The sequence below is a fragment of the Neoarius graeffei genome, chromosome 12 (genome assembly GCF_027579695.1).
Source record: "Neoarius graeffei isolate fNeoGra1 chromosome 12, fNeoGra1.pri, whole genome shotgun sequence".
Classification (NCBI taxonomy): domain Eukaryota; kingdom Metazoa; phylum Chordata; class Actinopteri; order Siluriformes; family Ariidae; genus Neoarius; species Neoarius graeffei.
The window spans coordinates 82,282,947-82,344,531 of NC_083580.1; the positions used below are offsets into that span (position 1 = coordinate 82,282,947).

General features: G+C 43.1%; 3 protein-coding genes across 6 annotated transcripts in view; 1 reads left to right on the forward strand and 2 right to left on the reverse strand.

Annotated features, from left to right (window-relative positions):
* The window catches only part of rnf14 (ring finger protein 14), a 13,490-nt gene extending 4,176 nt beyond the window's left edge, over window positions 1-9,314 (reverse strand). For 2 of the 4 annotated variants that reach the window (XM_060936555.1, XM_060936554.1), the window contains exons 1-4: window positions 9,214-9,302; window positions 1,743-1,903; window positions 1,521-1,651; window positions 366-887 (exon numbers count right to left, since the gene is read on the reverse strand). In XM_060936555.1, the coding sequence (XP_060792538.1) occupies window positions 366-887; window positions 1,521-1,651; window positions 1,743-1,893 (804 nt within the window). In that variant the 5' untranslated portion in view covers window positions 1,894-1,903; window positions 9,214-9,302. Of the gene's footprint in view, window positions 1-365; window positions 888-1,479; window positions 1,652-1,742; window positions 1,904-9,213 lie in introns of those variants that run through there. The other 2 variants (XM_060936557.1, XM_060936556.1) reach the window with 2 other exon arrangements.
* A 7,827-nt stretch (window positions 9,315-17,141) lies between these two features.
* On the reverse strand, window positions 17,142-52,664 carry hspa4a (heat shock protein 4a). Its single transcript, XM_060936560.1, has 19 exons — window positions 52,356-52,664; window positions 40,234-40,291; window positions 39,969-40,109; window positions 39,757-39,879; window positions 34,364-34,463; window positions 33,594-33,727; window positions 32,820-33,064; window positions 32,568-32,644; window positions 32,329-32,480; window positions 28,796-28,902; window positions 28,558-28,691; window positions 24,774-24,955; window positions 24,439-24,531; window positions 23,533-23,682; window positions 21,972-22,097; window positions 21,762-21,869; window positions 21,545-21,664; window positions 20,965-21,126; window positions 17,142-18,211 (listed from the first exon to the last, which is right to left on the reverse strand). The coding sequence occupies exons 1-19, from the start codon at window positions 52,460-52,462 to the stop codon at window positions 18,011-18,013; spliced, it is 2,520 nt and encodes an 839-aa protein (XP_060792543.1). The 5' UTR covers window positions 52,463-52,664; the 3' UTR covers window positions 17,142-18,010.
* Window positions 52,665-57,016: 4,352 nt separating this feature from the next.
* zcchc10 (zinc finger, CCHC domain containing 10) lies at window positions 57,017-60,556 on the forward strand. The gene is made up of 4 exons (XM_060935265.1): window positions 57,017-57,086; window positions 57,543-57,704; window positions 59,497-59,541; window positions 59,683-60,556. Exons 1-4 carry the CDS (start codon window positions 57,046-57,048, stop codon window positions 59,936-59,938), a joined length of 504 nt encoding a protein of 167 aa, XP_060791248.1. The 5' UTR covers window positions 57,017-57,045; the 3' UTR covers window positions 59,939-60,556.
* The last annotated feature ends 1,029 nt before the right edge of the window (window positions 60,557-61,585 follow it).

Here is a 61,585-nt window from a genome sequence, read left to right on the forward strand (position 1 = left end):
AAGATTTTAGATGAATCTCTGATGGCGTATGGAACAGAAATCCAAGCGACACGTCAGAAAAAAGAACACAGTGTACAGAAATAAAAACTAAGCTTAAAAGATTTTAAAAAAAAACTCAATTTTTTTTCTTATAGAGATTTATTTTGTGCTTTTGGGATGCAGCGTGTGATGCTGCTGCTAATGTTTATGGCAGTAGAACATTCCAGGCCTTTTAATATTTAAATGTAAGTCACCTGATTTTCAGTCATCCAGGTCATTTAAATAATTTCTTCTCAAAGACATTCTCAAGTTAAAATCATATTTATGCATGTTCGCTAAATTTGCTTACAATGATGCTCCAGATACGTACAGGTGTAAGAGGTTACCTGGGAAGGCGTGGCTACAGAGGTACACTCCGGCTCAGGGCATGTAAGGCACTGGACTTTGCCGTCTCGGATTTGGATCCGGAAGTACTCCGTGATGCAGGTCCTGCAGTAAACGTGCTGACACTCTTTAAAGAGCACGCAGCTGGAGCCCAGCTTCTCGGAGAAGCAAATCCCACAGCAGAAGACCTTACTGTCGAAAACCTTCTGCCGCTGAGCTTCGTCAAAGTCCAGGAGCTGACGCAGCAGATCAGTGTGCAGCTCCGCCTCCAGAACTGCGCGGGGGTCCAGCTCTGCCGACTTCTTCCTCTCCGCCCCTGTGTTCTCGGCTCGCTTGGGGGCTCCATCAGTTCTGCAGCACTCCAGCTGAGGATATTTGCTGCTACTACTGGGGATCTCCAGAGGAGACTGCAGACCCATGAATTCCAAAGCCTCTTCCTTGAGGAACTGAATCCAGGTGAAGAGCACCACGCTGCCCTGATTCTCCTGCCACAGGTCATCCAGACGTTTACACAGAGATGTCAGCTGATAAACAGATAATGTTGAGAGAAGGAAAGATGGAGAATGAAACACTTGAGTTGATAAACTTTGTTTTTCTATTTAAACGGCTGCTCATGCTGCGTCACGGGACGGGAGGAAAGCGCTATCTGCCCTCTTCCTCATACGCAAGCTCACAGATGCCTATGACTGGCTAGAGCTGCTGTGATTGACAGAGGAGACAGAGTATGCTCCTCCTACCCAGTTTTATTCCCTTCACTCCCAGCCAAGCTGCTAACACACTTTCGCACCAAACACAGTGTGGGATTTTTAACGGTTATTTTAATAACTGACACCTGACAGTGACTTAATCAGTACGTTCCTCTGGGAGTTAGTTCAATGACTTAGTTTAATATAATAAATAAATAAATAAATAACTTTTAGATCTTGTATAATTTTATTTCAGAAACGATAGAATCCTGTTTGAGAAATATAATTATATTTCCATAACTGATAAATTAATAAAAGTCTCTTGTTCAACAAACCAAACCGTTTTTGTGTGTTTTGCTGTGGCCATGATGCAGAACGTACCCAGTGAGAACCTAGAAACAATTCCACTGTATAATAGAGCGCCGCCCACCTCTCTCAGCCAGCCGCACTCACAACAACGTGTTTCTTCACCTGGAGTCTGGAGAGCCATTTGGAGCTCAGCGTAAACGCTGGCGCTGATGAGGAAGGATAATCGACAGGAAGCTCGAAACTCAAGACCAGAGGAGGCAGAAAGGAGACGTCGTACTCCACACATCTCTCCCCTGTCCAGGCAAATTCACATAAACTCAGGTGAGAAGAGCGAGGAGAAATGAGTCAGGTTTAAACACCAGAGTGAATCGAACATCACCTCACCGCTGACCAGCAACTTGAAGTCAGAAGGCAACTCGAGACACAGATGGATTTCTCCTTCCCGGCTTGACTCGGCTCGGCGAAACTCTTCTGCATCATAAATGCTCGCTAAAGCCAGCAGTTCATCATCCTGTGCTTCCTGATCCTCAGACATTTGAACATTCCTGATGGAACACAAGACAGGAAGTTCATTTGAACATACACTGAGCTACACCAAGTCAAATTTAACTGTAAACACGAGGAAAAATGAACTCAGGCAGAATTTCATTGATTCAAGAATAAGGAAGAACAGAAGTTGCTAAATGTTGTGCAAGAATTATGACTAAATCCGATCTTAAGCGCTAAGGGTCTGCGTGGATGAATATTCATTCCAGCCAATCGGGAGCCATAGCTGATAATCAAATGAAAATAAGATCAACTATATGATGAAACAGGTGGAATCAGGTGCTGGTCCCTGATCAGAGAGAGGGAGGAAAAAAGGACACTGCTGAATATTAGGAGCAAAAAAAAAAAAAAGAAAGAAAGAAAACCTTATGACCTCTCCAGTTGGGCTGGGTGAGACAATACTATCATCTCAATATGGTGATAAATTGTCACAGCACACTTTTGAGATATTGTGATCTTAATTTAAAAGTAACACTGACAAACTTTGATTTCTTTTTCAAAATTACAGCAGTCGGTCTCCTCAGTTCCCAAACGTTTACAGAGTGTTGTTAAAAGTCGAGGTGATGCAACACAGCGGTAAACACGTCCCTGTCCTAACTTTTCTGAAATGTGTTGCTGACATCAAATTCAAAATGAGCTGACATTTTAAAAAAACAACAATAAAATTTCTCAGTTTCAACATTTGATATGTCGTCTTTGTACCATTTTCAATGAAATATAGGGTTTCCATGATTTGCAAATTATCACATTCTGTTTTTATTTACATTTTACAGTGTCTCCCAACTTTTTTGGAACTGGGGTTGTATTTTATGACTTCTACATTATCAAGTCAGTACAAAAACGTTCGAGTCCAAATGTTCATTTTCCAGCACAAAATTAGATTTAGATTAGATAAAACTTCATTGATCCCTTTGGGCGGGTTCCCTCAGGGAAATTAAGATTCCAGCAGCATCATTACAGATAAACAGAGAAAAGAAAATAGAGAAAAAACTTCTAGATAAATTAAATTAAGTATTTATCTAGAAGTTTTTTCTCTAAACTAATTATAAAATTAAATGTTACAGAAAAAAAATGTTTGTATCTGAGCATCATATTCCATAAGAGACACTTTTCAGATGAGAAAAGAAAGCATAATGAAGGCTGCTGGGTTTTGGTGTAAAATGAAGAAGTGAGTGTGACAGTCAAAGTGTCCAGAAGAACTGTGGCTGGTTCTGGAAGATGCTCAGCAAAACCTACAGATCATTTCCACATAAAACTGACCTCACTGGACCGGAGACGGAGATTTGTTTTTTTTTAAAGCAAAGGGTCGTCTCACACCAAATACTGACTTTGCTTCATTTATTACAGCTCACGGATTACTGTTTATAGTATTTTTTTAATGTTGAAACATTTCATTTCATTATTTTAAGCCATTTTTGGTCGACAGCATTTCTTAACATGTGCCTCAGACTTTTACACACAGGCCTGTAGATCTCATGTACATTGTAAACGTGTTCATGGTGTAGAATGTGAGAGTTTGTTGTCCTGCATTGCTTACATTTTCTTTTTATCTCTTTGTGAAGTTCATTGTTGAATTCCACTGCACACGGCAATAAACTTTTACTGACTGACTTACAAGGATTTTATCAGAAAACACTAAACTACATGTGGCAGGTCCTGAGAAGTTTTGACGATCAGAAATCGCCTTCCATAATTTATTTTTTTACTTCTTTCTGTTAATATCTGATGTCTATGTATTTCCTTTAAATGATTGGCTGTGTTGTATTGCAGGGGTTTTCAAAGTGTGGGAGAGTCAGACCCCCCCCAGAGAGCAAATAAACAACAGCGCCCCTCCCCCCCAGAGAGCAAATAAACAACAGCGCCCCTCCCCCCCAGAGAGCAAATAAACAACAGCGCCCCTCCCCCCCAGAGAGCAAATGAACAACAGCGCCCCTCCCCCCCAGAGAGCAAATAAACAACAGCGCCCCTCCCCCCCAGAGAGCAAATAAACAACAGCGCCCCTCCCCCAGAGAGCAAATGAACAACAGCGCCCCTCCCCCCCAGAGAGCAAATAAACAACAGCGCCCCTCCCCCCCAGAGAGCAAATAAACAACAGCGCCCCTCCCCCCCAGAGAGCAAATAAACAACAGCGCCCCTCCCCCCCAGAGAGCAAATAAACAACAGCGCCCCTCCCCCCCAGAGAGCAAATAAACAACAGCGCCCCTCCCCCCCAGAGAGCAAATAAACAACAGCGCCCCTCCCCCCAGAGAGCAAATAAACAACAGCGCCCCTCCCCCCCAGAGAGCAAATAAACAACAGCGCCCCTCCCCCCCAGAGAGCAAATAAACAACAGCGCCCCTCCCCCCAGAGAGCAAATAATCAACAGCGCCCCTCCCCCCAGAGAGCAAATAATCAACAGCGCCCCTCCCCCCCAGAGAGCAAATAATCAACAGCGCCCCTCCCCCCCAGAGAGCAAATAATCAACAGCGCCCCTCCCCCCCAGAGAGCAAATAAACAACAGCGCCCCTCCCCCCAGAGAGCAAATAAACAACAGCGCCCCTCCCCCCCAGAGAGCAAATAAACAACAGCGCCCCTCCCCCCAGAGAGCAAATAAACAACAGCGCCCTCCCCCCAGAGAGCAAATAAACAACAGCGCCCCTCCCCCCATAGAGCAAATAAACAACAGCGCCCCTCCCCCCAGAGAGCAAATAAACAACAGCACCCCTCCCCCCCACAATTTTTGTTGTTGCTATACTTAATGTTCCATTCGTATTTAAAAAATGGTTGTTGTACACATTATTTTTTTCTTTTACACATTTTAAACATCTGTGCTTTTTTAAAACCTATTTTTTTTTACACATTTTAAACATCTGTGCTTTTTTAAAAAAAAAAACATCTTGTTTAACACATTTTAAACATCTCATAGCATCGTTAGCGAGCACCTTTTGGCAGACAACACACTGTGGCAGTGGAGCATCTTCAGATCCAGTCCATGAAAATCCAAACTTTAAATAATCATGCTCATACTTCCTTCTTTTTTTGCTTGGCCCAGACTCTGTCTCCTCACTCACTGTAGCTTTAGGTACTAAAAATCGATCCATTTTGCCTCTGGTAAAGGCTAGCTGAAGCTCGCTAAATGTCTGCAATAGTAACTTATTCTGGTGGGTGGTTCTCCACTATAGTTGCAAATTGGGATATGGACCTTGAGCAAACTGATAAGTTCATAAGGCAGAATTCTGGTAGCCAATTTTGGAGTTTTATCAAAGTATCTTCTTATTGCTCGATATGGCAAAATTCAAGGTCAAAGGTCAAGGTCATTTCAAAGTCAAGGTTGCCCTTGTCTCTGTCAGTACACAAACAGGTCTCTGAAATGCCTAATAAAATCCATAATCTCTGACCAAAATCAAAATGTAATTGACCCCAATTACAAATCTGGGCCTTATTATAAATAATTCTATTTGAAAATGTATATTTATCACAATAGAACAATAAATATATGTATTAAAAGGGTGCAGCGTTTGTGTACTGACAGCATGTTTGTGTACTGACATGTTCAAAAATAAGACAACGAAGTTGATTATTTGAGCAGAACAGTAAAGATCAATCATTCAACCAGGTAGTAAGTAGGGGAAGCTGGAAGTAAAATTAACAGTTAGTAAAAGGTGACTGTGGGTGGTAAAAGAGAGCAACTGGACTTGCTTGAAGATTCTTGAAGACGTTTCACCTCTCATCCGAAAGGCTTCTTCAGTTCAACTAAAGAGAAGAGGAGAACTGAAGAAGCCTTTCGGATGAGAGGTGAAACGTCTTCAAGAATCTTCAAGCAAGTCCAGTTGCTCTCTTTTACCACCCACAGTTTACCATGACCTGGATGACTGAGAATCTTCACAGACTTTGTAAAAGGTGAGTATGGGGGGGAGGGGCAAATTCAAATTTTTAAGTCAGTACACAGACACTCTCAGAAATTGACTAGGCCTAATCAGAAAACCTTTAAAGATATCCTGGTAGGATACATGTACTAGGTATAGGCCTATATACTAGTAGGTTGACAAAAGGGATCGAGAGACATCAAACTGTCATCCTATCAAATTGGTCAATACACTAACACAATAGTCAGTACACAAACAGACCCCGGTGTGAGTGTATGGACTGTTAGTGTATGGACAAATAGTTCATCATCTGGTCACCAGGGTGCAGATGTGTATATGATGCCTGTGCATTGTAGTCTAGTTGAAAGGTCTTCTGACTCACATTCATGGCACAAACATGTTTTCATGACAAAGCTGGGCCTACATCATTCTAGAAGTGTTAGTGTATTGACTGCTATTATAAATTCTGTTAAAAATTGCCATACAAACCTGAACAATGCTGGAAAACTACCACAATATGAAATTCAGTGTTTCCCTCCCTTGAACTTGTGGGATTCCCACAATGCACTGCAGTCATCTCAGTAGAATAGTTCTGTCCATTTTCCCCAGGTGTCTCTAGTAGTTAGTACTGTTAGTGTACTGACTTAATTACTTAGGACACCAAAAATCAATTTCTTGGCGGGAAAATTTCTGACTAGTATTGGAAATATTTTCAAAACGTGCTTTTCTTCATGCTGCATGGACAATATTGATCATATTTAAATGGGTGACACAAAATAATAACACCAATAAATATTTTTCAGCAAGGGTTTATTTTCCTTCTGGGATGTATGAGACACGCATTTTGGACCCCCTTGGGTACTTCCAATGAAAAATTCTACCAACACTTATATTTGAGTGGATAAAATTTAATATCAATTAATTTTTATAATCAATAGGAAGGCATAGGAACACAGACACCCTGATTTTATTTAAAGGCCTGGGGCCTCATGTACAAAGACCTGCATGGATTTCCCACTAAATATGTGCGCATGTCAAAATCGGGAAATTTGCGTACGACCAAAAAAATCCGGATGTATCAATCAGTGCGTACGAAGGTTTCCACGCACTCTCCTGTTGTACATCCCAATCAACGTGGAATTCGGCGCACACGCACGAGCCCCGTTCCCCGCCCCGTCTCCTCCCTCAATTATTCCACACTGAATATGTTAATTAGTATAAATAGACCTGCAGTAAGGCCCGCGTTAGGTAAAAGACATGGCAACTTTTACTAACGCGTTAATGTTAATTAAATGTTAGAAATCTCGCGTTAATCAAATTAACATTTAACATTTATTATTACCATTTAACATTAACATTTATTTGCGTTAATCCCTGCCTTTAGCACAGTGTAATAGAATTCACATACATCACTTAATTGTTCTGTCACCTCCAATTAAAGTGATGTTCAAAGTGTATGCTATGAGACATGCAACGCTCACTGATTGTATGCCACTGAATGTGAATGTAGCTTATACCAAGATAACGGTATGATTCGCATCGTCCGCAGTGCCTGCGCCACAATGAGTGTCTATTTGAGTTACATGGGTTTTGAAAACAAAAAAACACCTTTAGTGCTCTAATGTGTAAATTCTTTCAGGGACACCCTGTATTTGAGGAAATGTCTTCCTCTCTTAGTAGGCCCAATATTCCTAGCCACATGTAACCAGAAATAAAACATGTGCACATATTTTCCACAATAGGATTTTAATGACAAATGTATTCTAGCAGGGTGCCAGGGAACAACAGGAGGCCCCCAGTCCATCCCACCCGAGCAGGAAGAGGACCCCCAGCCGAGCGGATCCAGCGTCACTGTCACCTGCCCCCCTTCTCCACCGCCTGCCCCTGTCGCCGGGTCCACAGGCCGGGTGCTGACGCGCGCGGTCCTTGAGTCGCAGGGGGAAATTTTAAAGGGGATAGAGGCGATTAACGACAACCTCGAGGGAATCCGCGAGGAATTGAAGGAACTGAATAACACATTAAAAGAATATCTTAAAAAAATGAATGGTGTCCCGTGTCCCGTCTGTCCTTACCTTTTCACATTGTGGCTATTAAGCGCTGCCGGGTTTGTACGCCATGTCGCTGTGGCACCTCGTTGTGAGGCCCAGGGTCTGGGTCCTCCGGCAGGTCTCGCTCCATTATTGGCACGCCGTGCCGCTGTGCCACATTGTGTAACACGCCACACACCGCGGTTGTGTCTGATTTGTACGCACTTGGAAATCGTTTCATATATTGATCTTGGTAATTATGTGATAAAGCTACCCCACGCAACATCAACTAATAATATTTCAGTCTGACACCTCGCGGCAAATGCGCGAGGAAGCTAGCTGCAATGCATAGTCCTGCATGTGAATTCTTTAATTTAATTAATTAACCAATAGTCAATGGGAATAATATCGAAATGATATTGCTGGGGTTTCTCATTTCCCGTAATTACAATATGGAAGGGATGGTTGATGGATCTGTTGGCATTTACCCAACAGTCTCGCATTATGTGTCTCGACAATGTCGTATGACTGACATACATTTCAATTCACGCATCCGATGTTCCGATGCATTTTTTGGATGCCTCTTATCGCCATGTCATGACTCTTGACCGAGTAGGCCTAAATGTAGTTGCGTTGCTCTGCCTCTAAGTGTCGCCAAGTACCAAGATGCACCAGAAATGTGCGTACGTCAGCCATGAGGTTTGCGTAGAGTACCGCACTTTTCCACGCCAAGTCAATCTTTGTACATACGAATGTTTGCGCAGAAAGTGACGTACGTAGCTTTTTTTGTGCGTACGCAAGCTTTGTACATGAGGCCCCTGCTCTCAGAATACTTGTTAAGTGAGGTGACATCAATTTGCAACTATGGTGGAGAACCACCCTGGTTTATTTTTCCTCACGTTGCGCCCCCCTGAAGAACTCTGGCGCCCCCTAGGGGAGGCGCGCCCCACACTTTGAAAAGCCCTGCAGTAAACCATTCAAGGGAAAAAACCGCCTTCCATGATTAAATGAACAGAAACACAGGCATGACGTAATGATGGGCGCGTAAAAGTGCAGTGCGCACGCGCAGAATCCCCATCACGCCTGGGCGGCCTGCCGGATGTCCGTGTTGTTTCTTCCTGACCGGAAGGAAGTGTGTGAAAGTCAGTGATCACCTCACACTCTGAGATACAGGAAGCGACTCAAATAGAAACCCATTTGCTTTTATATATTTTACTCGCATCAAACTAAATCTTTGGATCTCTAAGCCGAGTTCACTAGCTGTCAAAGCTAAGCGTTAGCGCAACCTGAGGTGAAGTTAGAGGAGTTCAGCGGTTGCTAGCAAACATAACTAGCTGTCACTCAGCACCCAGGCTACATGCTTAAAACCAACAGTCCCGTTCCGGACTAAGTTAAATAATAAACAATGCTAACTAGGTAAGTTAATGACTAACTTACCTACAGAGCAGAACGATAAATAAGGCCGGAAGTAGAACTACAGTAAGCACTCCGTGTTGTCAGGTACTTCGTTCTCACATTCTGACCCAGTCGGTCCCGCCCCTGCTGCGCGCTGACTGGTTGGTGGTTAAACGTGAGCACCGTTTGTCCAATTACACTTCCTGTTGCTTTTGACTGTTGGCCAATCGTGATGCAGCTGAGTCCATTGAGCGGAATCGTAATGCCGGAAGTATCAATAGCAAAAGTTTTCCCCAGATCGGATGAGTGCTGTGTCCCTGCAAACCTAATTTTTGATTATTTATTAGAATTAAATTTTTTTAAACGAATCCTGCTGTGTCATTTTAAATAAATAAAAAAAATGAAAACTGCCGGCGGCACGGTGGTGTAGTGGTTAGCGCTGTCGCCTCACAGCAAGAAGGTCCTGGGTTCGAGCCCCGGGGCCGGCGAGGGCCTTTCTGTGTGGAGTTTGCATGTTCTCCCCGTGTCCGCGTGGGTTTCCTCCGGGTGCTCCGGTTTCCCCCACAGTCCAAAGACATGCAGGTTAGGTTAACTGGTGACTCTAAATTGAGCGTAGGTGTGAATGTGAGTGTGAATGGTTGTCTGTGTCTATGTGTCAGCCCTGTGATGACCTGGCGACTTGTCCAGGGTGAACCCCGCCTTTCGCCCATAGTCAGCTGGGATAGGCTCCAGCTTGCCTGCGACCCTGTAGAAGGATAAAGCGGCTAGAGATAATGAGATGAGATGAAAACTGCCACCTTACTGTGGTGGAGGGGTTTGTGTGCTTGAATGATCCTAGGAGCTATGTTGTCGGGGGCATTACACCCCTGTTAGGGACTCCCAAGGCAGACAGGTCCTAGGTGACAGGCCAGACCAAGAGCAGTTCACCAAAACCCTTATGGAGAATCGATCAAGGACCGTGACGTCGCCCGGCATGGCGCAGCCGGGGCCCCACCCTGGAGCCAGGCCCGGGGTTGGGGCTCGTATGCAAGCCCTTGGTGGCCAGGCCTTTGCCCACGGGGCCCGACCGGGCTCAGCCTGAAGCAGTGACATGGGCCTGACCTCCTGTGGGTTCACCACCCACAGAGGTAGCCGTAGGGGGCCGGTGCAGTGTGGATTGGGCGGCAGTCGAAGGCAGGGACCTCGACAACCTGATCCCCGAACACAGCGGCTAGCTGTTGGGACATGGAATGTCACTTCATTGGGGGGGAAAGAGCCTGAGCTTGTGCGGGAGGTTGAGAGGTACCGGCTAGAGATAGTCGGGCTCACCTCCATGCACAGCTTGGGCTCTGGAACCCAGCTCCTCGAGAGGGGCTGGACTCTCCACTTCTCTGGAGTCGCCCATGGTGAGTAGCGGTGGGCTGGTGTGGGGTTGCTTATAGCTCCCCAGCTCAGTCGCCATGTGTTGGAGTTTACCCCAGTGAACGAGAGGGTCGCCTCTCTGTGCCTTCGGATCGGGGAGAGGGCTCTTGCTGTTGTTTGTGCCTATGGGTCGAATAGCAGTATAGAGTATCCAGCCTTCTTGGAGTCCCTGGGAGAGGTACTGAGAGGTGCTCAGAGTGGGGACTCCATTGTTCCACTGGAGGACTTCAATGCTCACGTGGGCGATGACAGTGACACCTGGAGGGGCGTGGTTAGGAGGAACGGCCTCCCCGATCTGAACCCGAGTGGTGTTTTGTTATTGGACTTCTGTGCTAGTCACAGTTTGTCCATAACGAACACCATGTTCGAGCATAGGGGTGTCCATAAGTGCACGTGGCACCAGGACACCTTAGGTCGGAAGTCAATGATCGACTTTGTTGTTGTTTCATCTGATCTCTGGCCCTATGTCTTGGACACTCGGGTGAAGAGAGGGGCTGAGCTGTCAACTGATCACCACCTGGTGGTGAGTTGGATCTGCTGGTGGAGGAGGAAGCCAGACAGACCTGGCAGGCCCAAACGTATGGTGAGGGTCTGCTGGGAACGTCTGGCCGAGCACTCTGTCAGGGAGGTCTTTAACTCCCACCTCCGGGAGAGCTTCTCCCAGCTTCCGAGGGAGGCGGGGGACATTGAGTCTGAGTGGACCATGTTCTCTATCTCCATTGTAGACACAGCTGTTCGGGGCTGTGGCCGCAAGGTCTCCGGTGCCTGTCGTGGCGGCAATCCCCGAACCCGGTGGTGGACACCAGAAGTAAGGGATGCCGTCAAGCTGAAGAAGGAGTCCTATCGGGCCATGTTGACCTCTGGGACTCCTGAGGCAGCTGACAGGTATTGGCAGGCCAGGTGTGCCGCAGCTTGGGCAGTTGCAGAGGCAAAAACTCGGAACTGGGAGGAGTTCGGGGAGGCCATGGAGAAGGACTATCGGTCGGCCTCGAAGAAATTCTGGCAAACCATCCGGCGCCTCAGGAGGGGGAAGCAGTACTCTGCCAACACTGTTTACAGTGCGGGTGGGGAGCTGTTGACCTCGACTGGGGATATTGTCGGGCAGTGGAAGGAATACTTTGAGGATCTCCTCAATCCCACCGTCATGTCTTCCATAGAGGAGACGGAGGCTGATGACTCAGAGGTGGACTCGTCCATTACCCAAGCCGAAGTCACTGAGGTGGTTTGCAAGCTCCTCGGTGGCAGGGCACCGGGGGTGGATGAGATCCGCCCTGAGTATCTCAAGTCTCTGGATGTTGTGGGGCTGTCTTGGCTGACACGCCTCTGCAACATCACGTGGCAGTCGGGGACAGTGCCTCTGGAGTGGCAGACTGGGGTGGTGGTTCCTCTTTTTAAAGGTCCCATGGCATGGTGGTTTGTTGATGCTTTAAACGGGATCGTGGAGGTTTCCGGATGTTATATCCGCAGGCTTTCTCGAAATGAACCCTCGGCACGTAGATATAGCCTCCTGGGAGAAAGCCCCATTTCAGCGCTTTTCCCAGTGCGTCGTTTTGCTAATGAGAAGCAGGAGGCAGGGAAGGGTAGAGGGTGGGGGTGGGTCTTATCATTAATATTCATGACATGTAAATGTATTACCTCTGATTGGCTAACAGCACTGTGACGCTACCTCCAGTGGGTCAGAACAAGCGGATGTGGGTGTCTTACTATGGCGAGAGAGAAGGAACAAACCGCGAAGGGAAAAATACAGCGCACTGACGTCATTAAGGTGCGACGCAAGGAAATAAAATAAATTCAACAAATGTTTGGGTTTTTACTGAACAAACAAACAAATAAAATGAACAAGTGACTTAAAAAAAAGAATGTGGGTGTCTTTGTAAAAACTGTTTTGATTGGCTATTATAACAGAGCATGCTGCATGCTTTTTGGTTTTGTAGCGCAGAGTACCTGGCTAACTGCAGGGAACGGTTAGCTGCACAGCTAATGTAGCCATTGCAAGGCTAACGTGGCACCGATTTTAAAACACGGCAAAACATAAGCTCATAAGTTACAGTCAATTTCCAGACTAAACTCAGTTTAACAGAGCATGCTGCATGCTTTTTGGTTTTGTAGCGCAGAGTACCTGGCTAACTGCAGGAAGCGGTTAGCTGCACAGCTAATGTAGCCATTGCAAGGCTAACACACCGATTTTAAAACACAGCAAAACGACTTAACAGTTATACACTTACTTGTTCGGTGTTTGTGGCTGATGCGGCAGGGATGCTTGGTACGGACCCAGGCTTCAGTGACAGTTGATGTGCAAAACCTGCCCTGTACTGTCCCAAGTTGTGGAAACATTCATCAGGAAAATGCTTCCGACAAACATACACCGTCTTAGGTAGACTCGACGGCGTATTATTGGAGTAAATAAAATTAAGCCACTGCGTCTTCAGGGGCTCTCCCGTCGGCAGTAAAAACAGACTCCTTTCTGTGTTGTCACATCCATGTACAGCGCAACTTCCATGTTTGGTGGCAACTTTTGAGCTGGGCGGGCAATCCATACAGTGGGTGGGAATCCAGAGGGGGGGCGTGGGGATCATCTCCCTTGCTGATGTCGGCAAGGGAAGAGCTTCTCAACGCGCCGTTTTGACGCGCCATTCTCAAATATTGGGCATAGTTTGGTTTACACATTATGAAATTTCTAGCCACTGGGGTGACTTAAGAAGGTCAGAGGAACTCATTTTAACGTTAAAAAACCTCAGAAAGTGAAAATTTCATGCCATGGGACCTTTAAGAAAGGGGACCGGAGAGTGTGCTCCAATTATAGGGGAATCACACTTCTCAGCCTCCCAGGGAAGGTTTACTCCAGGGTACTGGAGAGGAGAATTCGACCAATAGTCGAACCTCGGATCCAGGAGGAACAATGCGGTTTTTGTCCTGGTCGCGGAACACTGGACCAGCTCTACACCCTTCATAGGTGCTCGAGGGTTCATGGGAGTTTGCCCAACCAGTCCACATGTGCTTTGTGGATCTGGAGAAGGCATTCGACCGTGTCCCTCATGGTATTCTGTGGGGGGTGCTTCGGGAGTATGGGGTTCGGGGCTCTTTGCTAAGGGCTGTCCGGTCCCTGTACGAATGGAACAGGAGTCTGGTTCACATTGCCGGCAGTAAGTCAGACCTGTTCCCAGTGCATGTTGGACTCCGGCAGGGCTGCCCTTTGTCACCGGTTCTGTTCATAATTTTTATGGACAGAATTTCTAGGCGCAGCCAGGGGCCGGAAGGAATCCTGTTTGGGAACCACAGGATTTCATCTCTGCTTTTTGCGGATGATGTCCTGTTGGCTTCTTCAAACCAGGACCTTCAGCATGCACTGGGGCCGTTTGCAGCCGAGTGTGAAGCGGCTGGGATGAGAATCAGCACCTCCAAGTCCAAGGCCATGGTTCTCGACCGGAAAAGGGTGGCTTGCCCTCTCCAGGTTGGTGGAGAAGTCCTGCCTCAAGTGGAGGAGTTTAAGTATCTCGGGATCTTGTTCACGAGTGAGGGAAGGATAGAGTGTGAGGTCGACAGGCGGATCGGTGCAGCCTCCGCAGTGATGCAGTCGCTTTACCGGTCCGTTGTGGTGAAGAAGGAGCTGAGCCAAAAGGCGAAGCTCTCGATTTACCGGTCGATCTACGTTCCGACTCTCACCTATGGTCATAAGCTTTGGGTAATGACTGAAAGAACAAGATCATGGATACAAGCGGCCAAAATGAGTTTCCTTCGCAGGGTGGCTGGGCGCTCCCTTAGAGATAGGGTGAGAAGCACAGTCACTTGGGAGGAGCTCGGAATAGAGCCGCTGCTCCTCCACATCAAGAGGAATCAGCTGAGGTGGCTCGGGCATCTCTTTCAGATGACTCCTGGACGCCTCCCTGGGGAGGTGTTCCAGGCATGTCCCCCCGAGAGGAGGCCCCAGGGGAGACCCAGGACACGCTGGAGGGACTATGTCTCTCGGCTGGCCTGGGAACACCTCGGTGTTCTTCCTGAGGAGCTGGCCGAGGTGTCTGGGGAAAGAGAAGTTTGGGCTTCCATGCTTAGACTGCTGCCTCCGCGACCCGGCCCTGGATAAACGGATGAAGATGAGATGAAAAAAATGAAAGGATTATTTATTACTCTTTGTAGCTGTCGGGGTAGAAGGTGGAGATCATCTGCGCATGCGCCAAAACATCTCATCTCATCTCATTATTTCTAGCCGCTTTATCCTTCTACAGGGTCGCAGGCAAGCTGGAGCCTATCCCAGCTGACTACGGGTGAAAGGCGGGGTTCACCCTGGACAAGTCGCCAGGTCATCACAGGGCTGACACATAGACACAGACAACCATTCACACTCACATTCACACCTACGCTCAATTTAGAGTCACCAGTTAACCTAACCTGCATGTCTTTGGACTGTGGGGGAAACCGGAGCACCCGGAGGAAACCCACGCGGACATGGGGAGAACATGCAAACTCCGCACAGAAAGGCCCTCGCCGGCCCCGGGGCTCGAACCCAGGACCTTCTTGCTGTGAGGCGACAGCGCTAACCACTACACCACCGTGCCGCCCTGCGCCAAAACATCACACGTTAAAATGAATTAGAATTAATTACATTTTTGTCTCACCTTAACTTATACTGTATGTAAGGAATATTATTTAAAATTTTGTACTCTGTAAAATGAATCTATTTTAAAATTGGCTTAATGACTAAATTTTGTATTAGTTTCTCAGCCATTTAATGCAAAATGCAACATGTACACTATATGAGCAAATGTTTGTGGACCATCGCACCCATATGTGGTTCTTCAAGTTGTGCCCACAAAGTCTGAAGCACACAGTTGTACAGAACGTCTCTGTTTGCTGTAACATTTCAGTTTCTCAGAGTCCAAACCTGCTCCAGCATGACGATGCTCCTGTACACACAGCACAGAGCTCCATGAAGACTTGGCGTGAAGAACTCGAGTGTCCTGCACAGAGCCCTGACTGAACTCAACCCCACTGAACACCTTTAGGATAATCTGGAGCCTCAACATCCCAAGATCAGTGTCTGATCTCACTAATGTTCCTGTAGCACAATGAACACACAGCCACACCCCAAAACCTAGTGGAGAGCCTTCCCAGAAGAATGGAGCTCATTATAACAGTAAAGGGGAAGCATGTAAATCTGGAATGGGATGTTCAACAAGAACATGTGGGCATGATGGTCAGGTATCAACAAACTACTGGCCTTGCACGTTGTGTTTTTTTTATCAGGAGTTTTCAAAACACTGAGTTATTGCTAAAAGAGAACTTGCTGTGGTAACTGATCTTGTTTCTAATACAGTTTCAACTTGATGGTTTTCTTTATCTTTTGATTAAATTTAACAAAATAAATCAAATATTGATTTTAATTCACAATTATGTGATGTATTTCTCACAGATTCTGATCCTGAGTACACTGGGGAATAATTATCATTTTAATGGGTAAATATTTTATACATAAATGAAACATTTTCCAAGGATCCCCAGATGTAATTTTTTTTTTTTTGTAAATAAACTTTACCTCACTGATAAGCATTTTTAGGATGGTGGACAAGAAAAGCCTAAAACACATTTACATGCTTTTCTGAATGTCAGGAAATATTATGAAACAAGGCATGTAAAGTTACATATACTTAATTTTGTATTTATTACAGCATATGCTCTACAGATTTCCTCTGGATCAGGGTCTAGCAGATTTTGCTCAACGTATTCTCAGTTCCTGACTTTCCAGACCCCCTGCAGATTGAATCTGCCATCGGTATGTTTTGTCAACGAGTGCTGCGTTGAAAATAAATTAATTTAAACAAAAGAAAAATGAGCCAGGGCAGCACGGTGGTGTAGTGGTTAGCGCTGTCGCCTCACAGCAAGAAGGTCCGGGTTCGAGCCCCGTGGCCGGCGAGGGCCTTTCTGTGCGGAGTTTGCATGTTCTCCCCGTGTCCGCGTGGGTTTCCTCCGGGTGCTCCGGTTTCCCCGGTTTCCCCCACAGTCCAAAGACATGCAGGTTAGGTTAACTGGTGACTCTAAATTGAGCGTAGGTGTGAATGTGAGTGTGAATGGTTGTCTGTGTCTATGTGCAGCCCTGTGATGACCTGGCGACTTGTCCAGGGTGAACCCCGCCTTTCACCCGTAGTCAGCTGGGATAGGATCCAGCGCGCCCGCAGAACAGGATAAAGCGGCTACAGATAATGAGATGAGAAAAATGAGCCTGATTCTTTTTCCAGTCAGCAGAAAACAGTTTTATGAATGTGACAAATTCAAACCATCACTGCATAGAATTTTTTTTTTAAATCTCTGAATCAGGCTCATGTTAAGAGGAATTTATTATTTCTACTTGTTTAATGTTTACGTGTGCACTGCATTGTTTTTCCCCCTCCACTCCTGTAATGATGGCATTGAGTGTGGTCTGAACTCCTCTCCAGTTTCCTAGACGTACATTGATTTGTCAGGTCACTTTCATTTACATTCTGACCAACATTCTAATTCACAACCATCAAAATACACCGTGTTACTGCATTGTTTTGAACTTTTACAATTACTGAATCTCATGGGGGAAAAAAAAAATCCTTACAAGGCCTTTATTTCACTTCAGCAAAACAGAAAGCATTATGTACAACCTTTTTGCTTTTCTTCTGAAAGGACATGAAGGGATCATAACACCTTGTACAGGGTTTGCAGAAGGATTTTACCTCCAAATGAATTACATTTCAAAACAGCTTCCATATAAGTGCACCAAAAATGAATCCGTTTTGTTTTTTTAAATATCATGACTGGAAAAGAAACATCTAGTTGGTCTCTACTATTCGTGCTGGCAACAGAACAAAAAACACTCCATAAAAACCCCCTCCTGAAGAACCCAGCAAAGCAAAGATACACGCACAACCTCAGCCATGAAGTGATGCATCAGTGAAAGTGAAATACAGGATAACAGGAACAGATCTGCATCATCATACAGCAGCCTTTCAACATCACTGCTCTTATTTTTCATTTTATTTATTTTCAGTGCTTCCATACATCATTTGGATTTGTAGAACTGAGCGACGCCAAGTGACAAATTTTTAAACAATGGAAAAATAAATGCAAGGATCGAAAAAAAAACTCAAGTTAAAATGTGTGCAGTTTCTACAACATACGACATCATCCTCACCTGCGCAATTCCTCAAGCAGACTTTCCAACCATGAACACGAATGTTTTAAAGTGAGACAGAACCCAAGTCCCCATCTTCAAGCTCATCTTTCTTTAATGTGAAAAAGAGCAACAAATGTGCGAGCTTACTTTTTTTTTTTTTGGGGGGGGGCGGCACCCAAAAGGAAACCATACACAAGGTCAGGAAGGATTTATGGTGCCTTCTGAAAACAAAACTAATGGTAGCTAGCTCGTTTCAGTCATCATTTGGATGAGAACTGAGAGAACGTCAGAGTAACTGAGGAGTTAGTCAATGTCCATTTCTGGCAGCTTGGCCTCTGTGGCTTCTGGAGCTAGTTGGTCTTTGTTAGGGCTGCTGGGCTGGGCCTCTGAGCCTTCCTGTCCGTTAACTGGGCCGTTCTGCTCCGGTGTCTTCTCCTCCTCCTTCGGTGGCTCAACTTTAGGTTTGGGTTTTAAGATGATGGGGTTGCAGGTGGAGAACAGCTCCTGAAGAGAACATTCAATATTTAGAAGCACAGCACAAACCTTACAAACCACAAACATTTAGCTTGGAATCGCCATGAAACGGCCTCCTTTGTCAAACAGCCGATAGCCTTCAAGATAAGCCACACCCCCATCCAATCTGACACCTGAGAGAGCCATCTGAACACACAAGAAATTAACAAAAGCCTTTTACTGATGGAGAACCCTGACGCTGTATAAAGACAGGAAACTCCTCCCTCTTCACAAACTCCAAACATATTTTTTTCCTCAAACTGAGATGGTTGGAAAAGGGAAGCGTGCAAGAAATCACACCAATAAAAACATGACAAACCATGTTCAGTGCTAACGAGCTGCTACAGCAGAGCAAGACACACCCCAAAGAGTGAGGCAGACAGGTCTAGAGAGCATCCCAAAATTTTGCATAAATATGAAGTCAAATTTCTGATAATTTTCCAAAAAGTGATGAACTATATAACTAAACAGAATATCACCAATTTTTTTTTTTTACATTTATATATGTAACCCTTATAAAAATCACTGCACTACACTCACACACTGGTTTTTACTGCATTGCATTCACACACTTTCATTCATTCACCCATAGTGGACAGTCCCCTAATGTTACATTCATGTTAGTGGTAGTTGGGATATTGGCAGATACTCCCAAGACCCCCCCATAAGGAGAACGATACTTTCTCCCCCCCCATGCTCGATCCACTGCAACACGGAGATGAGAAGAGAATTTTAGATCATACACAGACTACCACTACACGACCCTATACACTGACACAACTAAAGTTTTTGATCCTGAAGTTGTGATTTCTTTTGAAGAGTTGTTTTTGATTTGAAGAGATCCTGGTGAGTTGTAAGCTAATCAACTATACTATGTGAACACGTAACACTTATTCAGAATGCATAGGAAATGGAAAATGAACCAGTCAGGATACGTTTTTGTTTTGGTCTGCGTAATTTGACATGAAGTCGAAAGCGTCATGTTATCATGTCATGTGCATGACTGAGATAACTGGGTTAGCCATGTTAGCCGCATGGCTAGTTTTTCTGGCTGGATAAGCTAGCAGACATATTCGATAAAAATATTCAATGTAAACATCTGTTCAGTGCACACAGTTGTTGTATGTTCATGTTAGGAAGTAATGACATGGAAAATATGATATTTAGCCGAAAGTACCGATGAACTGCGTAGTTTTGTAATCTAGTCTTGCTAATCGCTTTGCACACGTGTGTGCGCAGGCTGGTTTTTCCCCACCCAGTTCGAGTGCTGTGCATCGCTGTGCTGTGGATTCCACTGCTGTCGCTGCCACATTACCCTACATCTTCCAAGGACTGGTTGGTTACCGTCAAAGGAGTGGTATGACTGGACCCTAACCCTGCCTGATCCACCCTGGTGCCCTGTGTCTGGTTGGAGTCTCATCGCATCGCTCCTGTGGAGGACGGCCCCATGTGGACAGTTGAAAGTCACACCTGGAGGACGCTCTGGACTCTTACAGTAATGCTTTTATGGCTGAGGACTACAGCTGACTTGCTAACTTTAGGACTGCAGTTGTCATGAACAGTTTTGCACTCAAGTTTCCATCAATAAAGAGTTTATAACATCAACGAAACTGACTTCATGTTAAAACTGTTAATGTTATAGTCATGAAGTCTGTTGTTGCCCAAATGAGGATGGGTTCCCTTTTGAGTCTGGTTCCTCTCGAGGTTTCTTCCTCATGTCGTCTGAGGGAGTTTTTCCTTGCCACCGTCGCCACAGGCTTCATCATCGGGGATAGATTAGGGATAAAATTAGCTCATGTTTTAGGTCGTTCAAATTCTGTAAAGCTGCTTTGCGACAATGTTTATTGTTAAAAACGCGATACAAATAAACTTGACTTGACTGGAACATTGTGAACGTTCAAATAGGAACAACTTTTTTTTTTTTTTTTTTTTTTTTTACACGTGCATTTTTTCAACTGAACCCTTTTAACACATTTTTCCATTTGAGATCTCAATTTTTAAGGCCTTACACATTTTTTTTTCTTTTTACTTTTTGGGTTGTTGGATCCAACATAGGGTTATTGGCTTAATGATCTACATTGATATTTCATATTTTAGGCCTACTATGTCTGTTCTATGCAGTTGTGCAGACTTTCCTTGATCTGCATTGGTATTTCATATTATTGCTGCACTTGTCTATAGTTAAGAACGAACTTACATAATCTGCATTGGTATTTCATATTATAGTGAACCCATTCTATATGGTTCAAGAGAACTAATGATCTGCATTAATATTTCATATTACACATTACCTGTTTAAAGGATAGTATTGAAGGTACATAATACACACAGTTGATGATGAGCATGATTTCAGTTTAGTTTTACATCACACAACACTCATTTTTATTTTGTTTTATACACACTGAATTGACATGCATTGACTTGCATCATATTTTCTATAATACAGAACCCTTTTCCTAGAACCTGACTGGTGTATGTGCTATTGTGGGTTGGAACAGCTTAATACAGTAATAAGTATTCACTACCGCAGTCCTCCTGTATGAACCTAAGGATAAGACAAGCAGACCTGATTTATTAAAAGGATTTATGAGATACCACAGCCTACCTAGGTAGGCAGGGTTACATATACATTTTTTTTTTCTCCAGATATCATGCCATATTGGTGTCAAAGCTCCGAAACACTGATTTTGATTTCAGGTGAACACTAACAGTATAAAACAGGAAAATAATGTAAACATCAGTACCTTGGTTTTGGCTTGAATCTCAGAGGCTTTAATAACAGGCTCAACCATCAGACTCTGTTTGCTCTGTTCATTCATTTTGCTGTTCATCCAGTTCATGGCCTCGATCACCTGCTTTTCCACCTTCATCACCTCCAACTCGTCCAGATGCTCGTACTGCTCATCCTAACATTAAAAACACAACTGGAGCGAAAATGCACAAATAATGCTTCCTATTTTTCATGTCTTAGAGGTCATTTCGCAGTTACTTAAGAATTTGCGCCGGCTGTAAACCAGCTGTAATTCTTTATATTAGCTGATAAAATTCTGCCGTACCAAGCATTAGAAGAATTTTTTTTTATTCTAACTGACTCTCTAAAGAATATGGGTGAAGTACACCACTGCAGCTCCTCATGAGTTCATGCTTAATAGAATTGTGGATTTAAACAGTAATTAAACTGAAGTGTTTTATATAGAGCTGCTCATTACTCCTGAACACAAATGTTTTTGGTGAGAATTTGCTCAGTTAATAAATGATGCACATGGCCACTAGAAAGGGTTCTGCACCATAAACTCAGCCCCATTCCGCTAAATAAGTGCGTACCTTTGCTTTGTACGCTTCTAAAATCTTCATGTACTTTTGGATTTGCTTCCCGAGCTCCTCGAAGGCTTTTGGTCTCTCTTCCGCCTCCATCGCTCGTTCCTGAACGGGCTGTCCGAGTTTCTGTGTGTGTGTGTGTGGGGAGGGACAGATGTGTTTATTTCTGGTATATAAAGAACAGTTTCTATTTTAATCCAGTGAAAAAACCACTCGTATTTACCTTCAGCTCTGCCAGTTTATCAATGTACACCTGCTTTTGTTGGTCTTCTCCTTCTTCATACAGCCAGTTTTCTGTGTCTTCAAGTTTTAGACTAAAAGCATCTCGATCCTGAAAGATTGCATCAGCACGGGTGACAGACACAGGTAAGATATTATAAACTACATCATGGCATTACAAACCAATAATAAATTGTATGATTTACAGACGTACTGCCTCACTGATGAACTTCTCCAGGACACCATGCAGTTTGTCCCTCATCTCATACACATACTCCTCAACCCCATTCTTCGCATCATTCCTCTCCTTCTCCAGTTTGTCCTGCATGATCATCTTCCCCTGATGACACAAATGACACCAAACATAAAGAGGGGACACGTTTTCCAAAAAGCAGGAGCTGAACGATGGGCCGTTAGCGCAGTGTGATGTCCTGTCTGAATATACTAGACCTTTCTATATGGCTCAAGCTGGAATTGCACTGAAATGTACATTTACAGCACCTATACTTTAAGATCACCTCAAGATTTACATTCTGGAAATTAGAAAGTGGATTTCTTTAAATCTCAAAAATAACCTTATTCTATCAAACACAGTTCAGTTTTATAAGGTCTTATCCGTGTTTAGTAAGAAACAAATCTTTTGGTCTCATTAAAATGGTAAACAACGCGATGGAGTAAGACATTCTGAGCTGATTATTTACTCTCCCAGGTATCTGAAGGTCCACAAGATCTGTTCTGTTTTTATCCTGGTCTTTATCAGTGACTTTAATTAAAGCTCATTTTAAAGTTTAAAAAAATAACAGGAGAATTAAATAAACCCCAGTGATTACATGGTTAACTCCTGCAATGCCAGACAGAACTTTATAATATCAAGGTGAAGATTATAACTGCTTCTGGGGAAAATAAAATACATTTTTTTCACGGTCCGGTTTCCATCAAATCCTGCGCTCTGATTGGCTGCCGAGTGGGTCTGTATCCTACGATACGGACCTCTGGGGACTCGCTCGGTCACAACATACATAGTAGCAATTTTTGTCAACATTTATTTTCGCATTTCTCAGGAGAACAGCATTAATTTTACAGCATGGATAGCGATAACGACAGTGTTCACAGCGAAAGCACGTTTTACTACCCTGAGGAAGAAGAAAAAACATTTCAGGAGAAAGCTAAAAACCTGTAACTGTTGCTAACGCCAAGCAAAAACATGGCTGAATCCTGAATGACTCAATTTTGTATAAATAGGGGACTACATAGGCAGCAAAATAGTTTTTTTTTTTTCTGCCATGGAAGTGCACTTGTATACCAAGGAGGAAGACATTTGCATTACAGCCGTGAATGAGGATTCAAAATGGCAGCTTGCCTCGGCTCAGTTTTGCCTTTCGGGCGCTCTCGTTTTCTGTTAGAATTTGGTAAAGAAAAAAAATAAAATATATTATTTACCAGCTTAAGGTCGGTCCGTATGGTGAAATACCGTAACCTCGGCTTTAAATACTGACCTCAGCCCAGAGGGCCTCGCTCAGTACTTTCAAGACCTCGGTCACGGTATTTCACCATATGGACCTCCCAGCTGGTAAATAACATATGTTTAACACTACCATCAGTGCCACTGGCTTTGATTCCATACAACATTGTTACACACATTACAGAGATTACTCCAGAAACTGTCCTTAAAGCTGAGATAATACTAAGATCTGTATTTTTTTTTCCAGACGTGACATGATTAGTGACCCTATGAGGTAAGCCCTCTGAGGTGTTTGTGGATTAACCTGCATTACCTCATTCTCCATAAACAGATTGAGAAGCTCGTTAGTAAGCTGCCAGTGCAGGCTGTTCTCAATCGGCAGGTCTACAGTCTTCGTTTTCACTTTAAGTTTCTTGGCTTGGGGAGGCTGGTCGTTCTTCTTTTCCTGTTTGTTTTCCTCAGTCTAAAAAAAAAAAAAGTGTCAAACAAAATTTGCATTTCAATAACGCTGCAAATTCTTCTCTACAAACCACATGAACATAATGGCAGACACGTCAAGTGTGCTATTGAAACTACTCATTCATGGTTTAAAATGTTTAAATTAAAAACCCAGAGAAAATGGCTGACATTTAAAAATTTTGCCTTTTAACAGAGCTCTTGAAACTAAGTGGTTTTTGAATTTACATTAAGTTAAAACTGCTTCTCTTTTGAAGGTCAAATATTTCAAGAGATGCTCATGACATACAGAAGGAATGAAACACGGTTCATATACTCGAGGATAAGGGTCATGACCCCCCCGTACAAGGCCTTTCCCAGAGTAGTGAGCACTGCATGGACTTGAACAGGTGATGTTCGTTTTGCTTCCTGCTCCTGTCTCAACCTGTCATTTGTTATGTACTGAGGCAAGTTGCTAGGTCACTGGTACCAAAAGACAACCATGGACATGTCTATGTTTACTCAAACACAAGGAATCCAATTCAAGTATAAAACCTCAGAGAAAACAAAGGAGGGAAAAAGCAAAAGGCAACTGAGAGAAGATTAACTGCATGACTACACAGGGTTAATGAGTAGCACCCAGGAATCGGGTTCTCGCATTAGGGAGACAGAACCAGGAAGTAAAACTAACGGATCCATGTAGTGCTCAGTACGCTGCAGTGAGCTGTGGGAGATTAGAAGCAGTATGCAAGTCCATCAATGTATGTTAGACCCTTTTAGTTACCTCCATGTCCTCAGTGTCCGATTTCTTATCTACGTTCTCTTTCGGCCCGTCACCCTGGGGCTTCTGCTCGTCTTGGTCCACCTGCATCTTGTTCTTTACCAAGCAAAAAAGGATGCATTACATTAATAATGCAACATCTACAGAAATTAAGTACAATAATCAGTCCAGGCTCCACACTGATGCAGCAGAAGACAGGCCTTTCAGCCTGCTTTACTTGCTCAGCTGTGTTTAGACATGCTACGGTTCCTCGTTTTGTAGAGCACATATTTCTGTGGTGAGTTATCCAGCATTCAGTGAAGTGCATTATAAACCTTTAGTTAATGAGAGGGCATTACCTCTTCCTCTCTGGCAGCAGGGTCCGTCTCCATGGGCTCTTCTCCCTCTGCAGTCTTCACCACTTCCACCAGGGAGGCACTGGACACACTGAACACACCATGCACGTTCACACGCACCTTCACCTTCACTTTAGAACACTCGCCTGACGCCTGAGGCAACACCTTCTGGATAGTGAACTTACCTGAAAAGAGTGAAGTGATTTAGTGTTGCAACAGTTTACAAAAATGATTGATTTTTGTGATTCATGTTATGAAGAGCATTGTGGTGCTACATCACTTCATTTAGACTAAAATTTGACGGAGCACAGTGCAACTGATTTTAAAGCATGGGAAGTCTTTACATTACACCATGTTTTTGGCCTCACATGAGTAATATTTCAATTTGTAGTCACTGTGAGAAACACAATGCAGAATCAATGTTCCACTGTCTATTATTTTGAGCTGAAATGTCCCATTTTATACAGTGTTCTCACTGTATCACAAATTTATGGTCATACCCATCCAGCTTTCCTTCCTCATCAGAAATCATCTTGTGCCACTTTAGAGAAAGTCAATACTACATATGATGACTCAAGTGTAAGAAAACCTCCATCTCAGACTAATTCCTTTTCAACCCATTATGATGAAGTATGTGTATTATGCAATAGAATTTCTTAGCATATACCATGTACATTTTTAACATTTGTTGCGAGTCATCAATCTCCATCCTGCTTTATTGATTCCAGGCATTGAAAACTAATCAAAATCAACCCTGAAGCTCTGCGTCAATTCCACATGCTGAAAATGATTCTCAGTCTCTCTCTCTCACACACACACACACACACACACACAAATTTAGCATCATTAGATGTTTATTTTCAACATGTCTGAAGAAATCAAGGCTCAAAATGAAGGTAAGAATATAAAGTGTGTAACTGGTGATAAGTGTACAGAACAGTGACACTGCATTAGTTTGTGTTTCACTTGGTCAAAAGAAACAAACTATCACAGCATGAGAATATTATCTGATAAAGATCAGTAGTAATTAGGGCTGTAACGATACACCCAACTCACGATTCGAATCACGATTTTTGACCCACAATTCGATACGCCCACGATTTTTTTAAAAATGTTTTTTTAAAAGTAGTAAATTTGACTTAACATTTACTTACATTAACTATTTAATGACAAATAATTCAGACCACTGCAGAGAATGAGTAATATGTATGCAAAAATGAACAAATGTATATCCAAAGATTGTTTTATTTCTCAAAATAATACTGTTGAGCCGGAAGCTCTGTTTTTTTTGGTTCTGAAAAAGTCATTTTTCCAAATCGTGTAAATCCGTTAAGATTTTTTTGGGGGGGTGGCTCTCTCACTGTCTCACTCTCATAGGGCCAATGATTTTCTGTGATCGCGGAAAACAGATGGAAATTACGGAATTTTTATGGTGAAACATTGCTCGCATGTCAAAATGTAACTGCCGCAGAAGGCTTCCGCCCAAGCAGACATACCTTCAGTGTTGCCAGATATTGCTAACGTTTTCCACCCCAAAATATGTTCAAAACCAGCCAAAAAGCACCTAAACCTGCCCAATCTGGCAACACTGCATGCCTTTCTGGTCAAGTGATTGTGATTGGCTTGTGGCACACCTAGCCAGCCAATGAGCTGCTTGTTTACAGATTTGCTCCCCACGTCGCAACCAGAATGGCGACCGCTTAAAAGAAATGAATGCTCTGCCAGTGGCAAGTGTGGACGTTGCGTGACTCGCAGAAGATTGTCGCAGGTCAGCGAAAAAACGACTTACTAATATATATAAAAATAAAATAAAATATAAAAAATAAAAAATAAAAGTAATTTAAGTAAGTTTAAAATGTAATTTAAATAAAAAAGTATTCATAAGTTGAAGTTCGGAAGCGCCTCAGTTTTTGGGCTGAGGAGAAGTTTGAAAGGGTGTACCGTGATTCTGCCTTCTTGTATCGCGATACGGATCGTGGCTCTGCGTATCGCGATTTCGATACGCATATCGTTACAGCCCTAGTAGTAATGTATTGCAGTTAATTTAACACGAGTTAGGAGTTCTGTAGTAGTGGTAGTTGATGCTGGAACTCGAGAGATTACGCAATTACAGCGATAAATCATTAGAGGCCCTAAAGTAGGCAGATCAGGTGAAAATTCAAATTCAGTCCAAAATTGCTTGAAAGTGCTCTCACTGAATTGAGAATTGAATGGAGAACGTACTTTTTTTTTTTTTTACAGAATTAAGATGTTTATCCATTCTTGAGATATTACAAATCAGACTGAAAAAAAATGGCTTAATTTTTAGAAAACTAAACTTTTCTATTTTCCCAAGATATTTACATGGAAATTGGCAGGCACATGGCTGCACACTGAATACAAAGTTTAAAAAATTAACAAAAAATTGTACAAATTACTATTTAATTAGCAGGCGGCACGGTGGTGTAGTGGTTAGTGCTGTCGCCTCACAGCAAGAAGGTCCTGGGTTCGAGCCCTGTGGCCGGCGAGGGCCTTTCTGTGCGGAGTTTGCATGTTCTCCCCGTGTCCGCGTGGGTTTCCTCCGGGTGCTCCGGTTTCCCCCACAGTCCAAAGACATGCAGGTTAGGTTAACTGGTGACTCTAAATTGAGCGTAGGTGTGAATGTGAGTGTGAATGGTTGTCTGTGTCTATGTGTCAGCCCTGTGATGACCTGGCGACTTGTCCAGGGTGAACCCCGCCTTTCACCCGTAGTCAGCTGGGATAGGATCCAGCTTGCCTGCGACCCTGTAGAACAGGATAAAGCGGCTACAGATAAGGAGATGAGACTATTTAATTAGCATCAGGTTATACTAATTGGATAAAAACTTTAAATTGGTACACTAAAAAAAGTAATAAATTATTTCTAATCCCCTCTTTGTGCTCTGTAGGCCTTTGTATTGCTCAGTTGGGCCTACTAGTGTTTATATTAAAAGAGTATAAATTATTATTTTGATTAATATTCACAGCTTTCAAGGCGAACCTGGGGGGGGGGTTCCACATCCAATAAACAATTCACATTAACTGAACTTGACACTCATGTTCTGACTTCTGGATTTAAAAAAAATATATATATATATATTCTGACCACTACATTTTTCATCAAAACAACTGCAGTTATATTCTAAAATAGTTATTTACATGAATCAGTTTGATTTATTAAAAAAAAAAGTGGGTAAAGCTATGAAAACTCTTAAGTCTCCTGTGAATCATAACATCAACACTAGCAGAGGGAAAATTTTTGCTGAATCCTTCATCAGAAACAGAGAGCGAGAGAACATCCCTTGAAAAGTGATCTGATTGATATTCATGAGTAATCCAGTGGGAAACCGATCAGGAGAGACACTGACTGCTTTCCCGTGACTCAAAAAGCACCGACAGTTTCCCAACGTCACGCGAGCAGTTTCTTTACTCTGTTGTACCGACTTCAACCTGTCATTACTCCCAAAGTACTGAACAGATCTTAACCAGATACATTTCTTTGGAAAGCAGAGATAAGCTTTTTAATGAGAGTATTCACGATAGAAAATATTCAAGAGTTAAGTAATGACAGATTTGGAAATTTAATGAGTGCCTGCATGCCCAATTTTCACAGCACGGCCAACGAGCGTCTGATATGCCTACCTAAAGGGAATAAACTTCTTGAATGACCACCCGATGATTAGGACATTCTCAGGATGGTTTGATAAAACAGTGAACTTGTACAACTACCCCATCTAGCTGTAAAAGTGTCCTTTTCTAACAAGGGGGAGAGAAACACATTTGATCATACCAATGGTGGGATCAGGATATGGCAGCTCCTTCAGGTTGTTGTAGTAGGCCTCCAGGGAGAAAGGCTCCTTGCGGTAGAAGGTTAACACTTTAGAGAAAGGTGCAGGATGGTTTTTAGGGAATACCTCGCAATCACTGCAAGGAAAGATAGAAAAAAGGGAAAGAGAAATCAGTCTACGCATTTAATTTACATTACTTTATTTTCCAAGAACTAGGACCATCAATAATGTATAAACAACCTTAAGCCTTCCTCAGCTGCTGAATTCCATTTCAGGGAAATGGGATACGGAACCACATCCGTGATGGAAAACTCTCGCACTTTGAAGGCAGGAGACAGGATTGCGCACTAAGCGAGGAAAATAAAAACATTAGAACATGCTTACTTCATCACCAAGAAAACACTCGAGGTTGCTAATACTAATCCACAGGACAAGAAGCAGCTACACAAACATCATCCCAAGAGGTGTTGGCTGAACAAGAACAGCAACGATTAGATTCACTCCGAATTCACTCTTCACGCATAAAGAAATTTCATCCAGTTCAATCACCTCGTACAAAAATTTAGAATAATGGGTGCCAGAATTATTGGTACTCTTTATGAAAATATAAAAATAGCAACAGGTGCTGAAAGCAATGTGTTTAAACATGCAGGGATATGGCATTTTCAAACACATTCATAGTTTAAGTATAATTTTTTTTTTCTACAAAACAGTTTCAAAATTTCTTTTGTAGGATGCTCTGAGGAAAGATTTCGCTCTTATAAAGCTTCCAAGCAGCTTGTTACAAAAGTGGCATGTAACAGCCGATTTTAAAGCTTGACCTTTACATAATCGAAATGTTGTAGTTGAAAAACTGATCTCTGAACTGTTTCAGATGTACAACACTGCAAACAAATGTCACCAACTGTATCACTCCATACTTACTCATACAGTATGGTTATTGTGTTTAATGCGACATACGACTTGAAAGCACAAATTCTTTAACATAATTATAAAAACTTTAGCTGTATCACTATTCATGATGAAAAATAATCGGTTCCATCGTAAAATTCCCAACAGTTTTACAATGGTGCTCGAAAGTTTGTGAACCCTTTAGAATTTTCTGTTTCTGCATAAATGACCTAAAACATCATCAGATTTTCACACAAGTCCTAAAAGTAGATAAAGAGAGCCCAGTTAAACAAATGAGACAAAAATATTATACTCCGTCATTTATTTATTGAGGAAAATGATCCAATATTACATATCTGAGAGTGGCAAAAGTATGTGAACCTTTGCTTTCAGTATCTGGTGTGACCCCCTTGTGCAGCAATAACTGCAACTAAACGTTTGCGGTAACTGTTGATCAGTCCTGCACACCGGCTTGGAGGAATTTTAGCCCGTTCCTCCGTACAGAACAGCTTCAACTCTGGGGTGTTGGTGGGTTTCCTCACATGAACTGCTCGCTTCAGGTCCTTCCACAACATTTCCATTGGATTAAGGTCAGGACTTTGACTTGGCCATTCCAAAACATTCACTTCATTCTTCTTTAACCATTCTTTGGTTTAACGACTTGTGTGCTTAGGGTCGTTGTCTTGCTGCATGACCCACCTTCTCTTGAGATTCAGTTCATGGACAGATGTCCTGACATTTTCCTTTAGAATTCGCTGGTATAATTCAGAATTCATTGTTCCATCAATGATGGCAAGCCGTCCTGGCCCAGATGCAGCAAAACAGGCCCAAACCATGATACTACCACCACCATGTTTCACAGATGGGATAAGGTTCTTATGCTGGAATGCAGTGTTTTCCTTTCTCCAAACATAACGCTTCTCATTTAAACCAAAATGTTCCATTTTGGTTTCATCCGTCCACAAAACATTTTTCCAATAACCTTCTGGCTTGTCCACATGATCTTTAGCAAACTGCAGACGAGCAGCAATGTTCTTTTTGGAGAGCAGTGGTTTTCTCCTTGCGACCCTGCCATGCACACCATTGTTGTTCAGTGTTCTCCTGATGGTGGACTCATCAACATTAGCCAGTGTGAGAGAGGCCTTCAGTTGCTTAGAAGTTACCCTGGGGTCCTTTGTGACCTCGCTGACTATTACACGCCTTGCTCTTGGAGTGATCTTTGCTGGTCGACCACTCCTGGGGAGGGTAACAATGGTCTTGAATTTCTTCCATTTGTACACAATCTGTCTGACTGTGGATTGGTGGAGTCCAAACTCTTTAGAGATGGTTTTGTAACCTTTTCCAGCCTGATGAGCATCAACAACACTTTTTCTGAGGTCCTCAGAAATCTCCTCCGTTCGTGTCATGATACACTTCCACAAACGTGTTGTGAAGATCAGACTTTGATAGATCCCTGTTCTTTAAATAAAACAGGGTGCCCACTCTCACCTGATTGTCATCCCATTGATTGAAAACACCTGACTCTAATTTCACCTTCAAATTAACTGCTAATCCTAGAGCTTCACATACTTTTGCCACTCACAGATATGTAATATTGGATCATTTTCCTCAATAAATAAATGAGCAAGTATAATATTTTTGTCCCATTTGTTTAACTGGGTTCTCTTTATCTACTTTTAGGACTTGTGTGAAAATCTGATGATGTTTTAGGTCATATTTATGCAGAAATATAGAAAATTCTACAGGGTTCACAAACTTTCAAGCACCACTGTAGTTCGTATAACCATTTCCAATTTTAATTATTATTATTGGCGGCACGGTGGTGTAGTGGTTAGCGCTGTCGCCTCACAGCAAGAAGGTCCGGGTTCGAGCCCCGTGGCCGGCGAGGGCCTTTCTGTGCGGAGTTTGCATGTTCTCCCCGTGTCCGCGTGGGTTTCCTCCGGGTGCTCCGGTTTCCCCCACAGTCCAAAGACATGCAGGTTAGGTTAACTGGTGACTCTAAATTGACCGTAGGTGTGAATGTGAGTGTGAATGGTTGTCTGTGTCTATGTGTCAGCCCTGTGATGACCTGGCGACTTGTCCAGGGTGTACCCCGCCTTTCGCCCGTAGTCAGCTGGGATAGGATCCAGCTTGCCTGCGACCCTGTAGAAGGATAAAGCGGCTAGAGATAATGAGATGAGATGAGATTATTATTATTATTATTAAACACAGCTGATTACTGAGGCTCAAGTTAAATATTGTCCAGCATCAACCAAAGTTAGCAACAGTCTTCAAAGTTGCTCTTTCTTCATGGACATTTTAAATCCATCACATGTACGCATGTGGTGTGGAAGGAACATGTCACACATGGAGCTCGTTAGTGGAAAGCACTGAACCTGGAGTAAATTATCTGGATTTCATATACAAGCCTGGATTTTATGAGCACATTTTAGGGAATACCTCTGAATATTAATTTAACTAGAGGTCTAGTTTCTTGCACTTGGCCAAGGGGGGGATGTGTCCCTGTTAGAGCTGTACAATAGCAGTTGTGTCATCCCTGTACCTGTATGGTTTGTGTGCTATGTATTCTTTTAAAATATAATCGTCTTCTTGCCTGATTAAAAACTTCAAGATTTTTTTTTTCAGATTAAGAATTTTGTCCAGAACAGTTCTTCATCTTTTCAATAATAATTGATTTATGATTGTTGCATAGATTCTTTTTTTTGTCCATCACTAAATGACATCCCACACAAGGTTTCCATGATGTACATCCTTAAATTAAATTCAGTTGAGTACAAGTACTGATCATTCCGTTTAAAGGAGTGATTGTGCCACTCAGGGAATGATGCATTAGGAATTATGAGCCAGTATTTATCAGGGGACTGATGATTTGTGTCACAGACCTGCAGTGCGCAGCCTCTGGCCACTGCCTCGTCCGCATTTAGTGTTGTGCTCAGCTCCTTCCCAAATAATTTGCTGACTCGCTCTTTGATGGCAGGGATCCGAGAGGCACCACCTATAATCTCCACTGCGTAAATGTCCTCTTTCTTTAGCTCTGGAGAAGAGCAAAGGACAAAAATCTGGTGTCAGGTTCAGGATTTAAAATAAACTATGAGAGCAGAGGAAGTGAGGTTTTACTCACTGGCTTGTTCGAGCACGCTGCGCAGGGGTCCCTCCACTTTAGCCAGCAGCGCCGCACACATCTCCTCAAACTCGCCTCTGGAACAACAGAGTCATGGAGTTATTTTTAGCTGCAGCTTTCACACCAAAGCAGCCGCTTACAACATGCTGCACATGCGAGGATGAATATAAACATAACCCCCCCCCCAGGATCGAGTCAGAGCCTGATTTAGCCCACATAGCTTGCTAAATTCAAGGTTGCTAGGAAACTAACCTGTTGAGTTTGCTACTAACGTCGATGTCATTCATGAAGCATTCGATGTTGAGAGGCAGGTCAGAGGAGTTGGCACTCATGAGCTTTTTCAGCTTTTCACACTCCTGGTAGAGACGCACCAGAGCACGAGGCTTCGAGCGAACATCTAGTTTGTACTTCTTGGCAAACTCGTTGCAGAAATACTGAACAAGTATCTCATCAAAGTCTTTACCACCCAGCTCACTGTCAAACGCAGAGGCCAGGACCTGGAGCAAAAATCAAGGCGAACCATTTTAAAACCAAATCACACATAAGAACCACAATATAAAGGTTATTCATTTATTACATAAATAAAAACAATATTTCTCAGGGAGACAATTCCAAAATGGACATTATGAACTTTATGAACCTCAAGCCTTGGCAATTTGGTTTCTCCTTTTTATTTATCATCATATTTGTACATCCATAGTTAATAAATATTTTGCCATATTTGTTTTCATTTTCTTTACTTCTCTCATCCTGCTCAGTCAGGGTCACAAAGCGCTACTGAGGAACGAGCGGAGGTGGACAGATGGACTGAGCAATTTGTCCATTTTTATTGCTAAACTCCTACACTCCTGTAGCGTGTTAGAAAATCTTATGTACACTCTTGTGGCTGGTTTGAATTTGACTTGGAGTAACACTTAAGCAGGAAGAGTAGTGCAACAAACCTGCTTCACAGTTAGTGATGTTTGTAATATTAATTTGTAAAAGCAAAAGGAGAGAGAAGACCGACATGGTCCAACATCTCCTTACCTTTAATTTCCCCTTATTAAAGGCACAGGCAGAAACCTGATAGCCAGCATGACCAACATCCACAAACACGACATTCCTGGGTTTCTCCTCGGGGGCAGGCAGATCCTGCTTGTAAATGCCATATGCCAGGGTAACTGGAATAAAGATAATTAAGCACCATAAATACATCAGCTCTAGACCACTCACTCAGTTTACATGCTGCAACGGCCTTCGCACACTGAGACAAACCAGTTTTATTAGCTTTATAAACAGCAAAAATACTGCACGATTAAGTGTTCATCTGTTCTTTTATTGCAGTAAAATCACTTTACATTTGCTGATCCTTTAATAAAGGAAAACAAGCTTGCACTTGTTCCACTGCAAGAACATCAGAGGGAAAATATGAAAAGCCACCACCCAAGTTTGGAGCAGCAATATCAGAGTATGGCAAACTGCATCATCTTTAGGGTGAACTGTAGAAACTAATCACCACATGTGGTTCCTAACATACTCATTTCTGTAGTGTGTGTTAGTTTTTATTATAGACCTGACAAACTCAAGAAGACTCTCAGCAGAAGTCTCACACTGTACATCACATGATTTTTTTTTTAATTCATTTGTTGAGTCAGAACTCGATCTTATTTTGATTTTAAATACAAAAACACACAGACATGTCACTGGACTCCCTGTGCAAGCTGCTATAGTGTAGCTCATTTTCACCATGCAAATTTAATACAGTGGCATTAAGTTACAGCAAAGATTCAGTCACAGTATGTTTCAGGGTCATTTACCCGCAGTGGTGTCGTTCATGAGTCGCAGGCAGTTAAGGCCAGCAATCTGTGCAGCATCCATAACCGATCTTCTCTCTGCATCAGTGAAGAAGCTGGGAACCTGAGGAGAGGGGAAGGGGAAAAAAGAAAGGGGATTTAAGCTTCTCAACTTGAAACGAGGCTTGTGCAAGATCAATTTTTCCTCATGGCTGACATTTTCATTGCTGATCTGCTCTCACTACTTTTGAATCACCATATTATATAAAAGTTGTTAAAGTGCATATCCTGCACCAATTTCGTTCTTTTTTTTTTTTTAAATATGAAAGTATGTCCCTTGACACACTCATCCAGAAGGGTAATTTTGCACAAGGCCATCTGTCTACAGCAGAAAAAAATAAAATAAAAACGCGTCTGGAAAAATCCCAAGGGAGTCTGGAGCCAGATTCGTGACGTCACCTGCGGAAGCGCCAGCAGGCTGCGCGAGCTTTGCACGGTTTCAGTGCACAGCCTGTGTAGACCAAGCACTCCCATTTCTCTCTCATTGTCCGGTCTTTTGGGAAACGATGAGTACTAATCCCATCATGATTGGTGTTGCTGCACCCTCCTACAATACATCTGTTCACCATTTTAATAATTACGCAATAACGTTGAAATTTGCAGAAAACCACCAGGTCATTTTCTCATAAACAAACCAGCGCTGACATGGGATTCAGAGGGAGGCGTCCCGCACGCGACGTCATGAAAATCAACGTTTCCCGGGAAATCCAAATGCCAAGTTTTTTCAGAGGCGGACCAATTCGCCTCAAATGGCTTGATTTCAACTGAATTTTTCTGGTATTGCGCAAGGTAAACAAACTGCAGAGAACGCGGAATGTGACAGATATTTGATCAAAGTTTAATATAAAATAGGAGAATTACATTGATCTTGCACCTGAATTTACCCGTGATATGCACTTTAATGATCTAAGTGGAACACACATAGATTTTATTTCATGTTAATTCTCCATTTACTGTGACAGAAAACAAAAGCACAACACAAGCCCAGCCAAGAGCATGCAAGATGGCGAGAAGCGGGCAGAGCTTCCAGGTGGTGTCAATTAATAGTGAGTTTTACAAAAAAAAAAGCCACCCACACAACCGTCAGCCATTCCAGATTCATACATCAACGGGATCATCTCCCTTTTATTGGGGGAGAAACAGACGGAGCTTCCGGAATATTCTGGGTGAGAACTCTTACTAGCATAGTGGTAAACACTGGTTGGTCTGCTAATATAATACTATAAAAATATCAGAGTAAATGTCAGTGGACAACACACTGAAATGGTACACATTGTACAAACCTGCAATAAACAGACAGTAAAATGGAATAAAGCCGCAAGCGGCCTCGACGGGCCCTCGCGCCAGCGGCCAAGGGGGGCGGGGGCATGCGTCCCCGCGAAATAACTTCCACAGCTTCTTCGGCAAGAGACATTACTCCCACAATGGCGACAAAGCACAGAATTGGACACATGGTAACAATAGGGTCTCGCACTGTACGGTGCTCGGGGGGCGCTATAGAGGCCCTGAGGCCCGCCTGGATCTGGGCTTCTGGTTCTCAGTAGCGGTGGCAGTCTAAGAAAAAGGAGCCAAATTTCGTGCGTTGTCGACCATGGCAAGCGCCCCAATAAGGGTCTTGTAAAGAGTTTGCTTGCCAAGTTTGACAAATCAGAAGCTGCAATATCATTTTTGCCATAACCAGCGCCCCCAGGGGCGAAAGTGCACAAAATTTGGCATATATGTCAGGTGAGCTATGAAGAGTTTGTGTATGAAGTTTGATGACAATTGAGTAAATAGAAGATGAGATATAGATTTTTGAAGAATAAATTTTTTGGTTTTTCCCATGTCAGTAGGTGGCGCTATGCTGTACATGAGCGATCATGAGTTGGAAAAATAAGTGTCTACAACAGCAACGTACTGTCACAAGGTAGTGGTGTGAAGGAAAAGCATTATGGAATTATTTACGAAAAACCCGTTATGGAGCAATTGCGGCGGCCAAAAACAGCGCCCCCCATGGACAAAAATTCCCAAAATGTGGTATACATGACATGGGAGGTAGTAAGAGGGTGGCCGTGAAGTTTGACCAAATTTGAGGAAAGATTGGAATTTTTGCCCAAAAATAGCGCCCCCAGTGGCGAAGTATCACAGAAATTGGGTAACATGTCAGAAGCCCAATGAGTGATTTGCGTGTGAAGTATGAGCAGTTTTGAGCAATCAGAAGATTTATGAATTTTTAAGCATGTAAAATTTTGCATCGAAAATTGATTGACGTATAACTTCTGAAAAGTTAACCCTACGTGAAACGTATTTAGTAACTTTTGTCAGCCATGTCTGTAGATGATGTGTATCAATTTTGGTGACATTCCTATGAAAGGTCTAGGAGGAGTTGCGCCGTCTTCGTGGCCATGCATTTCGCACAAAAGTGAAATTACCTCACTTCCTGTTGGGCGTGGCTAATGCATTGGCATTACATTTTTGTCCGGCTTAGTGAGATACATATGCGTACCAAATGGCATGCCACTACTACAAACTACATGGCACCCAGGCACCTAAATGCGGGAGGCCAAAATCACAACGACTTAGGGGGCGCTATAGAGGCCCTGAGCCCCGGCCAAGTTTGGGCTTCTGGTACTGAGTAGCGGTGGCAATTCTCGGAACTGGTGCCAAATTTCGTGCGTTTTCGCCCATGGCAAGTGCCCCGAAAATGGCCCAACAGCGGAGAAAAATAAAGAAGAAGAAGAAGACGGAAGAAGAAGAAGAAGACGGAAGAATAATTAAAGCCGCAAGCGGCCTCGACGGGCCCTCGCGCCAGCGGCCAAGGGGGGCGGGGGCATGCGTCCCTGCGAAAGACCTTCCGCAGCTTCCTCGGCAAGAGACATTACTCCCACAATGGCGACAAAGCACAGAATTGGACACATGGCAACAATAGGGTCTCGCACTGTACGGTGCTCGGGGCCTAATAATAAAAATAATAATAATAATCCTTCAAAAACAATAGGGTCTTGCACTGGACGGTGCTCGGGCCCTAATAATAATAATAACTAGAAACTATATGCCAAGCAGGCACCTTAATGCGAGAGGCAAAAATCACAACACGTTAGGGGGCGCTATAGAGGCCCTGAGGCCCGCCTGGATCTGGGCTTCTGGTTCTCAGTAGCGGTGGCAGTCTAAGAAAAAGGAGCCAAATCTCGTGCGTTGTCGACCATGGCAAGCGCCCCAATAAGGGTCTCGTAAAGAGTTTGCTTGCCAAGTTTGACAAATCAGAAGCTGCAATATCATTTTTGCCATAACCAGCACCCCCAGGGGCGAAAGTGCACAAAATTTGGCGTATATGTCAGGTGAGCTATGCAGAGTTTGCGTATGAAGTTTGATGACAAGTGAGTAAATAGAAGATGAGATATAGATTTTTCAAGAATAAATATTTTGGTTTTTCCCATGTCAGTAGGTGGCGCTATGCTGTACATGAGTGATTATGAGTTGGAAAAATAAGTGTCTACAACAGCAACGTACTATCACAAGGTAGTGGTGTGAAGGAAAAGAGGAAAGATTGGATTTTTTGCCCAAAAATAGCGCCCCCAGTGGCGAAATATCACAGAAATTGGGTAACATGTCAGAAGCCCAAAGAGGGATTTGCGTGTGAAGTATGAGCAGTTTTGAGCAATTAGAAGATTTGTTATGAATTGTTAAGCATGTAAAATTTTGCGTTGAAAATTGATTGACGTATAACTTCTGAACGGTTTATGCTACGTGAAACGTATTAAGGACCTTTTGGCAGCCATGTCTGTAGATGATGTGTATCAATTTTGGTGACATTCCTATGAACGGTCTAGGAGGAGTTGCGCCGTCTTCGTGGCCATGCATTTCGCACAAAAGTGAAATTACCTCACTTCCTGTTGGGCGTGGCTAATACATTGGCAATACATTTTTGTCCGGCTTAGTGAGATACATATGCGTACCAAATGGCATGCCACTACTACAAACTACATGGAAACCAGGCACCTTAATGCGGGAGGCCAAAATCACAATGAGTTAGGGGGCGCTATAGAGGCCCTGAGGCCCGCCTGGATCTGGGCTTCTGGTTCTCAGTAGCGGTGGCAGTCTAAGAAAAAGGAGCCAATTTTCGTGCGTTGTCGACCATGGCAAGCGCCCCAATAAGGGTCTTGTAAAGAGTTTGCTTGCCAAGTTTGACAAATCAGAAGCTGCAATATCATTTCTGCCATAACCAGCACCCCCAGGGGCGAAAGTGCACAAAATTTGGCGTACATGTCAGGTGAGCTATGAAGAGTTTGCCTATGAAGTTTGATGACAATTGAGTAAATAGAAGATGAGATATAGATTTTTGAAGAATAAATTTTTTGGTTTTTCCCATGTCAGAAGGTGGCGCTATGCTGTACATGAGCGATTATGAGTTGGAAAAATAAGCGTCTACAACAGCAACGTACTATCACAAGGTAGTGTTGTGAAGGAAAAGCATTATGGAATTATTTACCAAAAACCCGTTTTGGAGCAATTGCGTCGGCCAAAAACAGCGCCCCCCATGGACGAAAATTCCCAAAATGTGGTATACATGACATGGGAGGTAGTAAGAGGGTGGCCGTGAAGTTTGACCAAATTTGAGGAAAGATTGGAATTTTTGCCCAAAAATAGCGCCCCCAGTGGCGAAATATCACAGAAATTGGGTAACATGTCAGAAGCCCAATGAGTGATTTGCGTGTGAAGTATGAGCAGTTTTGAGCAATCAGAAGATTTGTTATGAATTTTTAAGCATGTAAAATTTTGCATCGAAAATTGATTGACGTATAACTTCTGAACGGTTTATCCTACGTGAAACGTATTTAGTAACTTTTGTCAGCCATGTCTGTAGATGATGTGTATCAATTTTGGTGACATTCCTATGAACGGTCTAGGAGGAGTTGCGCCGTCTTCGTGGCCATGCATTTCGCACAAAAGTGAAATTACCTCACTTCCTGTTGGGCGTGGCTAATGCATTGGCATTACATTTTTGTCCGGCTTAGTGAGATACATATGCGTACCAAATGGCATGCCACTACTACTAACTACATGGCAACCAGGCACCTTAATGCGGGAGACCAAAATCACAACGACTTAGGGGGCGCTATAGAGGCCCTGAGCCCCGGCCAAGTTTGGGCTTTTGGGTCTGAGTAGCGGTGGCAATTCTCGGAACTGGTGCCAAATTTCGTGCGTTTTCGCCCATGGCAAGTGCCCCGAAAATGGCCCAACAGCGGAGAAAAATAAAGAAGACGGAAGAATAATAATAGTGAACTCTTACAAGAACAATAGGGCCTTCGCCCATAGGGCTCGGGCCCTAATAAAGCATCAAAAAGTGACAGTAAATACATAGAAAAACGCTTGCTTACAGAAATGACGCAGTCCACCACTGGTTTTTTGAGTGCAGCCTCAGCCGTCTCCTTCAGTTTGGTCAGAAGCATAGCAGTGACCTGCTCAATACTGAACACTTTCTCTTCCTCCATGTACATGACCTAAACACAAGGAAAGGGAAGATCAGCAAACCTTTCAGGACATTAAAAACATTAAAATTAGAGCCAATTTCTACAAGGTGCTCGTTCACCTTGATGCCAGTGGTCCCTGTGGGCATCTGAGCGAGGTCATAGACCAGGCCAGACTTTGCTGACTGAACATACGGATCAGTGAAGGCCCTGCCATGGAATCGCTTAAAGCCTTGGACAGTATTCTTGCAGTTGGTGACCACCTTAATACAAAAGAATGAACATTTTTAAAAAGAAACACCGTAGTCTATTAAATGAGGAAATCATGCTCAAATATCCTTCAAATAGTTAACAAAATAATGAGTATAAAGGAGGACATCGCCTTACTTGGCTCTTTGCCGCTGCTCCTATTGCCCGGTTTCGGGGTCCAAAAGATACAAAGGCCCTGAGAAAGTTTAAATTTCACATGTTAAGCAGAATGACTAGTTAATGAATGCAGGTGAGCCTACATCAACATGATGTGCTCCATTTTCTCACTCTTACGAGTGATATTACAGTTAATGCTATTAATGTATTACTATATTAGCTGCCATTAATAATTTAATATAACTTCTCAGATGTGTGCCTTCCTCACAATTTAGTTTCAATTTCCCACCCATCAGTAGAATTTCTATCACCACACAACCTAACAACGTCCATAAACAAGCATGTGCCAATACATCTTTTCGAAATGCAACATCATAATGCCGCTGAACACGCTTTGAGGAGAACACTAAACTGCACTTTCATTAACAGGATCCAACACACATCCAGGATTATGTTGGAATTAATATTAAATTATATTAATTTTAACAAGTTAATATCGGACTAGCGGATTGGTCCGAAGAATCATCCAAAGCTAAGCATCTGGATTTGTCACTTTACCACATCATACTTAATTTGCAGAAAAATCGATCTGAATTCAAAAATGTCACTCGGTGAAATTGCAGAAATTGTGGAAAATGATTATATACACGATGGCTGTGAAGACTGAGGCCAAAACACACAAGCTTACAACACAATACAGGCCAAAACATAAGCTGATATTGTTTGTTGAGCTTTGTATTTATGTAAAATTAAAAAAGTGGCAAAGTTCAGACACCAATAACTGAATGAAGATACAGGAGGGGGTGAAACTGACGTAAATTGGATTTAACAGCACAAGAAATGTTACATTAGGTCATGAATAGGATGGATGCATGTGCATAGAGTTTAAATGGACATGGCTGATGGCCCCCAGCACTTGTATAGTAACAAATCAATCCACCACCAAATTTAAAAAAAAAAAAAAAAAAAGGGGGTGTGTAATGAAAAAACAATCCTGGAAACTAGACAGAGACTGTGACTAAAGTCACAGTAATTTGCGCTAGCTGTTACAAAGCGGGGCATCTGGTCACCGTACTGGTCAGGGATGGGTGGTGATAAATGTATGTGCAGAAGATACTTATTAATAAAAAGTGCAAATCAAGTAAACAGTCCAAATTGGCAGGCATAAACCAGAAATGGAAAGTAAACAAAAGCAGTAGGTCGGGCGAGGAGCAAACAGAATATTGTAGGCACAGACAAAGGCGGAATCAAAGGACAAGGAACCAGAAATTCGGAAACCAGGAAATCAAAAAAACAACGCACAGCTTGGTAATATGTCTAAACAACTCAATACTTGTCAACCCAAATTAGTCTTTGGCGTCCTTGCATGCGCTGATTGCACCTTAATCCAGTGCTGATGTGAGTCATTAGCGGTGCATGCACATGTATCAGCCATCTAGAATGTGTGCAAGTGTGACAGTACCCTATAGAGATCTTGCATGTGACGTCACAGCCGATCCAGATTGTGACAGACGCCATCTTGTCGGTCAAACGCCATATTTCCGCCTTCTACTTCTAGCTTTTCTTCTGGAAAACCCTACTATATACAATTCTACTACAACGGCTACGGCTACAAGCTCTCCCTACCTGTGCACGTTTATGTTTTTTGTGTGTATTTTTGCGTGTTGTTTGTCTGTATCGGACTTCAATATCCACTACAACCGTATGGACTTACTGGACATTGGTTTCCAGCAGAAAATGACGGTTTGTAGCGATTTTCATCGCATGCACAACATTCCGGACGAGATAGCGAGACCAGCGGGGACTCCGTGGATTGTTATCGGAAGCAAAGCGAAGGAGGCGGCGTCGGGAGTGGAAGCAAAAGCAAGGCTGCAGGCAGAGCCGGCCTGTTGACTAAGCTCAGAAAAACAGCCACTCAAACCTCCACTGCCAAGCCTCTACTTCTCCAATGCCAGATCCATGGTAAACAAGACGGACGATTTGGAATTACAGCTGGAATTACCTTATTCTATAATCGGCTGGTCAGTGCAGTACTAGTAATACTTAAGTGACTTACCCGTCCAATGAGGATTGTTATTTTCTTGTTTACAAGATGCCACATCTGAGTCGCTGACAAATCCTGAATTTCTGTAAAGATAACTGTCCAGAGATTTATAAGCACACAGTGCTTCACCACTGAACAGCGAGGGAAAGTTAATGAGGTAATTATACACATCTGGGTATTCCGCTGGCAGTTCAATATCCACTGACACGGTCGTGAAAACTACGTCCGGTAAGCCATAAGGGTCACTAATCTGTAGATCGTTTATTTTAGACATGTACCTAATTATCTGTTCATTAGAAAAATGAGCCGTGTAGTTCGTCGGTTGAAATTGATCCATTCTGTACACGAGTGCAGCAGTCTTCAGCTGTGTTTTTTACCGACAAGATGGCGGCTGTTAACTTTCCGGTCACGTGACTGCAAGATCTCTATAGCAAGAGTTCTCAACCTTTTCTACTTTAAGGCCCACCTATCCATACTTGTAACGAGTCAGAGCCCATTTAAAAAAAAAAGATCCCCAATTATTTTGGCTTGTCTGTTCTATTACAGGGCTCTAGTGTGCGACCAAAAATATGATGAGTGCAACTAAATTTTTTCCTTGGTTACACTGGCACGCCTAACATTTCACAGGTTTTTTTTTTTTTTGCATGTCTGTATGTGTATGATTGTAGTGCTACGTTCCCCCCCCCAAAACTCACACTCAAAAGGAGGACAAGGTCAGAACGAAATCAAAGGCAGAGAAAGGGCAGGTCTTTGCCTCTGATTCTGAGATTCCTGGACACTGCTGTGCACGTTTGAAATTGTGACTGGCAGGCTGCTCATCCTGGAGTGACAAATGAAACATGCCAAGCAAGTGAAAAATTCTTCTCTTCATCTTGAGTTAAGAAAAATGCAGTGCTGCCCTTTACACATATGCCTGACCCTGGATCTGAAAGTTCCAGCCTAGACCTTGCACTACCAGCGGAGGCAACCATCCGTTTCCCTGTCCCTGGCAAGATGCCAAACAGTAACCCTTGCCCAGCATCAGAGATAGCATCAGACTCCGAGCCAGAGACCACTGAACATAAAAAAGGTCAAAATATATGCATTTCGGAAAGATTGGCTAACCCAGTTTCCATGGCTCATATACAATAAAATGGCTAATGTGATGCATTGCGTTTACTGCAAAGAATGCAGCCAAAGCATGGCTGGTAACAATGCTTTTGATGCCAGAGTGTCAACATTCTGAATTGAAAATGCTTAACCCCCAACCCACCCACCCTCATGACAAATGTGTGATCCCCAGAGTGGCCCCCCTCCCTGCACCATTTCAGCATCAGGCAACAGCAAACTGAAGCAGCAAGGAGTCAAAGATGATAAAATTCAATGTTACTTATAATATAGCCAAAGGAGAGCTGCCTTTTACTAAATTTAAAGTCTCAAATCATCCTTATGAAAAAGAACGGGTTAAGCCCATGTTTACATTAGACCGTATCAGCGGATCATCAGATTAACGTTTTTAAAACTATTAGTGTGCACACAGCAACACCAATACACGATTTGCGTGCACACAGCAACGCCAATACACGGATACGCTCGGCTCCGCAGGCATCCTGCGCTCCAAATCACTCCGCCCTGAACAGCGAGTGCCCTCTGGAGGGTGCGCACTCCGGCCCTGCGCAGCTCACAGAGCGCGTGAGTGAAGCGCACGAGCAGTGATTCGGGACTGAGCCGCTGTGTGTGTGATCCCAGCGCATATCACTTACCACTTGCAAGTGGAAGGATGGCAAGCCTAAAGACAATCATAACTACACAATGGGCAGTATTTGCATCAGTATTTGCAGTATTTTCATACTTTTATACTCTTTAATGAAAGGTGATACAAGGCGGAAGTCCGCGCCATTTTTCAGCAGTCGCGTCACATGACCAACGCCAGCGAATCAGGAAGGTGGATGTCACAGTGACGTTGTCCAATGAGACGCCAGCTAGAGCTCAGCACAGCGTATCTGCGTATTCTGAATGTTTACACAGCACCGGAGCTGACACGATCTGGATTGAATACGTGGACGCTGGCAGATTCCCGTTTCCCGGGGTTTCCAGGCGGTTTAATGTAAACGGACAGTGCATCCGCGAAGAAAACAAGACAGATACGGTCTAATGTAAACGTAGCCTAAATGTAAACCCAACCTACAGCAATAACGTTCCATGTACCCAGTTCATTGGGGTAATTACCAACACCTTGGAAGAAAAAAAAAAAAAAAGAGGTCTGTTCAAATCATGAATTCTATGTACATGTCATTCATGATTGATGGAGACATTTCCATGAAGGAGTGTGAGATCATCTACAGCCGTATCTTGCGCAAAGGGAGGCCAATCAACATTAATTGGCCACATCAAAGTGGAGCTTGCCAATACACAAGGTAAGTGTAGCCAATGCAAGGCACGACAATAGCTCGAGTTCAAGCAGAAACAAGATATGCAACAAGATAAAATATAATATGAATAAAATTCAATGATTCATGATTTCAGGTGATTAAGGGGAATGGTACGGAGTTCTAAACATTAAACCTCCGTTCAGGCCACTGAGCTGGGAATTTTTAAGTTCATCAAGCTCTGTCAAGCACTTTTTAAATTTAGTTTTAAAGTAATTAAGTTTTTGCAAAGTTTGTTTGTGCTGTGGTCAAAATAAAGACAGACGACATTTATCTGCACTTTTATTTCCGTTTACTTTCATTTACTTTATCAATATGTATGGGAAATGAGAGGCGCAACTCTGAAAAGGGTTGTTTTACAATCAGGGTACAAAGTTTGTGTCACAGGGGTCCAAAACTCAAATTGATTCAAACTGGTTCTTGTACCAGTCTTTAAGTGAAGGACAAGTTAAAGAACAGATTTCAGGTAATTTTTTGACACGTGTATGGTAGTTTTGTGTAATCTGTTACAAGATGGGAGAAACAAAATGAAGTGATTCTCGGAGAGGACTTTTTTTTGACAATTCAGAATCCACTACTTCCATAGTGCTTTTAAATATAAGGCTGTAAGCTTTGTGTTAGTTGTCTCTAATATTTATGACCCAATATCTTGACCACATTTTAGGATGAAAATAATCATTTTAGATATGTTTTAGATATGCCCCATTTATACAAATAGGAGTCATTCAGGATTCAGCCATGACACGGAGCAAAAACATGGCTGAATCCTGAATGACTCCTATTTGTATAAATAGGGCACTACATAGGCAGCAGTGGTAGTTTCTTTTTCCCTGACATGGAAGCGCACTTGTATACTGAGGAGGAAAGCAATTTGCATTACAGCCGTGAGGCGGCTGGGCTCAGCTTTCCCTTTCGGGCGCTCTCGTTTTCTGTTAGAATTTGGTAAAGAAAAAAATAATAAATATTATTTACCAGCTTACCGGGTCCATGAACATAAATCTGACAGCTAACAAGGTCGGGATATAAACGAATCGAATACAAACCACCCGCCGGGACTCCTACTTATGCGGCTCCAGCTTATCCTTGAAGCTGGAGCCGCAGCTGGATGAAGCCGGCAGCGCGCAGTGATAAGAAGGGAGAGAAAATAGTGCCAAGCTATTTCGAGGTCTGACTTTTTATTTGACAACGGTTTTGTGATGCAAATATATCACTCTTTTGAACACATACTGTTTTGAGACAAAAAACGTTTTACTTTCGTGACCCCAACAAACTTGCCAGACTACTTTCGTCTGGACCAAAACTGGACAAGAACTGGACTCACAGGATGCTGTCAGGGGTAAGTCAGTGTGTTTGCACAACACTATTGATGGGGATGCCATACAGATTCATGTCAAAAATCCCGAACTATCCCTTTAAACATGCAGAAAAAGTTTTCCAAGTACAAAATAAGCCTCAAATGCCGCTTTTCCACTACAAACGCGGCTGAGTCGGGCTGAGCCGTGCCGTGCTGAGTCGAGCTGAGTGGGGCTGTTGGAGTTGCATTTCGACTACAACCGCGCTGAACCGTGCTGGCTGGAAGTGGGTGGACACTAGGGTTGGGCGGTATCCAAATTCTGATACCTTTAAACTGTCTCTGTGTTTTCCCGGGGTATACGGTATTACCGAGAAAAAAATATTTTGTTTCGGCCTACTGTGTAACGTGCGCCTATACCGGCGGACCTTGTCCAGACCTGCGCCTATGCCTCAAATGTACTATTTAAAAGCAGCATAGCGAATTATGTGCATTGTGGTATGGATTAAGCAGCAAAGCGAATTTTGTGCATTGATGAATGGATTAAGAGATATTTCAAAGCATCACGCAACTCTTCCTTCATCTTGAAAATAGCATTCAACTGTCGTTTACACATGTCTGCGTTGAAACGCCATTTGCAGCACTATTTCACCTACTCCATCAAAAAAAAAGTACACGATGAGCAGGATCATACCCTTTCAAGCATGGGAAATAAAAAAAAAAGAAAAAGAATCAACCAACACCCAAGTCCGTTTAGACTGCGCGATAAACCATATTCTTCAGCGCAAATGAGGCGAACCTAATTCAAATGCGCGATAGCTGCACAAGGCAAAATCATATGGGCCCACATCATGCCATGGCGGGGAAATTAATAATCAAATGGCCTTACCTTGCTTAAAACGTTGTCTTGATCACATAACTCCTTACAATTATTCCACTTAAATCCATACGGTTTAACACACCCAACAAAGATAGCAAGCGCATTGCTAATTCCCACCAGAAACCTAACAGTTTACGCTACGATGTTTTCTTCCGTTTCTTCAGTAGATGACATTTCAAACGTTTATTACCCACATCCCAAATGTCATACGTTATATTATTTTACCTTGTTGTTACTCATGTAACCTACTCAAAACACAACTCACTGGAGAGATCTCGTGGAAGTGGAGTACCCCAGGCTATGGTGTGCCTTATGGCCCTTTTCCACTACCCTTTTTCAGCTCACTTCAGCCCGACACGGCTCGCGTTTCGACTACCAAAAAACAGCACGACTCAGCTCGTTTCAGCCCTGCTTAGCCCCTAAAACTCGCACCGTTTTGGAGTGGGGCTGAAGCGAGCCAAGCCGTGCCGAGCGAGGTTGGGGGCGTGAGCAGACACTCCCCTGTGCACTGATTGGTGAGGAGGAGTGTCCTCACATGCCCACACACGCCCCGCGAGCACGCTGGGATCTGTAAACACCGCAAACCCGGAAGGAGAATAATTATGAATTACGAGAATTTCTGAAGCCTTATGCGCCTCGCCTCATCTATACGCTCTTGCCAGTATCTGTTGGCGTTGTCGGTGACAACAAGCCACAGCACCAAGACCAGCAACACTAACGACTCCATGTCCTCCATGTTTATTGTTTACTATCCGGGTCGTGAGACTACCGCTGAAAAGACCACTAGGATACTGTACATGGCTCTTCCTGTCACCGTTGCAACCTCTGAGCGCTCATTCGTATGCCCTTCAAATAATGTGCGCAGTATAGGCTATTGATGTTTTATTATGAGCCATGTACAGTATCCTAATGTTTTTTGTTTCTGAGTTACATGTTCGTTTGAAGGACTTCGTTTTTGTAGCCTAAAATGATGTTATGATAAGCTTTAATAAAGGGCCCGGTCATTTGCCCCGCCCCCGGCCCGGCTCTGACTTGTTCCGCCACTGTCACTGATGTCACTGTTTGCGCTGCTTAACGACATCACGTGACGTCCACCCACTTTCGCTAACTCCACCCAATGTGTCCACTCACTTCCAGCCAGCACGGTTCAGCGCGGTTGTAGTCGAAATGCAACTCCAACAGCCCCGCTCAGCTCGACTCAGCTCGACTCGGCACGGCACGGCTCAGCCGCGTTTGTAGTGGAAAAGCGGCATTAGGGGACATATTAGATTTTTCGTTTGGTTTGAAACCAAAATACTGCCACACTGCCGATGTTGTATTTTTTTTTTTTTTTGCCACTAACTCGTTATCTTGACTTGCCATCTTTCAACCGCGGTCTCAGTCTCTTTTTTTTTTTTAGATAGGACAGTATAGAGAGACAGGAAATGAGCGGGGGAGAGAAAGACGGGAAATAACCTCGGGTCGGAATCGAACCCGGGTCCCCGGATTTATGGTACGGTGCCTTAGCCATCTGAGCCATGACACCCCCAGTCTCAGTCTCTTGCGAAGCTTTCTGTCAGACTGCAAATGTCACGCAGGGTTGCCATGGTAACAACAAACAACCCTGCACGCGATGAGAACTTCTTTAGGAAATTGATAGAATTAGTGAAAATACGATCACACAGTTATTCGGGATGATCTTCAATTTATTATTTTATATTATGACCTCATGTACTCCATATTTATTTAGATATTATATATTTTTTTAAAATGACGGTAATGAGACCGATACCGTTGGTACTTTTGGATACCTCGGGATACCTTCTTACCGTAATACCGCCCAACCCTAGTGGACACATTGGGTGGAGTTAGCGAAAGTGGGTGGACGTCAGGTGATGTCGTTAAGCAGCGCAAACAGTGACATCAGTGAGCTTTTAAGCGGTAGTCTCACGACCCGGATAGTAAACAATAAACATGGAGGACATGGAGTCGTTAGTGTTGCTGGTCTTGGTGCTGTGGCTTGTTGTCACTGACAACGCGGACAGATACTGGCAAGAGCGTATAGATGAGGCGAGGCGCATAAGGCTTCAGAAATTCTCGTAATTCGTAATTCTTCTCCTTCCGGGTTTGCGGTGTTTACAGATCCCAGCGTGCTCGCGGGGCGTGTGTGGGCATGTGAGGACACTCCTCCTCACCAATCAGTGCACAGGGGAGTGTCTGCTCACGCCCCCAGCCTCACTTGGCACGGTTTGGCTCGTTTCAGCCCCACTCCAAAACGGTGCAAGTTTTAGGGGCTAAGCAGGGCTGAAGCGAGCTGAATCATGCTGGTTTTTGGTAGTCGAAACGCGAGCCGTGTCGGGCTGAAGTGAGCTGAAGCGAGCTGAAGTGAGCTGAAAAAGGGTAGTGGAAAAGGGCCAAAAGTTTCACTAATTGTGTGCTATGTGAAGCGGTGCTTTTCTGTTCACCAAGTTTGTAGAGTGGATATTTGAATGTTCAGTCTTCCAGTCAGCTCTCATCCCTCACATCAACAATGTGCATTAGGTAAGCGATCGGACCCCCCCCCCCAGATTAGGACCAACACTTGGATGGGTTTGATCATTGAATAATTCCCACCCACATTCATGAAGCTCCTCCCCTACAATGACCCATAGAGTATCGTGTCTATAAAATGACATTCTATAGAGAGTTGAGTAGAGTAGCGTAGAGTCTTTCGGCTGGGTAGGAATTGTATTTGAAGTTGAGCTGCTCCTATTTTCAGTTAACCATCATTTCAGGTCTCTGTGGGTTGTCTAGTGCCCTGTGGTTATATACCATGGGATGGTCCTCCATGTGTTTGTCCAACTGTGCTTTGAACACATTAACATTTGGTGCTGTAACAAGTCTCGGGCAGGTTGTTCCACCAACAGACCCCTTGGTTGCTGAAGAAATACAGTCTTTTGTTGCTCTTGAAGAGTATGAAGAGTTTATAACATCAACGAAACTGACTTCACGTTAAAACTGTTAGTTTCAGTCATGATGTCACCCAAATGAGGATGGGTTCCCTTTGAGTCCGGTTCCTTTTGAGGTTTCTTCCTCGTGTCGTCTGATCTGAGGGAGTTTTTCCTTGCCACCGTCGCTACGGGCTTGCTCATCGGGGATAGATTAGGGATAAAATTAGCTCAATGTTTTAAGTCGTTCAAATTCTGTAAAGCTGCTTGGCAACAATGTTTATTGTTAAAAGCGCTTTACAAATAAACTTGACTTGACAGTGTTTTTTTTCAGTTGTAGACTATGCCCGCTTGTCTTGGTGTTTGTCTTCATTCCTGTTGTGCATGCCTTTGTATCGTATTTTTCATTTACATATTTGTAGATGTTTATCATATCGCCTCAAAAACGCATCCAATCACAAACAAGTATTCCGGACCGGAAATCAGTTTTCTAAGACTACGTTCAGACTGCACCCTGAAACGACCCATATCCAATTTTTTTGCCCATATGCGACCTGTATCCGATTTGTTATTGACAATCTGAACGACACAGATCCGATTTTTTCACATGCGACCCAGGCCGCTTGGATATGTGGTCCTAAATCCGATGCATATCCGATATTTTCACATGCGACTGCAGTCTAACCGGACAGGTCGCATTCATGCGACCTACATGTCATCAACAAGAGACAAACGTCACTTTTCTGCGTTGGCTAATCCCGCCTCTTTGGTGGAAAACAACAACATTTGTACAGTTTTCAGAATTTAAATAGACTTTTATAGAATTGATCAAGCTAATGGTGGATTTGGTAGGGACCTGGATGTTTATCTGTTAGCCTGATTAAATAAAAGAGTTTCTATAACTGATTTATAACTTAAACCATCCTGTACCACATCGCCAGGTCTCGCCTCATCTCCATAGCAAACTGCACTGGTGTTTCTGCACCTTGAGCCAGCGCTGAGAGAAGTTGCAGAATTCAGCTGGCTATAAACAAACAATCTAAATAAATATTTATAAAAATGTAGAAAAAGTTTATTAATATGACGAAATAAATATGTGCAAATTATTAAGCCTGAATTAAGAGTTTGGTAATACAGCGGCCGTATCCCAAATGACTGCCTACTGAAGCTCGAGTGCACTAGATAGAGTTTAAAAATCCATTACTTCCTAGTAACATGTAGTGCACTTATATAGAAATTAGCGAGACATTTAGGAGTCAACCCTCGTTACCAGGCTACACGTTTTCATTTCAGTTCAGAAACAAAAACACACACGAGACCTCACACTTTAACCAGATAATTAAACAAACAAACAAAAAAAGAAATTAAACTTGAGTGCGCTTTTTTTTTTTGTTTACGCATTAGGTAGATGTGCTTATTACGTGTCAATTTGCGCATGCGGGACACTTTTGGGTCGTTTTCCGTTCATACTGGAGATCGCATACAAGTCTCATATAATTGGTAATGTGAACGGCCTAACAAAAAAAATCGGATTTCACAACAAATCGGATATGGGTCGTTTCAGGCTGCAGTCTGAACGTAGTGTATAAGGACTTTCTCAGCGACTTCATGCGCGTTTGTTAAGGACAGGGTTAACGGCAATGTATCGGGTGTTAAACAGGTTCTACACAACGTCAAAAAAAATTTGCACAAAGAATTAAAAAAAAACACGCATTATACCTTTAACCCTGAAAAGATGAGCAGTTTGGGATACTCAAACCAACAGCACCCCCGGTCCAGTTCACGGAGAGGTTTCCTCCACTCATGTTTGATGTGAACATTTAACTGAAGGTGAATGAGGGAGTGTTCCTATTAAAGTGGCCAGTGAGGACAATATGCGACATTAACGATCTGGTGGACTCTCTCAAAACAGCCTGTGGTACCTCAAATTAAGTTTTGTTTTATTTATTTTTGCTGTTGTACTCAAGCTACAGATTAGCAGTTAGGTTTATAAAAGAAAATCTGCTGTAAATTCTCTCCATGTGTTCAGCTGCAGCTCCAGGACACGGAGAACCTTGAGGTGGAAAAACCCTCACTCAAACGCAAACTGAGCTAAAGTAACCAACAATAAAATTAACACATGACATTCCTGGCAGTTATTCAGAAAGGTGTCATTTCCGACGTGAGGGTTTTTTGCTTTTTAACGCTAGAATTTTCTCCTCAGAGTCGCAACTCCGCTCGCGTTAGCTTTAGCAAGTCCTGGGTCGCCATAGTAATACAGAGGGAGCACGAGCGCAGAACAGGCCACGCTTATTATTTAGCATGAAGCTAACTCTGCTCGGAGATGAACTGAGGAGCTCAGCAACGGGCTAAAACAGCAGCTCGTAGTTTAAACTTCTCGCTCATATCAGAATTATTATTTTTTTTCTGAATGTGTCACTTTGTGAAAGTCTAAAATGACCCCCAGTTGTCCAAATTCACGCTCTAGGCCGCGTTATAACTTAAATGTATTTATTTACACACAGGTCGGGTAGATGGCGATGAGAAGGGGGTGACAGGCGAGCAGCCTGAGGGCAGCGCTGAGAGACGCGGAGTGGAGCACACGGGAAGATAATGAAGTAGAAGTTGTACTCACGGTGTGCATCTGTCGCTGTACTCGTTGGCGACGGTCTCTATCCCACCGGCTCTGGCCACAGCAACATAACAGTTCTGAAAACCCAAATCAATCCCCACTACTGACATCTTCACCACTCAGGGAACAGCACAAGACTTCAGAGTGCCTTCTTAAAAAAAAAAGAAAAGAAAAGAAATGACTAGCGCACAGACTCTCGCTACAACCTGAAGAATGAACTGAACGCCGATGATGATGACATTAACCCACACCGCTCCATTGACTGGCTGTAATTGGAGAAGCGCACCGCACCGGTAACTGCTCTTTCACAGCAGCTTTTCTAACTTCTCGCGAGACTTGGATGGTTCTAGATTTCTCTCGAGCGTTTCTCAGGGCCGCGACCAATCAGAGCCGAGTGCGCGTGCGTCCTGCTCACTTCGGGAAACTTCGAGAACTTTCCAAACCCTTGCCGTTCCTCCTGAGCAGCGCGGGTACTCTACACAAACTTCATTATTAAATTATGGTTCATTATAATATTCGAGATTTTTTTAGGTGGAGGTTATTAATTATGGAGTTGGAATCTGACAAAAGAATTTAAATATGGATATCCATACATTTATACTAGTGCATCTCAAAAAATTAGAATACCATGAAAAAGTTCCTTTTTTCATAATTTAATTCAAACTTTCATGTAAAGTGAAGTATTTAAAGCCTTTTTTGTTTTAATTTTGATGATTATGGCTTATAGCGGGCGGCACGGTGGTGTAGTGGTTAGCGCTGTCGCCTCACAGCAAGAAGGTCCTGGGTTCGAGCCCCGTGGCCGGCGAGGGCCCTTCTGTGTGGAGTTTGCATGTTCTCCCCGTGTCCGCGTGGGTTTCCTCCGGGTGCTCCGGTTTCCCCCACAGTCCAAAGACATGCAGGTTAGGTTAACTGGTGACTCTAAATTGAGCGTAGGTGTGAATGTGAATGGTTGTCTGTGTCTAATGCCGCTTTTCCACTACAAACGCGGCTGAGCCGTGCCGTGCTGAGTCGGGCTGAGTTGGGCTGAGCCGTGCCGTGCTGAGTCGAGCTGAGCGGGGCTGTTGGAGTTGCATTTCGACTACAACCGCGCTGAACCGTGCTGGCTGGAAGTGGGTGGACACATTGGGTGGAGTTAGCGAAAGTGGGTGGACGTCAGGTGATGTCGTTAAGCAGCGCAAACAGTGACATCAGTGATCTTTTAAGCGGTAGTCTCACGACCCGAATAGTAAACAATAAACATGGAGGACATGGAGTCGTTAGCGTTGCTGGTCTTGGTGCTGTGGCTTGTAGTCACCGACAACGCCAACAGATACTGGCAAGAGCGTATAGATGAGGCGAGGCGCATAAGGCTTCAGAAATTCTCGTAATTCATAATTATTCTTCTTCCGGGTTTGCGGTGTTTACAGATCCCAGCGTGCTCGCGGGGCGTGTGTGGGCATGTGAGGACACTCCTCCTCACCAATCAGTGCACAGGGGAGTGTCTGCTCACGCCCCCAGCCTCACTCGGCTCACTTTGGCTCACTTCAGCCCCACTCCAAAACAGTGCGAGTTTTAGGGGCTAAGCAGGGCTGAAGCGAGCCGAGTCGTGCTGTTTTTTGGTAGTCGAAACGCGAGCCGTGTCGGGCTGAAGTGAGCTGAAGTGAGCTGAAAAAGGGTAGTGGAAAAGGGCCATATGTGTCAGCCCTGTGATGACCTGGCGACTTGTCCAGGGTGAACCCCGCCTTTCGCCCGTAGTCAGCTGGGATAGGCTCCAGCTTGCCTGCGACCCCGTAGAAGGATAAAGCGGCTAGAGATAATGAGATGAGATGAGATGGCTTATAGCTCATGAAAATCAGAAATCCAGTATCTCAAATTATTAGAATATTCCCTAAGATCAATAAAAAAAAAAAGGATTTACAATACAGAAATGTCCAACTTCGGAAAAATATATTCATTTATACACTCAATACTTGGTTGGGGCTCCTTTACCATGAATTACTGTATCAATGCGGTGTGGCATGGAGGTGATCAGTCTGTGGCACTGCTGAGGTGTTATTGAAGCCCAGGTTGCTTTGATAGTGGCCTTCAGCATATCTGTATTTTTGGGTCGGGTGTTTCTCATCTTCCTCTTGACAATACCCCATAGATTCTCTATGGTCAGGCAAGTTGGCTGGCCAATCAAACACAGTAATATCATGGTCAGCAAACCATTTGGTAGTAGTTTTGGCACTGTGGGTAGGTGCTAAGTCCTGCTGGAAAAGGAAATCAGCATCTCCAAAAAGCTCGTCAGCAGATGGAAGCATGAAGTGCTCTAAAATCTCCTGGTAGATGGCTGTGTTGACTTTGGACTTGATAAAATACAGTGGACCAACACCAGCAGATGACATGGCACCCCAAATCATCACAGACTGTGGAAACTTCACACTGGGCTTCAAACACCTTGGATTCTGTGCCTCTCCACTCTTCCTCCAGAACCGTGATTTCCAAGTTAAATGCAAAATGTACTTTCATCTGAAAAGAGGACTTTGGACCACTGAGCAACAGTCCATTTCTTTCTCTCCTTAGCCCAGATAAGACACTTCTGACATTGTCTCTGGCTCAGGAGTAGCTTGATATTAGGAATGTGAAAGTTGTATCCCCTTTCTTGAAGATGTCTGTTCGTGATGGGTCTTGATACACTGACACCAGCCCCAGTCCACTCCTTGTGAAGCTCTCCCAAGTTCTTGAATCAACTTTTCTTGACAATCCTCTCAAGACTGCGGCCATCCCTGTCGCTTGTGCACCTTTTCCAGCCACCCTTTTCAGCAATGACCTTTTGTGGCTTACCCTCCTTGTGGAGGGCATCAGTGATCATCTTCTGGACAACAGTCAAGTCAGCAGTCTTCCCCATGATTGTGTTTGTGTGTACTGAACTAGACCGAGAGATACACTGTGTTCATACTGTTTTACTCAAACTCGAAATTAAATATTCTAATATTTTGAGGTGGGTTTTTTATGTCTTTGTACTGTATGCCATACTGATTAAAATTAAAATAGAAAAATGCTTGAAACATTTTAGTTTATGTGTAATGAGTCTATAATATATAGCATTTTCACTTTCTTAAATAACTGATGGAAAATATTGAACTTTTTCACAATATTCCAATTTTTTGAGATGCACTAGTATTTATAATTATATCCACGTCACTTTTTGTGTTGTGTATTTAATAATTTTATATTTTGCCTGAGTTTTTCTGTGTTTTGAAATTGTTAGGGGTAAGATTTGTCCTTAAAACATTATACAGCTATATTTACTTTTTAATTTATATTGATACATTTATTTTTACTGAACCAGTTTTGCTTTTATAGCTCTCTAATGTTTCTTACTTGCTGCTGCTGTAATGTGTGAATTTATATATCTATTCAAAATTACAAGTAAATTTAGATTTCAAGCAATAAAAGTAAAAAATACTGATTTCATGTAAATAAGGCTGAAGGTGAAGAACATTAGGAAATGTAAATATATTCAATACACCACAGAAAAATGTAATTATTTAATGTGATGTGTATACACTCACCAGCCACTTTATTAGGAACACCCCCACATCCACCTGCTGTTTTGTTCTCTGCAGTTCTCTAATCAGCCGATCCGTCCACAGCAGCACGATGCATCAAATCCCGCAGATACAAATCAAGAGCTTCAGTTAATGTTCACAATGTTCAAACATCAGAATGGGAAAAATTGTGATCTCAAGGTGTGACTTTCTCTCACTGTGGTATGGGTGTTGGTTTGATCCAGATGGACTGGTTTGAGTATTTCAGAAGCTGCTGATCTCCTGGGGTTTTCACACACAACAGTCTCTAGAGTTTACACAGAATGGTGCAGAAAACAAAAAACGTCATCGAGTGAGTGAGCGACAGTTCTGTGGGTGGAAACAAACGCCTTGTTGATAAGAGAGGGTCAGAGGGAAATGGACAGATTGGTTCAAGCTTTTTTTTCCCCCAGGAAGGATATAGTAACTCATATAATCACTCTTTACAACTGTGGTGAGCAGTAAAGCATCTCAGCATGCAGCAGCTGAAAGAGGAACACATTGGGTTCCGCTCCTGCAGCCAAAAACAGGGATCTTAGAATCAACAACACGTTCCTATTAAAGTGGCCAGTGAGTGGATAATTAAAATGCAGATATTTCTTTGTCAGTTTCCAAGCTCCATAGCAGTAATGAATCCAATTCAGTTTTAATTCTATAGAGCTTTTAACTACGGACATTATCACAAAGCAGCTTTACAGAAATCCAGATACAGATTTAAATGTATCCCTAATGAAGAAGCCTGAGGTGATGGCAGTGAGGAAAAATTCTGAGAGGAGCCAGACTCAAAGGGACCCATCCTCATCTGTGGGACACCTGATAATGTGATTGTAAATCATTACTCTTCTAGAACTGTGTATTGTAGAGTCACGCAGTGCTATGTGTTGGAAAAATATTCAGTAAAAGCATCAGAGTGATTTTTATTTCAGGTTTGGTTTCAGCAAAATTTCAAGCCAACAAATTTCCAGTGGTGAGCCTGAATATGAACAGCGAGCAGGGCTTATACTGAGACACAAGTGAAGAACATTGCTGTGGTGAGAATCCGCAATGACGCACTTCTCCTCCTGTCCAGCAGGGGGCGCACAGTAAACTCAGGAGGCCAAAAAAAAAAAAAGCTGACGCGCTGACGTAGAGACACAACCAACATGGCGACGCCTATGCATCGATTAATTGCTCGCAGACAAGCGTGAGTTTACATGAATATTCTCGTGTTTCGGGCGCAGGGCTGTGCCGTTGTTTCCCACTGAAACTGGATGCTGCAGCTCTGGGAGCTCCGCACCGGGAGGCGCGCGCTCTGTGTGAGGGCAGTTAGCTGGCGAGCAGGCGGCTCTCTTTTACACTTCTAGTGCACTATGTAGGGCGTATAAGTGGTAATTTATCACCACTATCTAGTGGACTTGTTTCGGGAATAGGAAGCGGTTTGGAGCGGAACCGGAATGTTAGCTTAAACCGCGTTATGATTTAATGTGTGTTATTGTTGTTGTGATGTCAGGAAATGTTCCGACCTGTTTGAAGAGACGGTTTTTTCGTCACCACATGACGTCATGGTGATTGTTTTGTAGGAGCTGTTGGTTTTATTTTACTGTTTTAATTCCTAGTGTTGGTGTGTGTGTGTGTGTGTCTCTCTCTCTCTCTCTCTCAGGGAGGCCAATAAGCAGCATGTCCGCTGTCAGAAGTGTCTGGAACACGGCCACTGGTCCTATGAGTGCACTGGGAAAAGGAAATACCTGTACAGACCTTCCAGAAGCGTCGAGCTGAAAAAGAAACTGAAAGAGGAGGCAGAAAAGGCAGCCAATGCTCCCGGGTACAAAACACACCTGCGCATAAATAATGGCTCCCCACTCTTCATCACTGCTGTATCAGTAATACATGGCCAAAAAACTGATTGATCAAGTTGTGTGTGTAAAAAAAATATATATATGGACATGAGTGTTTTAGTGGGAAAGTCACCACTTGTATTTTTCATATGAACTACATCTGGGACATTGAATAACACATTTTCCAGTTTGTCACTCATGAGGAAATTATTTGGGGACTTTTTGTTTGTCAATGTGTTGATATAATAAAAATCACACGGTGGCTTGAAGATATGAAGTTTATCTGCTCATGCTGTAAAACTCACATTTTGCATCAAACGAAATACGTCATGGATCTGAGTGACATTTAAATAATATTGTCTGGCTTTTTTTTTTTTTGTGGTCTATCAGATATATTCCATTCAGCTAGCATGGTACTGAACGAGTCAAAGATGAGTAGCCGGATGGAATATATCTGATAGACCACAAAAAAATTATTATTATTGTGTGTGTATATACACATTCCTTTCGGGTGTTCAACGCGTCTTTCTCTTTCAAAATTCTCTCAAAATCTTCTGTATTTAATGAAGCAAACCTGGCGGCCATGTTTGTTTACAAATTGTCACAGTCGCTCGCTAGGACAGAAGTTTTGTCTCCGACATGTGACGTCATGTTGTCTTGACAACCATGCAATATCATAAACCATATTCAACGCTCATTCTCCATCGGGTAGAGTGACGTAATACACGTAGGATAAGCGATATGCTAACAATATTGCATGCTATCAAACCAAATGAATGAAACCCACTCGAAGGGAATAGAACACATTTTTATTCCATCGAAAAAGTGTCCTGTGTGAATAATAATTCCCTCCGATAACGTCACTCCCAGTGTTTTCCCGCTGACTAGATGCACATTGTCAAAATGGCAAACTGGTTCAAAATTAAAATTCCTTTAACTTGGGTAATTTTTTTGTGGATGTGTCCATATAATATAAAGAACATTACACAGTGGAGTGAAGATATGAAATTTATTTTCATGAAGAAGGACGATTTCTCAGAGGACGCTTCAAATAGTAGAGTTTTATTAGGATTGGAATAACTCCTTTCTTATAATCAGAAGTCCTCTTTGGTCACAGCATCACAACTGAGCTATTTATGTATTTACAAAAATTCTGTAATTTTCATCAACAATCAGATAAAATGAAGGAGTTGGAAAATGGATACAACAGAGATGGTATGAATGGACCAACTCACATTTATTACTGTAAATACCACTGAGAATAAAGGTGTGTGTGTGTCCTGTGATGGACTGGTGTCTCATGCTGTGTGAATTCTCCTGTTCCGTTCCCAGGAGAGACTCTGGATCCCGAGCAGTATAAAGCTCTTACTGAATATGTCTGTTCATTTTTAGCCCCAAATTCTGTGTTTAAAAAGTAGATAAATTAGTGATGAACAAATGTGTGGTTTTAAAAGTCATATTCTGGCACTTGTGAAACATTACACTGGAAATCGAGTCTGATGCAGAAATCCTGCTCTTGGGTCAAAGTGTAAGGAGGGCACGAGTCCATGGGGTGTTTATAATGTCCATGTTAATAAATCCTGGCCGTTTTAATGACCGAAACAGTCTGAACTACACAGAAGATGATTAATGGGTGAAAGTCACATGGTCCCAGCTGTGCTGAAGCTGATGGCATGAAGTGAGCAATGTAGTTTTGTGTACAATATTAGAACAGATCCTTTGAATCATATGAAGTGACTCTGCCCACCTGACTCCTGATTTCTGTTTTGTGTTTGTTAGAGATGGACCAGTGGCTCTGAGTGAAAAGAAAATGAAGAAAAAAAGGTGCAGCTTTGTTTTTTTTATCATTTTAGTATTATTGATATGATTTAAACATTATATATATGGATGTGTCTGTCACTCAGTGTGTGTGTGTGTGTGTGTGTTTATAAAACCACAACCCTTTTCCTCGCTGTTGTCCTTCAGGTCTAAATCGTCCAGCGGTTCCAGCAGCAGCAGTGACTCGGACAGCTCCTCCAGCGACTCGTCGTCAGACAGCGGCGACTCGTCCAGCTCGTTGTCTTCCTCAGAGGATGACGAGAGCAGCAGCAGTGACAGTGAGGACACTTCCAGCTCTTCCTCCTCGTCCTCATCGTCCTCTTCCTCCAGCTCTGACTCGGACTCCTCCAGTAGCAGCAGTTCTGATCAGGGCCCTCCGAGGAAGAGGAAAAAGAAGAAATAAAGAGCGGCGCTGTCTGTATTTCCAGTGTTTAGTTGTTTTGTGGTACTCTGATTGTCCTGGGAGAAAACGATCCCTGTTCAAATCCCTCACCTTTCCTTCACTGCTTTAATTTGGGAAGCAGCAGCTCTGAACAGAAAGGAGATGAACACTGGATCATTTCTCCTGCAGGGAAGAAAACGAATCGTTCAGAGCTCCGATTATTTTTTCTGTTGTGTTATTTGTTACCGTCAGAGGAAGTGTTCCTTTTTCTTTACCTTTTTGTTTACTCATCATCTTTCTTCCTTTCATTCATTGTTAGTGGAATTTCTGTTTATGGAGTAAAGATAAAATTTATTTTCTGTTTTCTGGAAACAAAGATGCAGGTTGTTTTATTTTTGTCACATGGAATGAAATGAATATCAGACCTGTGGTTGACCTGTCAGTTGCTCTATGCAACATGACGTTAGAAGTGTGTGTGTGTGAGAGAGAGAGAGCGCGCCCCCGGATCAGACCATCTGAAATAAACTGTATGAGGTTTTTTTTGTTTTGTTTTTACACATGTACTCTTTGAGCAGACACAGACGGATCCTTTTAACAGAATAAACTGATTGTTTGATTGATTTAAGAATCTTAATGAAACTCTCGTGCCTTTTGCTTTATTGTTTTGGAGTTGATTTAAGATTAAGTTAAAGGTTGTATTTGTCACCATCAGCTACGCTACCCTACAACAGCGTTCAACACACACGAGCTCAAATGTTTTGATGAAATTATTTTAAACTACATTCATCAACGGGATCATATGATTTACTGAAGAGGCTTTTGATTCTCATAATATTATACTAAAATGTGTTTTACAGGGTTCATCACTCTACCATGCTCACTTGCTGGCCATTTTATTAGGAACACTCATACCCTTGTGCATTAAATCACACAGATCAAGAGCTTCATTTAGTGTTCACAGCGAACATTGAATTAAAATTCATCATACAATGAAAATCTCCAGTGGTACAAACAGTAAACAGACAAGTGAACACATTACATTTAAAAAATAAGCAATAAAACAGCAATAAATAAATATAAAAATAACGCAGGGGGGTATTAAGGCACAACACGAATTACACCTGTCCAGGATTTCCACTGCATTGTTACTGTAATTATTGCATCATGATTACTTAAAAGTTTATTTGGGTAAAAACTTTTCAGAAATCTGGAAGTGTGAGTTTTTAAGAACCTGTAGCACCTTTAGCTGAATGGAATATATCTGATATACCACGAAAAAAAGCCATTATTATCTCATCTCATTATCTGTAGCCGCTTTATCCTTCTACAGGGTCGCAGGCGAGCTGGATCCTATCCCAGCTGACTACGGGCGAGAGGCGGGGTACACCCTGGACAAGTCGCCAGGTCATCACAGGGCTGACACATAGACACAGACAACCATTCACACTCACATTCACACCTACGCTCAATTTAGAGTCACCAGTTAACCTAACCTGCATGTCTTTGGACTGTGGGGGAAACCGGAGCACCCGGAGGAAACCCACGCGGACACGGGGAGAACATGCAAACTCCACACAGAAAGGCCCTCGCCGGCCACGGGGCTCGAACCCAGGACCTTCTTGCTGTGAGGCGACAGCGCTAACCACTACACCACCGTGCCGCCGCCAT

Coding starts and splice junctions, on each gene's coding strand:
- hspa4a (XM_060936560.1), bottom strand. CDS start 52,462: ATGTCAGTAGTGGGGATTGATTTGGGTTTTCAGAACTGTTATGTTGCT. Junction 21,127..21,544: donor TAGAAGCGTACAAAGCAAAG/GTACGCACTTAT, acceptor TTTTAATGTTAG/GATGAGCAGTACGAGCATCT. Junction 18,212..20,964: donor AGATTCAAGCCAAAACCAAG/GTACTGATGTTT, acceptor TGTTCTCTTCAG/GAGCTGTTCTCCACCTGCAA.
- zcchc10 (XM_060935265.1), top strand. CDS start 57,046: ATGGCGACGCCTATGCATCGATTAATTGCTCGCAGACAAGC. Junction 57,087..57,542: donor TTAATTGCTCGCAGACAAGC/GTGAGTTTACAT, acceptor TCTCTCTCTCAG/GGAGGCCAATAAGCAGCATG. Junction 57,705..59,496: donor AAGGCAGCCAATGCTCCCGG/GTACAAAACACA, acceptor TGTGTTTGTTAG/AGATGGACCAGTGGCTCTGA.